The 72,089-nt window shown below is 42.4% G+C and overlaps 1 protein-coding gene across 1 annotated transcript; it reads right to left on the reverse strand.

Annotated features, from left to right (window-relative positions):
* Positions 1-31,086: 31,086 nt before the first annotated feature.
* LOC309550359 (adhesion G-protein coupled receptor F3-like) lies at positions 31,087-57,126 on the reverse strand (the record flags this gene model as incomplete). The annotated part of the gene is made up of 6 exons (XM_082250756.1): positions 31,087-31,104; positions 38,653-38,706; positions 43,226-43,267; positions 46,318-47,679; positions 56,126-56,187; positions 56,910-57,126. 6 exons carry the CDS (start codon positions 57,124-57,126, stop codon positions 31,087-31,089), a joined length of 1,755 nt encoding a protein of 584 aa, XP_082106882.1.
* Between the last annotated feature and the right edge of the window lie 14,963 nt (positions 57,127-72,089).

The following is a 72,089-nucleotide window of genomic DNA, read 5'->3' on the forward strand; positions in this document are numbered from 1 at the left end:
CAGTGGCCACCAGTGTAGCCTAGCAGTGCCCATTAGTGCAGCCTATCATACCGGCAGGTAGCAGTGTGACTGCTTTATGGGGGTGCCAGACTGATTTGCCTCCTGGACCCAGCCCTCTGGCCCAATTCGCCCCATAATACTGGCCTTAAACTAAAAGTGTAGTGCAAGCTGGTGGGGACCCTTTCCGTGCATGAGCCGGGAGAAGGCTGTTTTTTTTCATGTGCTGTGCAGCTTTTTTGCTGCCCCCCTGCAAAGTGCCGCCCTAGGCCTGGGCCTTGTCGGCCTAGGCCAAGATACAGCACTGCTCCTCACCACTGTCAACTTCTAAACACCATAAACAGTCAGACAGCATAGATCTTTACATACCCCTCCCTGCACCCTGACCTTAGGTCATAGGGGTGTTCATTCTGACGCAGTTGACATGCATCTATATATGCATGCCATCCATGCTATATTACGCTAATTCACTCACCTGCTCTTAGGACATAAGTTTGCTACACAAGTATATGACCTATTGCTTTACTGTGCCCATGAGACAGATGATGACTTACCAAATTGTATATTGTTATATGAATGTGCCTTACTGTTTTCTCACACTTTTAGCTATGGGTTTCGGTTCCCATTGAGTTGAAAGGACAGTTCCATTACCTGACTCTCTGTCTGTTTATAACGTACAGATTGATTGTGATATTGTTCTGTTATTCTTTAAAACCAAATAAATTTTTTTTAGGAGAAATAAAAATGTTATTCCGATGAAAATTCAAAACAGCGAGTATCCAGCTACCACTTTCAAAAAATCAAACATTGTGAACCACACCTAAATTCAACTAAATATAGGTGAACAGCAGCGCTCAAGTGTATACCAAAATATCATAAATATGTGAACATACATGAATAAATGGCAATATAATCAAAAGTGCATCTGCTAAAAAATGGTGAATAAATATAAAGTGACAAACATACTGTATAGTGACACGAATAAAATCACCCGAATGATTAAAAAATAAAAAATAAAATATTTGAAATCAGAAGTCCTTCAATGTGCTATGATTTACAATATGATGTATATCAAATATACATAAATATATATAAAATAATGTATTGTGCATCATAACACATTTTTTTGGCACTTAATGATGGACTTCTGATTTCAATAATTTTTCTGTTTTTGTTTTTATTTATGCACTTTAGATTATATTGCCATTTATTCATGTATGTTCACATATATATGATATTTTGGTATACACTTGAGCGCCACTGTTTCACCTATATTTAGTTGAATTTAGGTGTGGTGCACATTAAGTGATGAATACTGCATGAATTTTTATGTTAAAATAGCTCATGTGGTATTTAACCTAAATTTAGAAAATTCACTAAAAAACTTGCATTATTTTAAAATATGCGTTAAACATTTATATTTTATGATATTTAGCTCACCTAGTTCACACCAGAACACAGCATTCCGCGTGCTTTTTCCGCACCACATTTAAAACACACAGTACTACATTTGTGATCTGCAGCGGGTGTTAGTGTTCACTTAACAACACCCCAAATGCAGGTCGCAATGGCTGGAAGGATCGGAATGGGACCAAGTGCTGTATGCACCCTAAGGGATTAAAATGTTTGATACAACATTTCATATTCCTGATATGTACCTGCGGTACCTTGTACTTGTATGAGAAAGTATCCTGTTCTCTTTGTATTGCTTCCTTTGTGTGAAATACCTGGTGATCCTGCCAGTCCCTCTACTTTGCTATTTAAAACTAACCATGCTAGGCATAGAAGCACATCCTTCCCAGGATGGTCAGTTTTCAGGCTATGCTGGGAGAAGAGCCTGCCTGTCCTCCAACGATCAGACTTGTGCTTACCCCTTTGCACAGCTCTTCACTGGGAAGATCAGTATATTACTATATCTCTTTCTCCTGCTACCACACTCCCTTGCAGTCTCCACTCCCCCTCTTATGCAGCTAAAAACAGAAATGATGTGATCATTTCAAACAGAATGGGCTATTTTGCAAGGTAAGGGTCCACATATACTTTAAATAAAACATTAAAAACTTTAAAACTGTTCTGCTTTAACTGAAAGGCAAGTTTAATTACCAATTCAAGTGCTTTAGTTGTGATAGGGGTAGCTTAAAAAAATGCTGCTGACAAAGTGCATGGGAACACTGACACTGGTTCTGTAGATCTGTGTACTTACTTGTTTTTTTGGGCTGGTCACATGACCCTACAGCTCCAGGTGCTCTGTCTAGGGAGGGCTCAACCACAGCTGTGATTTCCCAGAGCTGTGACATCACCTATAGGCTCCTTCGGCTTCTCCATTGTCGGTGCTCCTGCCTCTTCCCTGCAGCAGCAACTCTCTAACACAGGGAAGCTGTAGCTGTAAGATCACGTGACTGGAAAGGATTAAAATAGGTAAGTACACAGATCTTTTTCATATAGGGTATGCGTGATAGATACGAGGAGCGGGGAGGTAATGTCTTTTTCTTGTTCAAACACTTTATTGAAGAACAATGCGGTAACAACGTTTAACACACGGAATAACGAGAAGAGTACATTCCAGGTCTGTCAACAGAACGATGATAACAATAACTGCAGTTAAAACATGAGGGTTGGTGGAAAAGGGATAACAAGATGGGCAATTACCAGAGAGCGGTGACTGGCGTAGCCAACCAGTGCCGGCGCTTCCTATAGGCAAGGTAGGCGCCGGCCTAGAGCGCCCATCAGTTGGGGGTGCTGTTTGTCTTCTGGGCAGGGCCGCTGATTAGTGGCAGCTTCAAGCTGCATGTGATACTGTCATATTCCTTGGGCTGGGGGGAGGCACGCAGTTCATCCAGAGGGGTCCAGGAGAGAATGTAGATAGAGGGACTTTTTTTCTTTTTCGGGTGGACTTACCCAACAACCAGCGCTGTCGTCGCATTGAAGTAGCGGCTTCCAGTCCCTCCTGCTGTCGCTGGGGGAGTGATATCGGTTTTCTAACTTCCAGCCTCCTTCAGCAAGTAAACTCCAGCTGAGGGAATCAGCGGCAGAAGAATGGTGGCAGGCTGGCAGCGATCAGTGCAGCAGGCAGAGGCAGAGATCATTCAGCATCCACACATGTCTGGGAGTCAGGTGTAATGAGAGTGCTGATAGGTGGGCAGTTGTTATGTGAACATAGTGGTCCTGTGTGAGGAGGGTGAGGGCAGGGGATGAGCAGGGGATGAGCAGTGTGCAGACAGTATGCAGTTAGCAGTGTCTCTTCCCAGATATGTGGTCACTGCTTGTTGTACATCATCTGGGACCTCACAGTCCTCAGAGTAAGGAGGCATCCTGGATGTTTAATGGAAGGCTATGATGTGCAAGGGGGCACTCCTAGTGTGTAAGGGGACACTGCTGATGTCAGGGGTACCTTTTATATGTAAGGGAGGGCTGTGATGTGTAAGGGGGCTCTTATGTGTATAGAGGCAATGCTGATGTGTTAGGGGCACTCCTGGTGGATGGAGCTGCTGTTGTGTAATTGGAGGCTCTGATATACAAAGGTGCATGTATAAGGGGTGCACTCCTAGTAAATAAGGGGGCTCCGATGTGTAGAGGCACTCCTGATGTAGGGAGGCAATCCTGATATTTAAGGGGGACTCTGGTGTTTAAGGGGGCACTCCTGGTGTGTAAGGGATCACTTGATGTAAGGGGTATCCTTGATATGTAAGGGGGTTCTGATGTGTAAAGGGTCTCTCCTGATGTGCAAGGGGGCTCCCCTGTCGTGAAAAGGGCACTTTTGATGTGTAGATGTGCTTAAATGAGTAAGGGGGCACTTCCAATGTGAGAAGGCACTCCTGATATATAAGGGAGGGCTCTTATGTGTAAGGGGGTACCTCTGGTGTGTAGGGGGTTACTGATGATGTAAGGGGTATCCTTGATATGTAAGGGACATACACTAGGTAAGTAAGACTGGTGACTGAGATTGTACACTGACTGAGGGTGTAGTGTAGTACCTGAGTACCTGTGAGTACCTGTTACTACCTGAGTATCTGCGAGTACCTGTGAGTACCTGAGAATCTGTGAGTACCTGTGAGTATCTGTGAGTACCTGAGTACCTGTGAGTACCTGAGTATCTGGGAATATCTGTGAGTACCTGAGTATCTGGGAGTATCTGTGAGTACCTGAGTACCTGTGAGTACCTGAGTATCTGTGAGTACCTGAGTATCTGTGAGTATCTGTGAGTACCTGAGTATCTGTGAGTACCTGTGAGTACCTGAGAATCTGTGAGTACCTGTGAGTACCTGAGTATCTGGGAGTATCTGTGAGTACCTGAGTATCTGGGAGTATCTGTGAGTACCTGAGTACCTGTGAGTACCTGAGTATCTGTGAGTATCTGTGAGTACCTGAGTATCTGTGAGTACCTGAGTATCTGTGAGTACCTGAGTACCTGTGAGTACCTGAGTATCTGGGAGTACCTGTGAGTATCTGGGAGTATCTGTGAGTACCTGAGTATCTGTGAGTACCTGAGTATCTGTGAGTACCTGTGAGTACCTGAGTATCTGTGAGTACCTGAGTATCTGGGAGTACCTGTTACTACCTGAGCGTTGTGCGTCTGACCGGGCTGTGCGACTCGGGGTTGTGCGTCTGACCGGGCTGTGCGATCGGGGTTGTGCGTCTGACCGGGCTGTGCGACTCAGTGTTGTGCGTCTGACCGGGCTGTGAGACTCAGTGTTGTGCGTCTGACCGGGCTGTGCGACTCAGCGTTGTGCGTCTGACCGGGCTGTGCGACTTGGTGTTGTGCGTCTGACCAAGCTGTGCGACTTGGTGTTGTGCGTCTGACCAAGCTGTGCGACTCAGCGTTGTGCGTCTGACCGGGCTGTGCGACTCAGCGTTGTGCGTCTGACCGGGCTGTGCGACTCAGCGTTGTGCATCTGACTGGGCTGTGCGACTCGGTGTTGTGCATCTGACCGGGCTGTGCGACTCGGTGTTGTGCGTCTGACCGGGCTGTGCGACTTAGTGTTGTGCGTCTGACCGGGCTGTGCGACTTAGTGTTGTGCGTCTGACCGGGCTGTGCGACTTAGTGTTGTGCGTCTGACCGGGCTGTGCGACTTAGTGTTGTGCGTCTGACCGGGCTGTGCGACTTAGTGTTGTGCGTCTGACCGGGCTGTGCGACTTAGTGTTGTGCGTCTGACCGGGCTGTGCGACTGAGGGTTGTGCGTCTGACCGGGCGGTGCGACTCAGTGTTGTGCGTCTGACCTGGCTGTGAGATTGTGAGTGTTGTGCAACTGAGTGTCAAGTGAGTGGAGCGGAATACCAGAGGGTGAGAAGGTAGCGTTAGGAAGCCAGGAAATAGCCACATAGGATAGGCTTAAATTACTGAATCCCCATTAGATTAGATAGTAGGTACAATGCCCGGCGGGTGTGGAGATGCGACTCGGTGTACAAATGTGCAAAATGTGAGCACGTTGCTTCCCTGGAAGCTCAGGTCCTGAATCTAGGGAAGCAGCTGGCAACACTGAGACGAATGTCCATGCCGGAGGAGAGCCAGGATTGTACCAATCAGGTGCAGGCAGGGGTCTGCACAGAGGTGGGCGGAGTATCGGAGGTGCAGGCATCAGAGCAGAGTAGAGGGGTGACAGTTAGGAGGGGTAGAAGGGAACAAGGCAAGGAGGCTGATCCTGGGCTGGAGCACCCCAATAGATACGCCCCGTTGTGTGATGTTGGGGAAACCAGTCAGGGACCAGCATTGCTGGAGCAGAGCGACGCCCCTAGCTGCCAGGGGAAGAACTCCTCCAGTGAGGCTGGGAGAAAGGGAAAGGAAAGACAGGTGCTGGTGGTAGGGGACTCAATTATTAGAAGGGCAGACAGTGTAATCTGTGACAAAGACCGTGTGTGCCGAACAGTCTGTTGTTTGCCGGGCGCTCGGGTTCGGCACATAGCGGATCGGGTGAACAGATTATTGGGTGGGGCTGGGGAAGACCCAGCTGTCATGGTACACGTGGGTACCAATGACATAGGCAGAGGAAGACGGAGAGTCCTAAACGATTTCAGGGACTTAGGCGCTAAGTTGAGGACTAGGACCTCCAAGGTAATATTTTCCGAAATACTACCTGTACCTCGAGCCACACCAGAGAGGCAGCGGGAGATTAGGGAAGTTAACGAGTGGCTGAGGAGCTGGTGTAGTAAGGAGGGTTTCGGGTTCCTGGAGAACTGGGCCGACTTCTCAGTCGGTCACCGGCTCTTTGGTAGGGACGGATTGCACCTAAATGGGGTGGGTGCAGCCGTACTGGGTGCGAGGATGGCCGAAAAGTTAGAGGGGCTTTTAAACTAGGGAATGGGGGGGAGGGTACAGATGTAGAATTACCCAGTGGAAAGCAAGTTTCAGAGGGCAGAAATGGGGGCATTAGCGATAGGGTGTGCGGAGCTCCTATACCCAGGGTGGGTACGGGGAAAAATCAAGAGAGCAGCCTAAAAACATCAAAAGAGGATAAATATAACCGATCAAAATTACGAGGTTTGTATACCAATGCCAGAAGCCTGGCCAACAAGATGGGAGAGCTGGAGCTGCTGATATTTGAGGAGGACTTAGATTTTGTGGGGATAACTGAGACTTGGTTTGACAGCTCTCATGACTGGATGGCGTCCATTCAGGGGTATTCCCTTTATCGCAGAGATAGAGAAAGTAAAAAAGGGGGAGGGGTATGTTTGTATATTAAGAACAGTATACAGGTAAATATGAGGGATGATATTAATAATGGAGCTATGGACGAGGCAGAATCCCTATGGGTAGAGCTTCAAAGGGAAGGCACGGCGGGGAAGGTAATATTGGGCGTATGCTATAGGCCCCCCAACCAGAGGGAGGAGGGGGAGGCGGACCTCATGTTACAGATAGGATTGGCAGCAAGGATGGGAAATGTCATTATAATGGGGGACTTTAATTATCCAGATATAGACTGGGCAGAAGGAACCGCACACTCAGCCAAGGCTCGGCAGTTCCTAAATGTTTTGCAGGACAATTTCATGGGTCAGATGGTGAATGCACCGACAAGAAGCAATGCGGTACTTGACCTACTGATTACCAACAATACAGACCTGATCACGGATATAGAAATACGGGACAACTTAGGGAACAGTGACCATAGGTCAATTGGTTTCAGTATTAATTACAGTAATAGGAAACACAAGGGTAATATAAGGACACTGAATTTCACAAGAGCCAATTTCCCTAAACTGCGCTCGCTGCTAGAAAATATCAAATGGGATAGAACCCTGGGAACAAAGAACACGGAGGAAAAATGGGAGTGCTTCAAGAGCATACTTAACAAGGGAGTGGGCCAGTGCATTCCACAGGGAAATAAATTTAAAAGAGCAAAACTAAACCCTGGGTGGCTAAACTCCAACATTAAAATGTATATTAGAGCTAAAGAAAAGGCCTTCAAAAAATACAAGACTGAGGGGTCATTGGCAGCATTTAAGCACTACAAAGAGTGTAATAAGAAATGTAAAGATGAAATCAGGGCGGCTAAAATAGAACACGAGAGACATATAGCGGAGGAGAGCAAAAAGAACCCCAAGAAGTTCTTTAAGTATATAAACAGTAAGAAAGCCAGGCCAGAGCACATTGGCCCCATAAAAGATGATAAAGGAAAAATGGCCACTGAGGACAGAGAAAAGGCGGAAGTGTTAAATAATTTCTTTTCTTCAGTCTTCACAAAGGAATCGGGGGGCTACACGAAACCCGCTTGTAAGGCCGAACTAAATAATACACCTCAGGAAGTGCCGCCATGGCTAACAGAGGATAGACTTAGAGCTAAACTAGAGAAACTTAACATAAATAAATCCCCGGGACCGGATGGCTTGCACCCGAGGGTTCTTAATGAGCTCAGCCAGGTGATTGCCAGACCATTATTCTTGATCTTTAAGGATAGTTTACAGACGGGTATGGTGCCAGCTGATTGGAAAAAAGCCAACGTGGTACCAATATTTAAAAAGGGGCCGAGATATATCCCGGGTAACTATAGGCCGGTCAGCCTAACATCAGTAGTCTGCAAAATTTTGGAGGGGATGATAAGGGACCACATACAAGACTTTAGTAATGAAAATGGTATTATAAGTAGAAATCAGCATGGATTCATGAAAAATCGTTCGTGCCAAACCAATCTGTTAACCTTCTACGATGAAGTGAGCTGCCACCTAGATAAAGGTAAGCCTGTGGATGTGGTGTATCTGGACTTCGCAAAGGCCTTTGACACCGTTCCTCACAAACGCTTACTGTACAAACTAAGGAAGGTAGGTATGGATCATAAGGTGAGTACCTGGATAGAGACCTGGCTCCAGGGGAGAGTCCAGAGGGTGGTGATTAATGGGGAGTACTCGGATTGGGCGGGTGTGGAAAGTGGGGTCCCCCAGGGTTCTGTCCTGGGACCAATCCTGTTTAATTTATTCATAAATGATCTAGAGGAGGGGATATCTAGTACAATCTCAGTATTTGCAGATGATACTAAATTAGGCATGCCAATATCTTCTATGCAGGATGTGGAAATCTTGCAAGCAGACCTGAACAAAATAACGGGGTGGGCAACCACATGGCAGATGAGGTTTAATGTAGAAAAATGTAAAGTAATGCACTTGGGTGCCAGAAACCAGAAAGCAAGCTATTCACTAGGGGGTGAACCTCTGGGTGAGTCTAGGATGGAAAAGGACTTGGGGGTACTGGTAGACAACAGGCTTGGCAGTGGCATGCAATGCCAAGCCGCCGCAAGCAAAGCCAACAGAATACTGGGATGTATAAAAAGGGGGATTCACTCCAGAAATAAAGAGATTATTCTCCCGCTCTACAAGACTCTGGTCCGGCCACATCTGGAGTATGCTGTCCAGTTCTGGGCACCGGTCCGCAGGAAGGATGTGCTGGAACTGGAGAAAGTCCAGAGGAGGGCAACAAAAATAATTAGGGGAATGGAGGACATCGGCTATGAGGAAAGACTACAAGCACTGAACCTATTCTCTCTGGAGAAGAGACGATTGAGGGGGGATATGATATCAATGTACAAATACTGTACTGGCGACCCTAGCATAAGGAACAAACTATTCAGAGAAAGGGAATACAATAAGACACGTGGCCACTCACTAAAACTTGAGGAAAGGCGGTTTAACCTTAAAGTGCGTAAGGGGTTCTTCACTGTAAGAGCGGTAAGGATGTGGAATTCTCTTCCACAAGCAGTCGTATCAGCGGGGAGCATAGATAGTTTCAAAAAACTATTAGATGTACACCTTAAAGACCACAACATACAGGGGTACACAATGTACGGTTAAAAGCAAACACACACGCATCATGGGTTGAACTGGATGGACTTGTGTCTTTTTTCAACCTCACTAACTATGTAACTATGTAAGGGAGAGCTGTTATATGTAAGGGGGTTCTGATGTGTTAAGGGGCTCTCCTGATGTGTAAGGGGGCACTGAAGTGTATTGGGGCACTGCTGATGTGTAAGGGGGCACTGAAGTGTATTGGGGCACTGCTGATGTGTAAGGGGGCACTGAAGTGTATTGGGGCACTGCTGATGTGTAAGGGGGCACTGAAGTGTATTGGGGCAATGCTGATATGTAAGGGGGCACTGAAGTGTATTGGGGCACTGCTGATGTGTAAGGGGGCACTGAAGTGTATTGGGGCACTGCTGATGTGTAAGGGGGCACTGAAGTGTATTGGGGCAATGCTGATGTGTAAGGGGGCACTGAAGTGTATTGGGGCACTGCTGATGTGTAAGGGGGCACTGATGTGTATTGGGGCACTGCTGATGTGTAAGGGGGCACTGAAGTGTATTGGGGCACTGCTGATGTGTAAGGGGGCACTGACGTGTATTGGGGCACTGCTGATGTGTAAGGGGGCACTGATGTGTAAGGAGGCACTCCTAATGTGTGTGTGGGGGGGTGGGGCGCAAGTAGCTGGTCTTGCCTAGGGCGCAAAATAGTTTAGCACCGGCCCTGTAGCCAACCCATAGGCACCCCATAAAGGGAACACAGTGTGCCTAGGTGGGGAGGCGCAGCCAAGCAGCTGACGGGCTAAGAGGGTACATTGCCAAATGCCACAGCAACATGTGGGAAAGGGTAGGTGGGTGAGAGGAGCCTCACGATTATCCAACCAGACGGGGGAAACAAATAATAAAGTCTTTTAAACTGAGAGAGCTGACTAAACATGTGAGTCTGCAAGGCGTACTGTATAGCGTAAGGTAGAACCAGACGGGTACGTTGTTGGTGCTACGACAGAAACGTGTACAAAGGCAAAAGTGGGTAAGGAGGGGGGGAAACAGGGGAAAGGGGTCCGTACGGAGGGACAAGAGAGAAGGGGGGGGATAGGCATAGAAAATAAAAAAAAGGGGGGGGGGAGTAGGGATGATCGAACTTGAAATCAATGGGACCCTTCGGGAATCACAAAACACAATTTTGAAGCCCTAAAACCTAACAAATGCCCCTAAAAAGTGCCTAGGGTACTGGGTCATGCCCCATGGACTATGAATCAGGCAAAAAAAGTTCTTAAAAATTGTCGTTTTTGATAGAGAGCCAATTATTGAAAAAATGATTGAAAAAAAAAAAAAGAGATTTCTTTGGATTTAGTGTCTGGGGGGGGGGGGGGGGGTCTAAAAAGTGTACCTGTGACCAGAGCAATACACAGTGCCTTTAATGCAGGGTCATTGGTGTCAGTTATAGGAACCACCGTACAATGTCACAACCACTAGCTCTGGCACTACATAAACAAAGACTTTTGAAGGACTCTGTTCTTTCTTAGTTGGATGTTTTGGATTATTTATGCAATTTATGCACTTTATTTATTTGCACTTTATGAAAGGAGGGTAACACCATCCCTGCGCTACTGAAATTCTAAGAAAAATAATCTGTTTTTTTTGTGATGAATTTTAATTTATGTAGAGTTGTCACTTTGGCAACTCTGCGCGGTGAAATTCACCTGCAAAACGCACACTGCTATGCGACCCAAAATTGTCGCTAAATACAGCAGATGTGTGTATCGCTGAAATGTATTTTGCACAATAGCTGACTAGCAAGCACATATACCTGCTGTAGATATATCACCAGTGCAATGTGCTCACTAGACGGAACCCTGACACTTAAAAGTATCCCTACAAAAACTAGATTATTGAATCTAACTATAGTGGTATATAGTACCCTAACTACACTGCATATCCCTTTTCTCACACTAAAAGAACAGCTCCATACAGCAGAAGATAATTTCTAACTGACACTGTCCCTTTAAATGTTTTTTTTTTTTTTTTTAACTCAAACAGCACAATCGCTGTATTTCTAACTACACTGACAATCTTTCTGTAAGCTGACTGCTCTTCTGCTGATCTGGAGCTTTACAAGCAATTACAAGCTTTACAAGCAATCGACTATGCAGCAAACGTTGTTTAACACAGCAGGAGAAACACAAATGCTTCCACTCTCTTCCAAAACCTCTGTATTACAGTGCTAGAGGTTAGGCGGGGCTATGTTATATACTGGGGGGCGTATTCACTACTGATTGGCCTCTGGTCCCCGTAGTCACTCCAATCACAATCCTAGCAGACTCCTGCCCCCTCATTGGCTTTTACTGACGTTTCTGGGCCAATCACGGGCTTTTAAAGCCCACTTCCTGTCCCATTGCATTTTGGGCGGTTCTGGTGACCGAATTCTGAACTTTTACCGCAAAAGTTTGGAATTCGGCCGAATTTCGAACACCCAATGTTCGGGTCGAACCGATGGTCAACACGAACCGTTCGATCATCCCTAGGGGGGAGAAGAGAGGAAGGTTCGCCGGGGGCATAAGTGGATATGGAGTAGGGGTGAGTAAGCATCAGGATAGGTTGAGGTAATGATTTTTAAGGGTTAGGTACAATTAGCCTTATCTTTCACTGTAATGCTACTGAGGTCCTGCAGGCTCTTTACAGCTTGCCCCGTTCCTGCTGATATGCACTATTATACAGAACATACCAGTGATGTGGAGGTCAGTAGAAGGAAATAGTGAGAATAGCAGCGGATGCAGGAGATTGACATCCCACAAGCATCAGAACCTGTAGATTACAAATGGGGATTTCTCTGGATTGGAGCGAGTAGCAGGAGAAGCAGGTATTTACTTGCTTTTTTACAGGTACAGCGTTTAGGAGCATTTTTGGTCTTGTGACAGGGTCACTTTAAAAATACATAAACCTAAATACTAGGATCTTAAGTTTAACATTTTAATGTGCTCCTACATTGTCACCATGCCACACTTCTGATGGAGACTACATGTGACTGTTTCAACACACATCACATGAGCATGGTCCACAGTTGCCACCATCAGGTTGCAAAGAAGCTGTAAGAGATCAGCAGCATTGACAAACTGAATGTCCTTTAGAGAGGGTTTTCATCTCCTTACAGGCAGTCTCCGGGTTACAAACATCCAACTTACAAACAACTCCTACTTACAAACGGAGGGAGACAACAGGAAGTGAGAGGAAATCTACCCCTAGGAATCGAAATTCACTTCTGTAAGAGTTCTCATGGGAAAAAAGGTGTCTCCACTGAAGCCTTATCACCAATCTTTGTTTCCACCACAACCCAAAATGTTCAAAATCCAATTGTCATAGGGACAGAAAGTGAGCTGAAATCTTCTGAACGGGGGCACAGACTGCAAAACAAATGTTACAAGGGTGTTAACCCTTCCCTATGCTATCCAAAAAACGTAAAAACGATTTTTTTGGCTGGAGCTACTCTTAAAAATGTACCTGTTCCAACTTACAAACAAATTCAAATTAAGAACAAACCTACAGACCCTATCTTATTTGTAACCCGGGGACCGCCTGTATTAAAAAGCTGGGTCTTATAGAGCAGTGGTCCTCAGCCCTGGCCTACAGGGCCCACTAACAGGCCAGGTTTGCAAGATAACTGAAATACATCACAGGTGAAATAATTTGCTGCTCAGTGATTGCAGTATTCTAGTCTGCATCTCCCCAAGGTAATACTTAAAACCTGGCCTGTTAGTGGGCCCTGTAGGCCAGGGTTGAGGACCACTGTTATAGAGTATATCCTCTGAGATGTTTTCTGTTTGTTTGGATTTCCAATACAGGGAAGTCTGAGAACATATGGATGATCTATATGTATATATCTACTGTATACATTCTACAGATATCACTTACCATATTATATTTATTCGGATCCACGGAAAGAGGATTGCTGGTTATGATAATCAGGAGAAGAAAATGAAGCACGACTCTTGAGAACATCATGCCCAGAATGCGAATGCTGATGATTTGACTGTGACTTCTTCTTCTCTGCTCCTCAGAATATCTTCAATGTTTTACTTCATCCAGACATTTAACTTTTCAGCAAAAGAGGAAGTGTTGCTTAAAAAATGGAAGTATTTGACAGAAGCACTGTTGAGAGCCTACCTGGCTGCGCTCCCAACTCTCGTAAACCTCAGCAAAGGTGCATACATATTGCATGGTTTAGATATTATTATCAGTCGAATACTATAAAAAAGGGAGTCTATATGCCATCTATGGACATTAGATGACAGATTAGAAAACAATGCCCCATCTATGGGAGGCTTTTATTATGATGGGAGCACCTGCAAATTAATGCGTTGCCTGGCTGAATAAGGTTTATTAAAACAGAAGTAAACCATTAGCCTGCATTAGGATGGCAGGGGTAGGGGGTCAACGACTACTTATGGGAAAGGTTGAGAGTTCCTGGTTTGAAGAACCATTGGTTCCTAAAATTGGCCATACTCACCTCACATTTTATAAGGTTCAAGCTCCAGCAGTCATATACAGTAAAATAATAAAATAATCCTCAGTTTCCGCCCAAACTGTGCGACTATCTCCGCGCTTTAGGATGCACCAGCAACTGCTGGTAATCAAATAATACCCCTGAAGCTGCTACTTGAACAAATATGAATATTTGATAACAATGTCAACAGAATAATAGTAGCGCTAAAAACACTATATAAGAGTTCCTAAAATAGACAGTGGATATCCACTAAAATGACAGTGTGGTGAACAGCTTGGTCCTCACAGTCTTTAGTTGACTAATACCATAAGTCTATTGACAGGTTAGTCTAAAGCAACAAACTCCCTTCCAGATCTCCAATAAATATGGAAGTCCAATATTATTAACGGCGGTTATTGGGTAGAAACTGCAAAACCTCCGTGTAGTCTGGTCGGGTCACCACAAATCCACCACCAAGTGCAGGGGGGCAATAAGAAATGGCCACTCACCGGATAGATTTGCTCACCTACTCTCATAAGTGAGCACCACTCGCTTAATGATCACAAATCCACATGTCACCATAGGATAGGTAAAATCGAGCAAAAGATGGTTCCCAATCCAGTACAGTGTCCCTTTTTCTGCCAATGTCTCCCAGATATGTGGAAAATAAACAGATATCTCCACTAGTGCAATACGTCTCATAAGACTTTATTTCAAAGTAAAACAACACATAATGCACTCACTTTTAGTTGGATAAATCACAGCATATCTCATAGAGGCAGTATCGGGACCCCTTCTCCTAATCCGATGTGGCTCCACGCCAGATCGGGTAGTTCCGGATGTCCTTCGCTGCCGTAAACCTCGATAGGGTGCGTCGTCTGGCCACGCCCAGTCATATACAGTAAATGGTCAAAAAGATCTAGGCAACCTGCCATCAACCTATTATATACTTACATAAAGAAATAGGCAGCTGGGGGGTTATGTCTATATGTAGTGTAGCACCCTCCTAGATAGGTGCTAGGATTAGGTGAATTTAGCTGTGGCTCACTGTATCCAGTGAGCTGCATTCTTGTTGTTAGGTAAATTTAGTTGTCCTACTGTAATTAGCGTGGCTGCTACTTCTGTTTTAGGAAAATTTAGTTCTAGCCCACTGTAATCAGTACAGCTGCATGCGATTGGTTACATCTGTTCTGTGCCTCACAGTTTGTAGGTTTGGTTACTCTTTCCCTGTATTTTCAGATCCCTCTAAGTAGTTCTGGAACATATGTGCGGAGTAATGTAATTGTGAAGCATAAATATTTATACTGTCCCAGCCTATCCCCGTGATCTCTGCACAGATGGCTGCTGGGAAATTGATAAAAGTAATCTGAGACCTGGAACAGTCTGGTCTTGTCCTGCAGGAGAGGATCACATCCTAAGGGGGGCTAGTTTCCCAGTGGCCGAGCTTGACTTTTAAAACAGGGGTGGCAAGGTATTATTTTGGGGGGTCAATATACAAAGTGTTCAAAAATAAGTTATTTTCCACAAAATGTATATAGATTAAATTAAAGTTGTTTATTTTCCAAAATGTACACAATTATATATGTATTAAGTATACAGCAAAAATAGAACAACAAGTCATCCTCCCCCACCACCACCACCTCTGTCTTACTGATCCCATCCCCCCACCACCGCGGATCTCATCCCTACACCCCCCCCCCCAACACCTCTGTTGTAGATATGGATGAGATCTGTTCTGTGCCATGGGATCATTAAGAGGCAGCAAGCCAGCAAGGGTGGAGTTTGGGATCATCATTCTTCAAGACAAGTTCACTTACATAGCAGTCGGTCAGTCAGACGATTCCCCCTCACTCAGCAACTCCACTCCAGCCAGGCAGGCACGCTTCTAGCAGCATGTGGTCTCTTCGCAGAGGGGAGAACTCCTCCCCCTGCACTCTATTGGTGTCAGCTGACTTTCTTTCAGCGTCCACCCCTGCCTCACTGCATCAGCCTTCTCTGTTTATTGGAGGATCGGCAGGGCTGAGGGCGGTGCAGGCAGCAGCAGACTGCTTTTCAGAAGACTTAGCCCAGCCAGCCTCCTCTTAGCAACCACCCGCTGTAGACACCTCCCCCTCCCCCCCGCGCAGTGCGGCAAAACGATCGGGGAGGGCAGCCTGTTACAGTAGCCACTAGCACTAGTCAGCACAGTCAGGCGGACAGATAGTTCCGCTACTTGTAAAAATCAAACAGTGTAATGTTTTCAGCGGGGTGGCCACAGGGGTGGCAAGGACTTCGTCTGGGGTGGCAATTGCCACCCCAGCTATCCCTCTGGCTCCGCCACTGTAGTGGCTCCCTTAGACAACCCTGACATGTGCGTGCTGCTCATGAGGCCTCAGCTGGGCTAGCTTAGGGGCCTGGAAGCTGACTGAGGGGCTGTCATCGAAAGATCTAGTCTGAGGTCACTGGTAGAGGTGTCTGGAAGAGGAAACCATCAGCTGAAGACATTAGTGAGTACAGACTGGTGTGAGAGAACCTAGAGACTGTGGGCTCCTGCCACCCCTCTGGTTCTAGAGAGTCAGCCATGTGTGTGAAGGTGATATTGGCTGGTGTTCTGAAGAGCTCAGTCCCGCTAACTCTTTGTGAAGGGACTTGGCTCAAATTGCTCTAAGAAGAAACTTTTGTGTTTTTAGATACTACTACAAAGCCAAGTCCACTGTCTGTTTTTAAAAGGACTTTGCTTACAGTTTTTCAGAAGGAAGTTTAGTGTCCTCACCTTGTACATAGTTATTTTTGGAGCATCCCACTCTCTCCTATCCTTATCCAAGTTACCCCCAAAATAAAAACACCAAAAGAACACCCCTGGACTGATCATTTGATCATTGAGCCAATGAGTGACAGTGGCTGTGGGGCAATTCTAGGAAAAGACCTAAGGGACCTTCTATACTGCTGGCTTCACAAGGATACCGCTATAGTTGGATAGCTTTTGAGATCTAAAGCTGGTTAAAAGTGCTGAAAACTGCAAGAAAATTGCTGTGTATGTCCAGCATAACACAGAAATCACATCTCCTATATTTTAATAAACAGAAAGCATGCAGTACTTACAAGGACATGAGAGGCCAGCAGTGTTAATCTTGGCAGCAAAGTTCGATTCAAGTTTTAGTTATAGTCGTTTGACTAAAATGCCATTTTAGTTTTAGTTGTATTTTAGTCTTTTGACTAAAGTGCTATTTTAGTTTTAGTCGTATTTTAGTCATCTGAATTGTTCTAGTTCTAGTCATATTTTAGTCGACTAAAATCTCCAGTACATTTTAGTAAACTAAAATCGCATAAATTTTAGTCAACTACAAATCGAATGGGTTTAGGTAAATTGTAATACATTAAACATTTCTCTAGAATTGCCATACTAATTATATACTCCTGGTGTAAAAATCTAATAATGTGTTATTATTTATGGTATTAAGGTTTTAACGTGCACTACAGACATAGATTTAGACATTGTGATATATAACGTCTTTATAAATAAAACCAAGTTTCATAAACAAACAAAAATATTGTTTTTTGACAAACATGTCATCGCACATAGTACCTGAATATATTACAAAAATTAAAGAAAAAACTCCACTTTTGTTGAGATTCCACTCTGGGGAATTGCAGGGATTTTTACAAACTTTGTTGCAGATTCCTACCTTTTGTTATTCTGAAGAAATCATTATTTGTTCCTCTGTGCCTCTGTTCTGAGTGGGTCAAATGGGAGTGGTTTCATAATAATCTATCCTCTAATGAGGAAATCTGCTGGGCCTGCATCCCTTTAGACGTGTTCCTATTGGGAGTATCTCACCAAAAATGAAATTTTTGTTGCAGGGGATGCCAGAAATCTGACTTGTATCTTGGTGCAGACTTCTGGGAAAATTGGTGAGCCAATCACACAAGTAGGAAATTATGTTTCTGGGGTGTGGTCAGTATACATTCTGTGTACAGATTACCTCCAGGTAGCCATATTGCATTGCATTTTCAGAAAATTACAACAGCTGCAGATTGAAAAGGAAAGGTCATTTTTAATAACATTCAGTTACATTATGATTTGTGTCGTAATTATATACGCTATATTGTTTTTTTCTTTATTTGCTATTTATTTTCCCCACGAAAGTGTAGTTACCCTTTAAAAATTAAGAAAAATATAAGAAAAGTCTAAATGTTTTCTCTTTCAGCAGCTTAGTAGATGCCCCTTACTTATGCTTATGCGGTGGTGCAATGCAAGTTTAAACTTTAATGTGCGATTATTACAGGCTCTGGATGGAATTGTGTTGCCAATTTAGAAATGGCCAGCAGAGGAGTATTCATTTTTATGTCAATTTTGGATTTAGTTTTAGTCATAGTCTTTTGACTAAAATGTAATTTAAGTTTTAGTCGTATTTTAGTCTTATGACTAAAATGCCATTTTAGTTTTAGTCGCATTTTAGTAGACTAATACAGTGTTAATTTAGTCAACGAAAATATTTTAGTCGACAAAATTAACACTGGTGGCCAGAACATAGTACATTTTTAAATATTAGGATATATCTTTGATCCTGGCTTAGCAGCCATTTTCAAACAGCATATAAGCACATGATTGATGACCTGGATGTCAACTATTTGCCTCTGAAGCAGGCAGTCTCCTTATCTTCTCACCTGGTGATCCAATATGAACCAAGATGTATAATACACAGATGTATGCTTCCTTTCTTACTGGGACTGGGATTTGAGCCTAACACCATCAAGGACCGATAAGTATACTACACATGCATGTGAGTCTCTCTGTTTGTCTTATGGACTGCATAGACATTGTACTACACATAACTACGTGTTCTTGGGAATATATTTTCAAGGTGGTTGGATATTTATGCCCACAATATATGGACTGGACTTTACTGGCATGCAAGGGAGGTCTTTTACAGTGTTTGAATACACACTTTGACCATTCATGATAGGTATGAACCCCTGCTTATGAAGCTGAGGATAATATATAGGTCTTGTATAATTATCCTCCTCTAGACCAGCCTTTTTCAAACAGGGTGCCTTGAGGTTTCTTTAGCGGTGCCCTGGCAAAATGCCTACAGTTTGCCCCAAAATTGTATACAAGGCGGTGGGTGGATGAAACCTGCCTTTTAGTTACACAAAGCCACAAATTTTCATTGTACACCATTACAACCTTCTAGCTGTCAACCGCCTAACAACCAATGACATCATCACTTGATAAGGAAAATGTCAATTGCCTGCATATCATCCTTGAAAAGAAGATGTACGCCGCTCAGGTGGATCTATATCCACAATCAGCCGTGGGTGCTGGACCTCGGATCGCCACCGGATAACAGGAACATGAAGAGAAAGTGGCCACACACCACGATGACTTGATAGTAGCAAAGATTTATTTGTACAAATCTGGATACAAGGTACAACAAAATGGAAATGGTAGACGCGTTTCACACGACCAACAGCACGCTTGTTCACTAGTACATCTTTGTTGCACAGGTTACACAAATCCCATCCCTGACACCAGGGCAGGCCCTGACAAACCTGCACCCTCAGGCCCTGTGCAAAAAAAAAGAAAAAACATATTTGCAGTGCTAAACAGTGCAAAAACAAATAAAAAGTGCCAAGTGCAGAACACAAGGCAGGCCAACATAAAAATTTCTCCAGACTAGCCAAAAGGCCTGCCCAAGACATGAGTGCAAGAAAAGAAATGAGTGACCTGACCAGTGGAGGCTGGTGCATTGAGGGCGCAGGGACACAGCCCCACCTATCCATGCATCCCATAATCTACATGCAGGGCGCCCGGACGCATGGACTTCAATGGGACTTTTTTAGCATGTGATTAGAGCCAGAGGCTCTAATAGGCTAAAAAAGGGTGGGCTCAAGGCGCAGATCACTGCGCCCCGAGCCCACCCAGTTGTGTGACAATAGCGAATGAATATTCTCTATTGTCACGCGGATCCTCCTCCTAGCCAATCAGGAAGTGGGTCTGAGACCCGTTTCCCGATTGGCTGAAAGGAGAAGCCATGCCATTGGTCATGGAGGAAGAGGGAGGAGACACAGAAGACAGTGGGAAGAAGCCAAAGCTGAAGCTGCTGCCTGTCCTCCCTCCACATATCCAGGCAGGGTGAGTGAGCCGACGGGGGGGGGGCTAGGTATGGTGTGCGGCCTGGTGTGGTCCGGGGGGGTAGTATGGTCCGGTTCGTCTAAAGCCCCCCCCCCCCCGGCCCATGGAGCACCAGCCGCCACTGGACCTGACCAAGTGCCATTGAAGCTCATTGGGTTTCCAAACCCTTAGCTTTTTTCTTGCACCTTTAGGACACCGCACTTTGGGGCACATCACTGGGAGCTCCTTGTACCTCTCAGCCCCTGGCCAGACAGACTAATACTGCCCCATTCTGACCAGAAAGACATTAGCACTTTGTGAGAGTGTTGCCTTTAACCAGGAACAAGCCTGGTAAACCAGGCCAGATTCATCCTCGAAGAAAAAGGATCCCTCCCACCGTACCCATCTTATTACATCAGGGATTACTAACTGGAACCCCCAACAAGAGGCACCAGAATTCTGTTCCTGAAAACTGATAAGAGCAGGCACTACAACAAAAGGCTGAGAAGCAATATATGAACTAGTTCACTTGAAGCATAACTAAAGGCATTTTATACTTACCTTTCTTTCAACGGTCCTGTCCCTCACTGGTTTTCGGACAGTTTTATTGGCTGGTGCAGGATGACGTCACTCCTGTGCATGCGTAGGAGGCCGCCGTTCCAGCACACAGGAATCAGGCTGACCTCTGTAATCTGAGCTGCACATGCCCAACTCACTTTACATGCCAGAGACACTGCAAACAGATAGGTAAGTGTAGTTTATTGCAGAAGAGACATGCAATATATTTAAACATATATAAAACCTGCCTGCTCACAGTAAACAGCAGCAGGACTTTAGTCCTGCTTTAATAATAATGGACAGGTGATAATGCACATGAAAACATACACTATATTACCAAAAGTGTGCAATTACACGTGAACTTTAATGGCATCCCAGTCTGAGTCTGTAGGGTTCAATATTGAGTTGGCCCACCCTTTGCAGCTACGTATAACAGTTTCAACTCTTCTGGGAAGGCTGTCCACAAGGTTTTGTTGTATGTCTATGGGAATGTTTGACCATTTTTCCAGAAGCGCATTTGTGAGGTCAGGCACTGATGTTGGACAAAAAAGCCTGGCCAGCGGTCTCCACTCTAATTCATCCAAAGGTGTTCTATTGGGTCGAGGTCAGGACTCTGTGTAGGCCAGTCAAGTTCCTCCACCCCAAACTCGCTCATCCATGTCTTTATGGAATTTCTTTGTGCACAGGTGTGCAGTCATGTTGGAACAGGAAAGGGAACATCTCCAAACTGTTCCCACAAAGTTGGGAACATGAAATTGTCCGAAATGTCTTGGTATGCTGAGTTCACACTGGCATTAAAAGCAGGCGTTTGAGGGGCATGAAAAACACCTATCAAACACATATGCACAAGCTACAATAGACAGCACACAGTGCTGTTCACATTTTAAAAACATGAAGCGTTAGCATCACTTTGCTTCAAAATTGAAGCCCCATGTCGTGTCAGGAGGCATTTGAAGCATTTCAATGCCTCCCATTCAAGTCTATGGTAACGCGCTGCAGCCGCACTGGCATTCGGTTGTGGCGCATTTGCAGCGCCGTTGCGGCTGGTTTTAGCTGGTTGTTAAGGAGGGGGCTTGGGAAGCCGGCTTCCGCATCCTTAACAACCGATAAGTCATTAGCTGTCAGTGGGTTCCCCACTGACAGTGGAGAAAACAAAAATGTCGGTAAATAAAAAAAAATGGCATGGGGTCCACCCCCAGTCCATTTAAAAGAAAAAATGGCATGGGGTTCCCCCCCAAGATCATACTGGGGGCAGGAACCCCATACCAAAAAATGAAAAAACGCTCAGGGCATGATGAGGTGGTGACGTCACAAGGGGGCGGGGTCTCCAGGTGAGTTCACCAGGTGGCCACACCCCATAGTTATATAAGAGCTGGCAGCCGACTTAGCTGGCATAACAGCAGGAGCGATCGTCGGAGCAGGACTGGATTTTTTATTTTGAGTGGGTTGGTGACGGCGGCGGCGGCATAAGAAGAAGAAGACAACGACATTGACCAAGGGAGAAAACATCCCAGGAAGTAGAAGACAGTGGAGAGAGAAGACCTGAGGAAGAAGACACCAGAAGAAGAAGAAGAAGACTGGAGGAAGAAGACATAAAAAAAAAAGACCAGAGAAAGAAGACTCATTTGAACTACGATGGTGGACATTCTTCAATTAATAAAGGACTTTTCAAAAACGGTCTCTTTGTTTTTTGTAAAACTACACTTTTTTGGGAGTGAATAGGTAGGGGGTACAATGTACTCATTCAAATAGGGGAGGGCGCCCAGGATCTGGAGACCCCCTTGTTAAAGGGGGCTTTCAGATTCCAATAAGCCCCCTGCCTGCAGACCCCCACAGCCACCGGCCAGGGTTGTCAGGAAGAGGCTCTTGGACCCAAAAACCCCCACCCCCTATGTTGAGGGCATGTGGCCTGGTATGGTCCAGGAGGTGGAGGGGCACGCCTGCCCCTTATATCATTTTTTTGGGTGTGGGGTTTCCTCTTAAAATCCATATCAGACCAAAGCCTCTGTTATGATCTTGGGGAGGAACCCCAGACTGTTTTTTTTTTTTAATGGACTGGGGAGGGACCCCACACCATTTGTTTTTTTTACCGGCAATTTTTTTTTCTTTTTAGCTGTTAGCAAATGTTAAAGACACTTCACAGCCTGCTCCTTAGCAACCAGCTATTGTAGGTGTTTGTGGTGCGGTTTTAACAAGCCAAAAGTGCTTGTCAATCGCGCCACAAACGTACATAGGGCGTTTGGGAGGAGTGTTTATAATGCTCACTAAAAGATTATCAACTGCACCTATTAACCTATTGCACCTATTGACATGCATTAACGCTATAGGAGAGTTGATAAGCATCAGTATTTCGATCAAGTGTGAACGAGCCCTTAGGGCTCCTTCACTGGAACTAGGGGGCCAAGCCCAATTCCTGAAAAACAACCCCACACCATAATCCCCCCCTCCACCAAATGATTTGGACCAGTGCAAAAAGCAAGATCCATAAAGACATGGATGAGTGAGTTTGGGGTGGAGGAACTTGACTGGCCTGCACCTCAACCCAATAGAACATCTTTGGGATGAATTAGAGCAGAGACTGCGAGCCAGGTATTCTCTTCGACATCAGTGCTTGACATCACAAATGCGCTTCGGGAAGAATTGTTAACCACTTCAGCCCCAGAAGGTTTTACCCCCTTAATGACCAGGCCATTTTTTTGCGATTCGGCACTGCGTTATTTTAACTGACAATTACGCAGTCGTGCGACGCTGTACCCAAATAAAATTGATATCCTTTTTTCCCATAAATAGAGATTTCTGTTGGTGGTATTTGATCACTTGTGCGATTTCTATTTTTTTTCGCTATAAACAAAAAAAGAGCAACAATTCTGAAAAAAAAAAACAATATTTTTAACTTTCTGCTATATATAACATTCCCAATAAAAAAAATATAAAACTCAAATTTTTTGATCATTTTCATCATTTTTGGCCAATTTGTATTCTGCTACATATTTTTGGTAAAAAAAATCCCAATAAGCGTATTTTGATTGGTTTGCGCAAAAGTTGTCACGTCTACAAACTAGGGGAAAGATTTATGTCATTTTTATTTATTTATTTTTACTGATCAGCGATTTTTAGCGGGACTGCAACAGTTCGGCGGACAGATCGGACCACTAACTGACATTTGTGGGGGGACCAGTGACATTACTACACTAATCAGTGCTAAACATATGCACTATTACTGTAATAGTGACACTGGCAGGGAAGGGGTATGTGGTGAAACCGGACACCCCGACTGGGTATCTCCACCAAGAAGCTTCTTCCTAAGCTCTAGGACACGAGACCCATGAATCTGGCTGTAGTTACGACAAGAACTAGACAGTACCAGTTTTGGAGTCAACCAGAAAGAACTGTTTATTGAACCAACTTACAGACTTTTATACACTTGAGACGTATGTCAGTGACCAGTTAAATATTTACCCAAAACTTCACACAATGGTTAGATAATGAGGTAGGGTTGACTCATTACTAATCCCCTCTAGCACTTACTTTGGCTGACCATGATATCATTAACATACCAATTAACTGAGCACTTAAATCAGCCTAGGCGGAATAGATGACACATTTAACCACCTGAACAATCAGGGATCTCATTCCAGGTTAAACCCACCGTCATCAAGCTCCCAAAGAACAATACACATTATTATAGGTGTAAACACACCCCCACAGTAGATAATAGGTTGTTAATTAATAATGTGTGAAAGACAGGTGGCTTGAGTTGATGAGATTACCAATAAGGTTTGCTCCAAACAGACAGTGGCCAGGAGTCTAGCCTGCAGTCCTCTCCCAAAAAGCCTTTTAAGTCTGTGACAGGCTTAACTCAGGAGTGATCAAAGGGTTAAGTGTATGCCTAGGGGGTGCTTTCTAACTGTGAGGGGGATGAGCTTGTGGAATCATCATAGAGACCTGTGATCCTAAATAGGAGGATCACAGGCTCTGTGCTGATTCTTGAGAGAAAAAAGTCATTCTATCTCCACAGGGAGTGATCATGGGTGTCCAGCAGCAATCGCGGCCGCCGTCCCCGTGAGTCAGCTTCCCCGCTGGCTAATGGGGGTGTGCGCTCCCGCCAACCGCCATACAGGTATATCTGCGGCGGGCGGTCGTCAAGTAGGTAAACATTCCCAAAGACACACTCCTAAAGCTTGTGGGCAGCCTTCCCAGAAGAGTTGAAGCTGTTATAGCTGTCAAGGGTGGGCCAACTCAATATTGAACCCTACGGACTAAGACTGGGATGCCATTAAAGTTCATGTGTGTGTAAAGGAAGGCATCCCAATACTTTTGGTAATATAGTGTAGGTGTAAATAGGCCCCCCGGTTCATTCATCCCTAATCCTGGTGTAACTGGAGAGTCCCTTTATGAACAATAATAAATGTTGAAGAAACAGCACTGTCTGTGTCTAATTTTCATAATGCTCTCAAAACAAAATGCTCACTATACAAAGAAATAAATAAAAAAATAATTTAAGAGCTGTGCTTGCATCACAAGGTCCTCTATTTGCATCTTATATTTTCATAGCTGACCTAATCTGTTATTATAGCAGGTATTGTTCTATGCGGATAATGATTTTAGTTTTTCACAGCTCACACTTCCCATGAAAACAATGCCTCATATTTCCTTTACAGCAGAGACATATGGGTGTTTATGCTAGACTGATTACAATGTGCAAGTTGTTGTGCCATTGTACAAAGATTTTCCAGCAAGTCAGTAAAGGGCTGATTGTTGCATCAGACCATCCAATTTGCTTAGATTTGGAATGAATGTAACCCAGAGGGGGAAAGACTGGACATTTGATGGAAGGTTATGTCTGTCTCCCATCATTATTGTTTACATCAAACAATATTATAAGCGTTAAAACACCATATATTTTTATTATACAACTTTATTAAAAATACACATGTATCAGTGATTGGATGTTCCCGTCATGAATAACTTATCAAGAATTGAACAGTAGCATATAACTGTAAATGACTGAGCTATATCATTGGCATTCTCATATCAGCTTTTTCAGCAGGTTTTGTGAATCCCTGTTCATTTCATCAGGAGAGTTAGTGTTTGACTTGACAATAACGCAGTCAAAATGAAAAGGGTTAGTAATATACCAAAGTTGTTGGATATACACTGAACAAAATTAAAAACTCAACCCTTTTGTTTTTGCCCCCATTTTTCATGAGCTGAACTCAAAAATCTAAGACCTTTTCTATGTACACAAAAGGCCTATTTCTCTCAAATATTGTTCACAAATCTGTCTAAATCTGTGTTAGTGAGCACTTCTCCTTTGCCGAGATAATCCATCCACCTCACAGGTGTGGCATATCAAGATGGTGATTAGAAAGCATGATTATTGCACAGGTGTGCCTTAGGTTGGTCACAATAAAAGGCCACTCTAAAATGTGCAGTTTTATCACACAGCACAATGCCACAGATGTCGCAACTTTTGAGGGAGCGTGCAATTGGCATGCTGACTGCAGGAATGTCCATCAGAGCTGTTGCCCGTGATTGAATGTTCATTTCTCTACCATAAGTCGTCTCCAGAGGCGATTCAGAGAATTTGGCAGTACATCCAACCGACCTCACAACCGCAGACCACGTGTAACCACACCAGCCCAGGACCTCCACATCCAGCATCTTCACCTCCAAGATGGTCTGAGACCAGCCACCTGGACAGCTGCTGCAACAATCGGTTTGCATAACTAAAGAAATTCTGCACAAACTGTCAGAAACCGTCTCAGGGAAGTTCATCTGCATGCTCGTCGTCCTCATCGGGGTCTCCACCTGACTGCGGTTCATCGTCGTAACCGACTTGAGTGGCTAAATGCTCACATTCGATGGCGTTTGGCACTTTGGAGAGGTGTTCTCTTCATGGATGAATCATGTTTTTTTTATGAATCTTCGAGTTTAGCTCATGAAAAATGGGGGCAAAAATAAGTGTTGTGTTTATAATTTTGTTCAGTATATAAGGGCCACCATAGGGGATTGCCACAGGGTGTCTGTTCTCGGAGCTGTGGAAGGGCGGGATGTCACCAATGGGGTCACACAAATGGCCAACAGAGGCAAGGAACCCCTAAGAGTCAGTGGGTGGTGCATAAAATGTGCTCTGCCATAAAATCATTTACTTTCAAAGACCCATTACAGCCATCCAACAAGCTGGCCTTGAATGGTCGTTACTATTCGGAATCTGGGGACCTAAACATCTATGGCTCCTTTGGGGATAAGCGCTAAAATTGTTTTTCTTCTTCTTTTTTTTTTACCACAGACATGTAACAAGGAAGCTGTGTTGTTTTACTTATTGGGAACCTGTCAATTAAGTAATATGCACACTGTGTGAGGATTTAACTCAGTAGCAAGTTGTGCGTGACTCCCTGGATGGGTCGCAGCATGGTGAAAAAAGGCACAACAAGACAGCAGAATCTTGGTGAAACACAACTGTGGTTTATTAACAAGGTCCGTGTTTACAACAAGCAGGTATGAAAATGGCAAAATAAAACAAAAGCAGACAACAAATCCTTGCCACGTTGGACATCTAACTACAAACACAGGAAACCTAACTACCTGTCTTATAGAAACCTACTGCTGCCCAGGCACCTGGCTGTCACACAGAATAAATCAATGTCTTTAGTCACACACACTTAGGGCCAGTTCACACCTAAGCGCACTGCAGCAACACCTGCTGTAATGTAAGGTTTTTTAGTTTTTTTGCGCATTTTTGGAGGGCTACAATTTATTTGAATGGGCCTTCCTCCACTCCAAAAACACGCAAAAGAAGCCTCATGTACTAAATTTTGGCAAAGAGTCAGATGCATTTGGCGTTGCATTGTTTTGCTGCGTGTTTCTTGCATTTTGTCGCACGACAATTGCGGCACAATCACACCATGTTTGGGGTGCCATTTGGAAATAATGGGATCGCAAGTGTGTTCCGCATTTTGCTGCAATTCTGGAATCGTGGGCAGAATTGTGTGATTCTAAAACACTCAGGTGTGAACAGGGCCTTAATTTCACTACACAGAGAAGTTGCTGTTCCCCAGTCTGTCCTGCACAGAGATCTGGTTCCAGGATGGAGCATCCTCCCTAAGAAGTCGGGGAGTTTTATAGAGCCCAGAGTACTCAACCTGCTTCAGCTGAACTCATTAACCCACACATGTCAAACACAAGGCCCGTGGGCCAAATCTGGCCCTCCAGGCCTTGTCAAGTGGCCCTCGCACCCTATTTTGCAGCCGGAACATGGTAGAACTCTATTCCACCACCTCCAGCTCTGGCCCTCCGCTCCCTGCTGTCACTTTTTAAGCACAACAGCTCCTGGAAGTAACAGATCCCAGCACACACTCATGGCAGGGGCAGATCTCAAGAATCTGAGTGAAAGAGCGACCTCTTTGCAAGGCGAGGCCGAGCCGCCTACACAGGTAGGTACTAGAGCCATGCCAGGTAGGAGAGAGAAATGCGAGAAAGCTTTGGGGGGTTGGGTTGCACGCTGTGCATAACGCACCCCTAAACCCTGCACTCCACACGTAATGCACTCCTGAACTCTGCACTCTGTATGTATTGCACCCCAGATCCAACTGGCCCTTGTCATACTGCTTATGAGGCCCTATGGTTGAATTGAGTTTGACACCCCTGCACTAACCCCTCAGTAAGTTAAGCAAGCTCACCACCCAGTACAAAAGGAAAACTGTTTGGAAACTGCATAACAAGCAATTGGCAACCACCCCAACCTATAACTGGCCTTTGCAGCAAGGAGCACACGGAAGGGCAACGCATGTCAAAATCTTAAAAACACAAATTCCTAGCTCACTTACCAGCCAACATGCACCAAACCAAATTGTTTTGACTAAAAGTTCACGTTAAAACCAAGGGGATTAGTTTGCACACATTTGCAAATACATGTGTAAGCTGCAGAGGATACATGACGGCGCCCCTAACTATACTGCATGAACCTGGGACAAATATACACTATATTACCAAAAGTATTGGGATGACTGCCTTTACACTCACATTAAATTTAATGGCATCCCAGTCTTAGTTCGTAGGGTTCAATATTGAGTTGGCCCACCCTTTGCAGCTATAACAGCTTTAACTCTTCTGGGAAGGCGGTCCACAAGGTTTAGGAGTGTGTCTATGGGAATGTTTGACCATTCTTCCAGAAGTGCATTTGTGAGGTCAGGCACTGATGTTGAATGAGAAGGTCTGGCTCATAGTCTCCACTCTAATTAATCCCAAAGGTGTTTTATCGGGTTGAGGTCAGAACTCTGTGTGGCCAGTCAAGTTCCTCCACCCTAAACTTGCACACCCATACCATCCAAAGATCTCACTCATAAACATAAAGTTATTTACGGTATCTCATAAAAGTGAGTAGAACCCTCACAATTTTGTAAATATTTTATTATATCTTTTTATGTGACAACACTATAGAAATTTACACTTTGCTACAATGTAAAGTAGTGAGTGTACAGCTTGGAAACAATGTAAATTTGCTGTCCACTCAAAATAACTAAACACACAGCCAATAATGTCTAAACCGCTGGCAACAAAAGTGAGTACACCCCTAAGTGAAAATTATCCAAATTGGGCCCAATTAGCCATTTTCCATCCCTGGTTTAATGTGACTCATTCGTGTTACAAGGTCTCAGGTGTGAAAGGGGAGCAGGTGTGTTAGATTTTGATGTTATTGCTCTCACTCTCTCATACTGGTCGCTGGAAGTTCAACATGGCACCTCATGGCAAAGAACTCTCTGAGAATCTGAAAAAAAGAATTGTTGCTCTACATAAAGATGGCCTAGGCTACAAGAAGATTGCCAAGACCCTGAAACTGAGCTGCCGCACGGTGGCCAAGACCATACAGTGATTTAGCAGAACAGGTTCTACTCAGAACAAGCCGCACGTCATATCCAGAGGTTGTCTTTGGGGAAATAGATGTATGAGTGCTGCCAGCATTGCTGCAGAGGTTGAGTCTGTCAGCCTGTCAGTGCTCAGACCATACACCGCACACTGCATCAAATTGGTCTGCATGGCTCTTGTCCCAGAAGGAAGCCTCTTCTAAAGATGATGCACAAGAAAGCCTGCAAACAGTTTGCTGAAGATAAGGACATGGATTACTGGAACCATGTCCTGTGGTCTGATGAGATCAAGATAAACTTATTTGGTTCAGATGGTGTTAAGCGTGTGTGGTGGCAGGCAGGTGAGAAGTACAAAGACAAGTGTGTCTTGCCTACAGTCAAGCATGGTGGTGGGAGTGTCATGGTCTGGGGCTGCATGAGTGCTGCCGGCACTGGGGAGCTACAGTTCATTGAGGGAACCATGAATGCCCACATGTACTGTGACATACTGAAGCAGAGCATGATTCCCTCCCTTCGGAGACTGGGCCGCAGGGCAGTATTCCAACATAGAGTCGCTGGCTGGTTGGTAAGTTGTGACTGGAAATCTCTTCGTTTTTTTGATCTGCGTCCGCCCTTTCAGTGCTCCTTACTACTAAGACCAGTTATAGGTGGAGGCGGTGACCACTTTGTGCATAATAATGACCCTAAACACACCTCCAAGAAGACTACTGCCTTGCTAAAGAAGCTGAGGGTAAAGTTGATGGACTGGCCAAGCATGTCTCCAGACCTAAACCCTATTGAGCATCTGTGGGACATCCTCAAATGAAAGGTGGAGGAGCGCAAGGTCTCTAACATCCACCAGCTCCGTGATGTCATCATGGAGGAGTGGAAGAAGACTCCAGTAGGAACCTGTGAAGCTCTGGTGTACTCCATGGCCAAGAGGGTTAAGGCAGTGCTGGAAAATAATGGTGGCCACACAAAATATTAACACTTTGGGCCCAATTTGGACATTTTCGCTTATAAGTTTCGAGTTATTTTGAGGGGACAGCAAATTTACACTGTTATACAAGCTGCACACTCACTACTTTATATTGTAGCAAAGTGTCATTTCTTCAGTGAGTGGTGTACTCACTTTTGTGAGATATTTTATAAGTTAACGAGCAGATGTACCCCAGTACCATATGAATCCGTGTAAGATTTCATGTTTTATGTCTGGTTTGTAGCCCTAAAGAAGGAGATCTTTGAACTCCCAAAATGCTTTGGCTGTTATGTTGTCTTGTTATGTTGGCTTTTTGGTAATATACAGGGAGTTCCAAAAGTTGACATATATAGGGAACACTGGAAATTGTAGCTAAATGTACCTTTAGTTACGAAATATTCACTACCAAACTTTACTAAATACTTACAAAATTTTCTCTATGTGTTGGCCACTTCTTTCCACATACACAGGAAGTATTCTACTCAATTCATATGTTTGTTAATCTTTCCTATGTATGGAGAGTTTCTGGGACACCCTGTTTATCAATATTAAAAAGTTTTGGACTTGGAGACCTTTCATTTGGCACTCCCATTGGACTTTGTACATATGAATGTTCAAATCTCAGACCCTTGTTTAGGAGGCATCCCATTTTTGCTGAGAGAAGCCCTACCAGAGCCACAGTTCCTTATCGCAATATGGCAGATCTACTGATAATTCTTGTTAGAATGTCTAACTCTTCCCCACTCAATCCATACTAAAAAAATAATGTTAGCAAATGCCAGAAAGTGGAAACAGGCACACCATTATTATTAGAATTATTAATATTCATACAAATAAAGTCCCTCAAATATCTGCAGACACATAGGGAATTATTTTAGGAATGAGAGATGATGAATCCACAGAGTTTCTTCTCATCAATCTTCCAAAACTTCCTGTAGAAGAAGACAGAATTTGAAAAATGAATGCAAAACAGACAGATTAATGTCCACCTACATGTATTTTTTTATTTTTAAAATTATTTAGTTATTAATTCATGTTTATTTTATTTATTTTTTCCTTCTAAAGGATTTGTGGTTCTGTGATGTTTTATGAATTACACATTTCTGTTACACTGCTTTAGCCAGAAGGGTGACACACTTATTTCCTGGTTTGGCAATTCAGCTTCCTGTGTCACCTCTCTGCTAGACATGTGCAGTTTGTTTTGTTCCGATTAAATATTCGGACAAATTTTTCATTATTCTGGGATTCAGATATATCCGAATCCCAAAATTACAGTACAGACAAATTTGACCAAATTCTCAGAATAACTAAACAAAATTTTCCGAATTTCCGAAATTCGAATTGAAATTTGACTCAAATTCAAACTGTAAACATATTGCTGAAATCAAAGACTGTGTGTGTTATTAGAGTACCATTTGGAAATAATGCTGTTTTTGTTAAGCCAAAGGTAATTTAAAGAATCATCGTAATTATTTGATGAAGATTTTTCTTTTGTTCATTCACTTTACAAGTGTAAAAATGATAAAAAGAAATCAGTAAAATATAAATATTTAAAAGCTTTTATTCTTGAAATTATTTTTTCTCAGCTGGCTAAAACTTCTGCACAGTACATAATAAAATATTGAATGTAAGATACTACTTTTATTAATTAGAACACGTTGCATATTTTGAATTAATGTAGAATTAACTATTTTAAGGACCGGGCTCTCTCGCTAATGATTGTGCCGATACCTCATATGTGTGGTTTGAACACCGTTTACATATGTGGGCGCGGCTTGCTATATGCATATGCAATCGCTTCTGCACACAATCTCGGAGGGACAGGACACTTTACATTTTTTTTTTCATCTTAATAATTTTACCTTTTTATTTTTACACTGTTCCTTTAAGAAGATTTTTTTTTTTTTTTTTGATCACTTCTTTCATATTACAAAGAATGTAAACATCCCTTGTAACAGAAATAAGCAGGACAGGTCCTCTTTAATGTGATATCTGGGGTCAAAAAGACCTCATATCTCACATTTACACCTAAAAGCAATTTTAAAAAAAATGCCATTTTTAAAAAAAATAAATAAATTGACCCTTTAAGGCCTTTGAGAGGAAATGGAGTTTTACGTCACTCTGGTCCTCCAAGGAGAGTTGAGTGGGGACCATCTTGCCCTCAATCGACTTCCTGTCCATCAGGAGAGGGGATCGGATAATTTTCCCCGCTACCGACGGCTCTGATAAGCGGGAAAAATGACCGGCAGGAGGGGGGTGGGCGCCTGTCCCGCAGCCCATAAGGTGACTCCATGATTAACATCAAAGTAGCGACATAACTATACGATGGGCGGTCTGGAAGATGTTAATACAAACAAGATTAATGTATATAAATAACAATCAGATGTCTGGTTACTTGGCTGCCTCATTCGAATCGAAATATAAATCTAAAATTTTAGATTCGACTGATTAGAAATGTATCAATTTGAGCATTTCTGAAAATTTGAAGAAAATTTGAAAAATACATAGAACGAATTCTGAATACAAATTCCGAATACAAATTGAATGAATCAACGAAATTTAACAAAACAAAATAACTAGATTAACAAATCTAAGCAAATTTTTTCGTCATGCACATGTCTACTCTCTGCCACTAGCCTATGATGTTGTGAATAAACATTATCATCTCCATCCAGTGTGCGGGGAGGTGATCTAGGAAGCAGTAATATTGGATCAATAAGTAATGCAGTGAATTGTCTGCCTGCGTCTTGGCCTACCTTTTAATGGATTCATCCATAGGTGTTTAATGTTGTTCCCTTGAAGAAAATAAAAAAATAATGTATCCATTAGCTCTGACCACTATTGTGTGTATAATGTATAGAACGATTTAATAATTATGGTAGAGTATGGTAAAAGTGGAGAATAGGAGATACACTTCCTTTGATTAGCTTGTTGCTTTCTGTCCTCCTTATTCTCTACCTCCCTAACCTTCTTTAACACTGTTGCATGATACAATTATTGGCCAAAACATGTGGGCACTTTATCATTAGGGATGGGATTCAGATTTGCAGCTACCATAAGTCCAAGACAAATTTTGGGGGTTTAGGATTTCCAGCAAATGTATGTGCAGAATAAACTGAATATACTGTATATTTTTTAACCATATTACATTACATGGCCTACGAACACTGTCAGCAGGCTTGCAAAGGAAAAAGGGGACTTTTAGTTAAGTCAGTCTCAATATGAAAGCAGAACGGGGCACAGATCCATTGTAGGGAAAGCTGCATATGGAAAACAAAAAGGAATTTAGTTAAGCTCTTTGGGAAATCCACTCCTTTTTTTCTTACTGGAGGGGTTTTGTCTTGTATTTTATTTTGTGGTTGACTTGAGGTCTGCAATCGCTGCCTATAGCAAAGTTTTTTTTTTTCTGCAAGACTTTTGTCCAAAAATGAACTTTTATTTCAAGTGGGTGATATTTTGGGGGTTTCAATTATTTTGGAGGTATATTGTTTTTATTTTAGGGTAAACTGCTTTGGTCCCTTAACCTCCCTGGCGGTATGATTCTTTTGGATTTTAGGTGCTGAAAGCGGTACCATTATTTTGCATGTAATTCTTGTGAATGAGCAGTCCAAACCAACTGTATACATTTATTATATATATTATATATATATATATGTATGTATACATATATTATGTATACATATATTATATATATATATATATATATTATATATATATATATAATGTATACAGTTGGTTTGGGCTGGTCATTCACAAGAATTACGTGTATATATATATATATATATATATATATATATATATATATATACGTGTGTATATATATACACATATATATATATATATATGTATGTATATATATATATATATATATATATGTGTGTGTGTATATATATATATATATATATATATATATATATATATACGTATATATATATATACTGTATATATATATATATATATGTATATATATACATATATTTACATAAAAAGTACAGTAAAACTGCAGGAAAGGGCACTGGGGGGCAATGTAATGTGATTTTATTTTATTTTGAATGGTATCAGTGTGTTTGGTGCATTTTACATTTGAATTTGCCGCCGGTTCCACCCCCCGGCGGACGTCACGTCGCCGGAGACGGAAGCCGGGGCTCGCAGACGATCGGGAGGAAGCTCCGCCGCCGCACACCGCTCACAGTCTTCGCTGGATCCCGGAGAAAAGGTAAGTAAAACCTCCTCCAGCATCCAGCGATCTTCCTAGCGCTACCCCGAGTGTGACTCGGGGTTACCGCTTTTGGCACTAAAATCTTACCCCGAGTCACACTCGGGAATACCGCTAGGAAGGTTAAAGGATAAGTTCACTTTTAAATAAATAAATAAATGCATATTTGTTTGCAGTTAAAAAAAAAAAAAAATGTGCATTTATTATTTTTTGTAGTAAGAGCCTGTAAAGCATTGCACCAGCAATTAGCGGATCGCTGATGCCATGCAGGTCTCCTGCGGATCTGTCAGTGTATCTGCTTGCTTGTATATCCTGTACAGCGGATGCAACACTGGGAACATGTTACATGTTCCACCCTAAAATCGGGTGGAATATGTAACATGCTCCCAAAGGTGAACTTATCCTTTAATAAAAAGTGAGATTTTAAGGGGTGGTATTTTTTATTTTTTTTTATTATTTATTTTCTGTTCTTTTTCTGTTTAATTTTAATTTATGCTGATAGGCCATTTTTTAGGATTGGGCTGCCCAAAGAGCAGCATTCACTTGTTATTGACCATTTGTCCCTGGAGCTGCCATTTGTTTGTTGCAGCATTTGAAAAAAAGGACAACTAAATGCAAGAATAGTGTGCACCTAAACCACCTCACATTTATTCTGAACATAATGGCGGGTCTGTAGGTGTCCAATCATGTAACTGGCTTTACTTATCTCTATATATCAGTGATGGCGATCCTTGGCACCCCTGATGTTTTGGAACTACATTTCCCATGATGCTCAACTACACTGCAAAGTGTATGAGTATCATGGGAAATGTAGTTCCAAAACATCTGGGGTGCCAGGGATCGCCATCACTGCTATATATTATAGCCCATGGGACTTCTTCACACAATGTTTGGAGCAGCTGATATATTTTAAAGCGACATAGCCCTATTGATTCTGATTAATATAGGAGTATACTGAGAATGGGGTTATCTATCTACCCCTCTCTACCGCCTGGAGCAACAACTCTCTTAGAGAGGAACGGCCCTCTATGAGGTGAGGCAGTTCTCTGTTTGATATATGTAATATATTATATCTTTAATACATAATTCAATTTTTCTAGAAAGCCTCTTATGTGCTGACATTTTGTCCTACACCGTGTCATTTATCGGCTTGGACACACGGAATAGGATATCTAAAGATTAACATCAGTAAGTGTACAGTAGATAGAATATGGCCACATAGATCATTGGGTATTTTGAATGGTATAATAACTATTTTATTAACATTAGAGTGGTTGTTCTATAGTACGGTCCCGGCGCCCGCCCAGGGATTATATTCTCTCAAACGTGCACCATTGTAGGTTCGTTCTTGTCTATATTCCAGCATTTTTATATAGTGTTTGAATATGAATATGTACAATATATGTATTGAGATCTGTTAGTAAATGATGTTGTTTCTATCTATAGATAAGTACTGTAGGGCCCTGAGGAAGCGATTGATGAAACACATCGGCACTATAGACCCTTAACTACATAGTGCTTATCAAACCAGTTACCATATATGATTTTCCCTTTAAGGGACTGTTTTTATACAATTAGTATTTTCTGTGTGTATTGTTTGCTTTTATGTTTGATATAATAAAGAGATGGATTTTACTAAATTATGAATATCCCTCCGTTTGGCCTGTACAGTCCGATTTTTTATTTTTTCTCGTTATCTATATATACAATTGTGGCACAGGTTTTTTCTAAACTTTATTCTGGACATTTTATAGATAGGCAACTCCTATCCTCATATTGATTAGTGGTTCCAAATTAATAATAACTACTGCAGTGAGGAACAGACACAAAAGATACACTCCGCATCTTTTCTATAATAACAATAACTGTTCTGCTTTATTTGACGCAATTGAAGGTTTTTATACACCTTATTACGTAGGTATCACATTAATATTACAAGGTACAAATGTACTTATATGGTAACAAGGGGCGTAACATAGGCAGGCTAATTCTAATCCGGACTCGAAAGAATGCAAACATGTAATAAAAACATTATTAGTGCCGTGTGCACAATGAGTGCTGTGTGCAATGCATACAAAATTGAATACAATAATATACAGGATGTGCAAATTTCCTTTACACATTATATCACTCACAGTCACCTCGCCACCCTATACCCATAAAATAAAATGTAGGCATGAATCAGTTAGGCCTACTATCCCTAATTAAAACTGTCCTGCTGCTGGCCAATTTTACAATGCTGTATCCCCTGTCTTATCTTAATTCTTGTAGTATAACCCCAGCCTGTGCATTTTATCACTAGTAAATTTGGGCCTAGCAAATCTCCCCAATGGGACACAGACAGCGAAAAAAAATATGACGGTGTTTATAATCCGCCTTACTCGATCCAAAATGGAAAAAAAAATTGTATTATAGTACAAGTGATACTTATTATCTAAGTTTTATAAGTCATTGGACGCACTAGGCCCTAATTCCACCCCATACTTTATGAAACAGTGGCAACTAGAATTTAAGTGCACTTTTTCGCCGACACAGGAGGAGGTTATTCTTCAATTGTCTCATAGCTCAGGAACATCAGCGCGGACAGCAGAAGCCAATTATAAGTTTCTCACTAGATGGCATCACTCCCCCGCCAAGCTACAGAGGATGACACCATCTCTCTCGGCTGCCTGCTGGAGAGGTTGTGGGCTTAGAGCTACGCACGCACATATATGGTGGTTCTGCCCAGCAATTCGACCCTTCTGGACTAGCGCATTGTCTTTAATTGAAGAAATTCAGGGTTTACCTATTGCTAGGGATCCGTTGTCTGTATTATTCCATGACACTAAACTACCTCCGGCCCAGTATCGAAAGTCTATCACCCCTCACCTTTTAAATGCAGCCAAAGCATTAATCCCAAAATATTGGAAACAGTCTACAGTTCCCTCGATACCTCAATGGTTGCGGGCAGTTGACCGTATCTACTATCTGAAAGATATGACATTGGATCTTCGAGGTCAGGCACTCCTGGCACGTAAGATTTGGTCATGCTGGTTAACATTTACCCACACTAATATATACGCTTCATATATGGCTGAGGCCTCTCCAGGCTAGAACGTCTAGACTGGTGAAACACCAAGGGACCCCTCCTTTCCCCTTTTTTTTTTTTTTTTTTTCTTCTATCTTCCTTCCTTTCCTTTCCCTCCCTATTGGAGAGCCCCCGCTTAAACAACTGGACTAAAATATTTAACAATCCCAGAAATATTGATTTTTGTAGGTAAATTACATCGTATGTTTTCTGCATTGGTTCTAGTTATGACGAGCAGGGATTGCCTAATTGTATATAATTTGGGGAGACTCCTCCCTTTTCTTTTCTTTTTTTTCTACTTCATGTTTGTATAATTCGTATAGAATTCAATAAAAAAATATATTAAATAAATAAAAAAAAAAAAAAATAGTACAAGTGATACATTTGTTGATCAGCACAGTGTTAGACAGCAGCATATGTAACACTGGTGTCAAGTGTTTTTTTTTTCATAAATTAAACTAAGTAAATTAAATTACACTGCACATTTTGGTTTAGGCTCTATTCACACTTGTGCGACTTGTCATGCAACTTTGAACATCAAAGTTGCATGACAAGTCGTTCCTCATGTTTTTCAATGATAACCATTCAAATATGCGCACTTTGCAATTGCAGCAGCTTCAAAGTAGTTCATGCACTACTTTGGTCTGACTTTCATGCAACTTGAAGGCCATAGACTTCAATCTTGACCCTCAGAAATTGCATGAAATTCATAACTGAATGTTATATAATGCAACTTGTGTGTAACAGTTGTCCATTATCATTGGTCAAAGCCAAAGTCGTATCCAAGTTGCACCCATCCAAAGTTGCGTCAAAGTTGCACTTCAAATCAGCTCAACTTTGGAGTCTTACAAGTGTGAATTGAGCCTTAATCAGTTTTTGTGATAAAGATTTTGTGTTATACCGAAGGCTAGATTCACACTACTTTTGGATTTGCAGTGTGATTATGAAGTGCGACTTTGATGCAACATTGGATGCAGTTAGCATATTCTACAGAGCCTAATCACACTGAAATCCCACCAAAGTAGTACAGGAGCCTTTTCCAAAATTGCACCACACAGAGTTGCATTGATGTGAAAAGGCACAATTGAAAACAATGTGATTTTCTTTGTCATGCGATTCTGTGTGACTCAAGTCACATGAGAAATCACACCAGTGTGACCTAGCACTAATACACACACATAATACAGCATCACTCACCATGCTGCTTGTAGCTAAATTCTTCAGGAAATGTTTCCGCAGAAGATGCATCACCTACAACATAATCACAGACACAATTACATTAATCATATTACTTTAGTTATTAACCACTTTAGCTCCGGAAGGTTTACCCTCCTTCATGACCAGGATATTTTTTGCGATACAGCACTGCGTTACTTTAATTGACAATTACGCCCAAATGCAATTTATGTCCTTTTTTTCTCCACAAACAGAGCTTTCTTTTGGTGGTATTTCATCACCTGTGCGATTTTTAGTTTTTGCGCTATAAACAAAACAAGACTGACAATTTTGAAAAAAAAAACAATATTTTGCACATTCTGCTATAAAACATTCCCAATAAAAAAATTAAAAAAAAAATATAATTTCTTTATCAATTTAGGCCAACATGTATTCTGCTACATATTTTTGGTAAAAAAAAAAAACCCAATAAGCGTATGTATATTGGTTTGTACAAAAGTTATAGCGACTACAAACTATGAGATATATTTATGGAATTTTTATTTATTTATTTATTTTACTAGTAATGGCTAGATCAGCAACTTATAGCAGGACTGCGACATTGCGGCGGACAAATCGGACACTAAAGTGACACTTTTTGGGGGACCAAGTAATACAGTGATCAGTGATATAAATATGCACTGTCACTGTACTAATGACACTGACTGGGAAGGGGTTAACATCAGAGGCGATCAAAGGGTTAAATGTGTGCCTAAAATGTGCTTACTCGCTGTGTGGGAGGTGCTTGTACTATGGGAAGGCAGTGATCTGTGTTCCTGCTTTGCAGAAACACAGGATCAATACCTTCCCTACTAACAGAACAGCGATCTGCCTTGTTTACACAGGCAGACCGCCGTTCTGCTTTTGTCCCAAACGATCTGCGGATCCCAGGTGGAAATCGAGTCTGCCGGACCCACTGATTGACTTCTGCTGTGTCCAAGGCTAATGCTGTAGGCAAAAGATTGTCAAAAAAAGTGGCATTGCGGGCTGAGGAATTCCCTGGAGAACGTACTAAATAAAAAAAAAATAAAAATCTTTGGTAGGTAGCAGCAATTTTTTTCTAATCCTTAAAATTAAACATGAAAAATGCCCTTAAAGCAGAATTTTACCCATAACAACTTGAAAAACAAATAATGTTCTTTCTTTAGCATGGGACATACATTCCACATTAATAATTATGATACCAACATTTGTGTGTGTTGTAAACTGCCTCCAACATTATTCCGGGCATTTTGCTGAAGCCGAGAGCAGAGCCCCTGAGCAGCAATAAATCTCTAAGCTGTCAGTGGATCGGTCTCATTTTTAGCACCGAACTGATAAATAGAGAGCAACTGAGCATGTGAAGAGCAGGGTGGGACAGTGTATTGCTGCATTTTAAACAGTATAGGCACTTGTTTTCCATAGCTATACCAGCAAAGGGGCCAGCCTGAAAGTGGCTGTAAAACCCATTCATGAAATCTGACCTGGGCACATCTATCTGTAGTGTTTTCTTATCTATCTTCAAAGCCCTAAGTCCCTTGGCTTTCTCCTGCTCCTTCCTTCTGTTATCAGCATGATAACTTCGGACAAGTTCTCCGTCAACTGAGATAAACCAGGCTGAATTTTGTGTCAGGGTGGGTGCTATAAATAGATTAGCAGAGAGCTGGTCTATTTACAGCACAGCTCTGCATGATTCTGCCTATGTGGAAAGGGGGTGTGTGCTTTTCTTCCAATCAGCTGTCTTACAGTGTATGGCCAAACTTCCCTCCCACAAGTGAATCAGGAAGCGAAAATTCTAACAAGACGTGCACTTTCTAAACAGTGTAGAAAGCTGAAGACAGCAGATATACAAATAATACTTATGTAGGGAGATTGGTTTAATCTCTGTGTATCATCTGAGGCTGTTCACTTCATTGAGTATAGGAGAGGGTTTGCATCCACTTGAAGTCATCTAGCCGGACTTCATTTTATGACTTATGTTCCACTTTATTTACCATACCCAGGCATCATTCACCATATATGGACATGACCATATGTACTCAATGATGTCACATGGGATCCCAGACTAGATGACTGACAGCTACAAAGACATTTCCTGGTCTTACAATCTCAATCTCAATTGTGACATTCAGATTGTGTGGTCAGAATTTTGCATACCCTGGGTGAGTCCTTTTGGATGAGAAAGGAATTTCACAGCCTATATATGCTGATCTGTGGGATGCTATGAAGACCACATGGTAAACCTGTCCTGTCTGAGGAAGTACAGTATATAGGCTGCCACCACCTTCTGAAAATACTCATTCCTTGGATGTCATAATCCACTGGCTCTGGTTCCTTACTGAGTCCCTGCAACAGGTATGCAGATTAGGCATCAGGACTCCATTCCTGGCCTGCCTGCTGATTTTTGGCCAGGCTCTCAGAAAGGAGCAGTGCTGGATCCAGCCAGGCATTTAGAATTTGGAGAATGAGATCACCAATGACAAGCTGGGAATTTCTCTCATCACAGGGACCACGCTGTGTCTCGTGTTACCGTGAACTTGAATGGCCTGCCAATACACCACAAAGCAACCAAATTTGGACAAACGCTTTTTTTTTACAAAAATGAATGGAGTGTGTGTTTGCCTTGTTATGCAGTGCTGGTGTGCTGGAGAGAGAGAGAGAGGGGGGAAGGAGAGTGGGAGGAGAGAGAGGGGAAGTGAGAGAGGGAGAGAGAGAGAGCGTGATAGAGAGAGAGAGAGTTAGGGAGAGAGAGGGGGGGATTGAGAGATAGAGAGGGAGAGAGAAAGAGAGGGGGGAGAGAGATAGAGAGGGAGAAGGGAATAGAGAGAGGGAGAGAGAGAGGGGGGGATTGAGAGATAGAGAGGGAGAGAGAAAGGGAGGGAGAAAGAGAGGGGGAGGGAGAAAGAGAGGGGGAGAGAGATAGAGAGGGAGAAGGGAATAGAGAGAGGGAAATAGAGAGAGGGAGAGAGAGATAGCGAGGGAGATAGGGAGAGAGAGGGAAAGGGAGATAGCGAGGGAGATAGGGAGAGAGAGGGAAAGGGAGATAGAGAGGGAGATAGGGAGAGAGAGGGAAAGGGAGATAGAGAGGGAGATAGAGGGAAAGGGAGATAGAGAGAGGGAGAGGGGGATAGAGAGAGCGAGAGAGAGATAGAGAGAGGGAGAGAGAGATAGCGAGGGAGATAGGGAGAGAGAGGGAAAGGGAGATAGAGAGGGAGAGAGAGGGAAAGGGAGATAGAGAGGGAGATAGAGGGAAAGGGAGAGAGGGAGAGGGGGATAGAGAGAGCGAGAGAGAGATAGAGAGAGGGAGAGAGAGATAGCAAGGGAGATAGGGAGAGAGAGGGAAAGGGAGATAGAGAGGGAGATAGGGAGAGAGAGGGAAAGGGAGATAGAGAGGGAGAGAGGGATAGAGAGAGGGAGAGGGGGATAGAGAGAGCGAGAGAGAGATAGAGAGAGGGAGAGAGGGAACGAGAGGTAGTGAGGGAGAAGGAGATAGACAGATAGAGGGATAGAGAGGGAGAGAGAGAGATAGAGAGAGAGCGAGAGAGAGATAGAGACTGGACTTCTCTCTGCAACCTACCACCATCATTTAAATGGTCCAAACAGTCTACACAAAATACAGAGAGGTAACTGACAGAGCTGACATTAAAAAACAACTTGAAAACTTCCAAAACGACAACTATGAGATAAGCTCACAAGGTGTGAACCAGGCAGCAAAGGACTTCCATAAAATACTACACACCATTGCAGAAGCAGCCCAGCTGAGAAAAGTCAACTACAAGAAACCATCCAACAAACAACCCAATAAATGGACAGACAGACTCTGAGCCTGTACAGACTGAGCGCCCACAGCCTGTAAATCGAATTAGGATGGCACAGACAGACCTACAAGCCCAGGGAGAGCAGATTGTGGCAGCAATGTGACCAGGGGGTCATGGAGGATGAGGTCCACTTCCTCCTACAGTAGCCTAAGTACTCATCAGTGAGGGACGCTCACTTCCACAGACTCTCCGCTCTCATCCCGGACTTCACTTCTATAGAAACTCCAAATTGAGGAAGTGGAAAACTCCAATTTCTACTGTGAGAAGAGGAGCCAATGGTGAGAATAGCTGCACAATATGTCACGGAATGTGTCATAGACTGAGAGGTATATGAAAAACGGAGGACTTGAAAATCCTTTACATGGACTCACCCCCTACCCCCTTTATATCTCCCATTACCCGCCACCTCCTCCCCACCTTCCTATACAAACTCAACTGCTTTGGCAATGCTAAATTGTATTTGGTCCTGCCAATAAATTTATTTGAATTTGAATTTGGGAGGGGGAGAGAGATATAGAGAGGGAGAGAGAGCGAGATAGAGAGGGAGGGAGAGAGGGATAGAGAGAGATAGAGAGAGGGGGGGAGAGAGAAAGAGGGAGAGGGAGAAAGGGAGGGAGAGGAAGAGGGGGAGAGAGAGAGAGAAGGGGAGAAAAGGAGGTTTATGAAACAAAAAAGAGGGAGAGGGAGGGAATGAGGGAGGGGGAGAGAGAGGGGGGGGGGGCGTGTTACGTTTGTTTTTACAAAATTGAGATACTAACCTTTTTATCCAGGAAACACCCAAAAAGCAATAAGAAAACTCCCTGCAAAAGGAAAGGATTAAGGTTATAAAGTCAATCTGACATGTTGTATCACTACAGAATTTGTATTTTTAAAATTTAAAGAGCAATGCTGTTCAACATAGACTTCTATTTTAGGTACAGTGAAGTATTGTTTCTTGGCACCACTCAAGACTGCTAAAGCACGGAGGTGCAGGAGCTGCAGGATCCAGTCTTGTGCAGGGAAGATCAAATGATCAGATAAGTACCGTATATACTCGAGTATAAGCCGAGTTTTTCAGCATGTTTTTTCATGCTGAAAAAGCCCCCCTCGGCTTATACTCGAGTCACTGGCTCACTGTCTTTTTAAAAATGGCGCCGCCCGGTGCCAACGTGTCACCGCGCATGCGCCGCATGCCCAGGAATAGCCGAACGTGTACGGGCTTTCCTGAGCATCGGCGGCACATGCGCGGTGACGTATTGGTCCCGGGGTGCACGATTTTTAAATCGAAGGCGCCTCACCGACAGGTAAGTGAGACTCCTCCGCAGCCCCTGCATTTCCTCATGCAGTGCTGCGAGCATGGTACAGGACATTCTCCTGTACCATGCCCGCAACACTGCATCTCCTGTGCCATGCCTGTTCCTACCGTGCCATGCCTGTACCTACTGTGCCATGCCTATACCATCACCTGTGCCATGCCTATACCATCACCTGTGCCATGTCTATACCATCACCTGTGCCATGCCTGTACCATCACCTGTGCCATGCCGGTACCATGACCTATGCCATGACTGTACCATGACCTGTGCCATGCCTGTACCATGACCTGTGGCATCTCCTGTACCATGCCTGAACCATCTCCTGTACCATGCCCGCAGCCCCTGTTTTGTGTCTCGTGGTGGTCCAGTTGGGTCGGGTAGCTGCTGCATTTCCCACCATAGGCTTATACTTGAGTCAATAAGTTTTCCCACTTTTTTGTGGTAAAATTAGGGGCCTCGGCTTATATTCGGGTCGGCTTATACTCGAATATATACAGTATATATATATATATATATATATATATATATATATATATATATATATATATATATCCCTTCATCTTCCCCCTAGACAAAAACAAGCATAGCCCCAGTGCAAGGGAAAACTTGTTTTTTGCTCAGAGCTCAGGTTTAATAATAGCACAAATATTGTAATATCATGGATCACCAATTGTAGTATTACTTTTTGCACAGTTTTTCTTAGTAATTCTGTTTTATTTTAATGCCTACTATAATGAAAGATATCAGCTCTGAGGGGATTGACTCTTGAGTATGTATAAAGCCAAAACATTTTTCTTCAAAACCTTAAAAAGAAAATTCTGTTCTCGGATTGTGAATCCAAAAAAAGTGAAACAAGCAGGTGGCACGTTTTTTCGATACAAAACTTGCAAGTAATATAAAACAAAATGTTTTTTTTTTTTTTCTTTTAATAAAGGACTTGTCAATAACTGCTATGTTTTTATTTAATTTTTACCCTTTTAAGTGAATGATTAGGGCTTTGTTCTCCATACTCATTCACCTGGGGTGCGGGATCTGGGGGCTTTGTTAAAGGGGGCTTCCTGATTCCGATAAGTCACACCCCTGCATCCCCACAAGCACCGGGCAGGATTGTGGGGAAGAGGCCCTTGTCCCCATCAACATGGGGACAAGGTACTTTAGAAGCAGAGCCCGCTCTGCCCAAAAGAACCCTTCCATGTTGAGGGCATGTGCCCTGGTATGGATCAAGAGGGGGGGGCACTCGTATGTCCCTCTCGGTTTCTGGCCTGCGTGCTCGTAAAAGGGTCTGGTAGGAATTTGGGGGGGGGGGGGGGATCCATGCCAATTTAAAAAAAAAAAATCTATTTTTTTTTTGTCTTAAGTTTTACATTCAGCTCTCAGCAGGGAAGCCCGTTGATAGCTGATGAATCATTGAGTGTTAAGGACGCAGCAGCCAGCTTCCCGTCCCGCTCCTTAACAACCAGCTTATTCTTTACACAGAATTCAATAATTTTTTGACAGATTCCATTTTGAATTGTTACGAAAATTTGGAATTAGTTAGAAAACAAATATACAAAAATGAAGAGGAATTTCAGCCAAATTTGTTACTATTTCTTTTGCAGATTCGGAATTTATTCAGAAAATAAAATGCTGCTTAAATGTTAAGCAATTCACATCTTCTGCTACCTTATTTCTGTTTTTTAAACACACAGCTGGGTATTTGAGGATTCCCTTCATCTATACTAGACCCTTATCCTAGATAGATGTTAATTGGGGACCCCAAACAAAAAAGCATGGTGTTTCCCCCATAATTCATACCAGGCTCTTTAGGTCTGATATGAATTTTGATACCACCCTCTCCCCTATGTGAATAAGTAAGGGATACATAGTCCTTTAATTAAAAAAACAAAATAGTCCCATGATGTACATTGTGAATTCACCATCAATGGTGCCCGTTGACCCACTGACAATAAAAAACCATCTATGCGATCTGATCCCAACGACTGCTCACCCGCAAATGACAACTCTGGCAGATGACAGCTGAAGAAACAAAAAGCAAAAGCGGTGGGGCCCCCCAGTTACATCATTGACCAAATACAGATATGACCCTATTTTCTTGTTGGTGAGATTTTTGGTTCGGTCAGTGGGCGTTGTTTATCATGATCCGCATCGGTGGATGGCGTGACTGATGGTGGATTTATATAGTGGGACATTTTTATGTTTTTTTTTTAAGGGACTATTGTGAATGAGTAGGGTTATTATGTACCCCTTACCCATTTACATAGGGTGGAAGTTGTATCTGGATATCCCCATATTGTTATAGAGGGTTACCAGATTCCATCCCTCATAACCACCGAGGCAGGGTTGAGAGGAAAAGACCATAGTTCTGAGGTGCGCTAAAGACAATAGGTGTATAAGCTAGTCTTTCTGGCTGGAGCGAATGGAAAGTTTGTACCATGTTTTATTTCTGTCTGTATATACAAACTTATTTCTTCCCTGTTTATAGTATCACATTTTTTTTTTTTACAAAAATATGGAGAATTGTGGAGCCAACCAAATACATTTTGAAAGTCACATACCTGTAAAGGATTAAGGATGTCAAAGATGTATTGTAACCATATAGCATTTTTATTTGCCAGCAGAGGGATCCCAACAGCCCAAGTCAACCCATACTGAGGGGTATAAAAGACAACAGCTTTTGCCAGCTTCTTTATCACCTCTTCATCCTCATCCTTCGCCTCAGAGATTGAAGGTCTTAGAAGTTTATGGATCACAACAATGAGTACCAGACAATTTGCAACCATAATAACTATGGTTGGGATAGTGAAGGCCAAGGAAGCGCCAGAGGGGCCCTTTAACCAGCAAGCATTTTCACTTCTGTAATTATCTGGAAAGTACCGCAAGAAAGTAGACACAGCTATGACCAGAGGGCATATGTAACCCAAAAAAACTGAGAGGACTATAAATTCTCTTATAGTGATATGGTGGAAAACAAAAACTAAGCGACAGACCAAAAAGATACCCTGGACCAAGGTCCAGCAGAAGAAACCCATCAGGGAAAGATGGGTACAAAAGGTTAAGGCATCACACAACTTTTCTTGAATCACTGGGTGAATAAAACTGGAAGCTAAGAATGAGATGTCACTTATTAACAAGAACACAGACATGTGAAGGATGGTCCAGTATCTATGTGATGCCATGCGGTTATGGGTTCTTCTCAGGAGAATAATCTGTATTGTTATACAGAAAATGAGAGCGAATATAGAGAATGAAAGTCCGACCGCTGTGATGTAATCCAAAATTACAATATCCAAGGTTCTTTTTGGCACCGAGCTTGACATTAAAACGGAGAAGGACGTCAGATGGGTACAGAAGCAGGTGGTAGATCCATTGGTGGTTTGCGTAACACAACCATTTGATGACCATTTACCCAGGAGGAAATCCCAGAACACACATACAGCAGTCTGGTCACAAGAGTAATTACCACACATGAAGGTCATATTGATGTTAGCCATATGATAACTTCCATTATTTAAGATCATGACATGTGTCTGTATAACACTGGCCAAATAAAAGGAGTTGAGTGTCTCTCCACCTTGATCATACTGGCTGGTAAAGATTTTGTTGGGTGGTTTGTAAGTCATGGACAAAACGTTAACATAACATTTAGGAGGAAACTCAATGTCATTATTGGGAAGTGACAACAGGCTACTAGTACCTAACTGCATATCTCCATTCTCTTCTAAATCTTCACAAGATGACACCGAGCAGTAAACGTCAAAATGTTTGAACAATAAAGTGAAAGGTTTATAGGTGACTGACATCAGTGAAAAGAGGCTCTCGAGACATCTCAGTAACTGTGGACCAACAGAATTCTCCAAACTGGCTGCAGACTCGGATGAAAGCACACTGTTAAGATGGTCAACAATCACAAGTACTTTCTGTAAATAGAAGATATTTTCACCATTAGTGATTGTATTATAGCCATGTGTGAAAGTTGAGAAAAGGCTTGCAGTGGGATTGCTCTTTTCATAAGTTGGTGTAACCAGTCATTCTTACATATTTCATGCATTGGAGTGGGAGCATGCATTTTTAAAAACAGGTCTACAATGACATCTTCTATGTTTACATACTGATAGATTCTTTATTAGGTGCCCATGCATTATATATAGTATAAAACTGGCCTTCAGGCAGTGATTCCTTTTGGGGAGTTTAAAAAATTTACTACTTTAAGTCAAACTGATCCATTCAATCATTTTCCTTGGAGGTCAGCCAAGAGACATGTGCTGGACCTACACAAATAAGGCATATGTTGGCCCTAAACAACATAAAACAAGACAGGGTAAACTTACACAAATAAGACATGTGCTGGACTTACACAATTAAGACCTACAGTGCATCTGGAAAGTATTTACCGCGCTTCACTTTCCCCACATTTTGTTATGTTACAGCCTTATTCCAAAATGGATTAAATTCATTATTTTCCTCAATATTCAACAAACAATACCCCATAATGACAACATGAAAGAAGGTTGTTTGAAATCTTTGCAAATTTATTAAAAATAAAAAACGAAAAAAAAATCACATGTACATTCTGTTCATCCCTGCTCAGTCCCGCCTCCCGGCTCAGTGCTTCCACAGTTCCATCTGCAGCCTCTGGTTCTTGCTTTTCAGGTCGGTGACGGACAGGGAGAGGGGCCCTGCCAGGCACAGCTCATCCTCCAGTTGCCTATCTACCCCGTGCCTGAACTCCTCCATCTTGGCTTGCAGTTCCTGCATGGTTCCCCGTTGCCGGCGCAGCGCCGCCCCCCACTGATGTGCGCTCTTGCTTTCTACCTTGCCTATAGCAGTGGTTCTCAAATCCGGTCCTCGGGACCCACCAACAGGCCAGGTTTGCAAGATAACTAAATTACATCACAGGTGATCTCATTTGCTTCTCAGTGATTGCAGTATTCTAGTCTGCATCCCCCAAGGTAATACTTAAAATCTGGCCTGTTAGTGGGTCCCGAGGACCGGATTTGAGAACCACTGGCCTATAGGTAGCCGGCCCTGCGCTGAGCTAGCTGTGAAATGCTTACAGTCAGCCTAGATGCCTTCCCATCAGAAACATCTAAAAAGGTAAGAATTTTTTTTTTTTACCTTCTTTAGGAATGCTGTATGAAAAGGAACCCATAACACACAAATATTGAGGTTTTTCAAATGTAACTACAAAAGTAGAAATACACTGTGACGGGAGTCACTTTGGTTGGGGGGCCTGTGGAACACAGCTTACCTTAGAGAGGTTGGGAAAAATGTATGAATATACTGTACAATATAATGTATCCTGTATATATACAATGTATTATATAATGTATCTTGCATGTATACAATGTATTATATAATGTATCCTGTATGCATACAATGCATTCTATAAGGTTTCTTGTATGTATATAATGTATTATATAATGTATCTTGTATAGATACAATGCATTATATAATGTATCCTGTAGGTATACAATGTATTCTATAAAATGGATCCTGTATTAACAGTATACAATGTATTATATATCTTGCATGTATGCAATGTCTTATCCACTTGCCGACCACCAGCAGTACATATACTGCGGCAAGTCGGCTCTATTGCGCAAAACAAGGTACCTGTACATCATTTCGAGCAATAGCCAGTGGGGGTGCACCAATCCAGAGCCAAAGGGGGAGCCAATCAGCGGGTCAGGTGGACATGATGTCCACCGGCCACCCGTGATTGCTCCCCAGAGAGACAGAATGTAAGCAAGGCAGACTGCCGTTCTGTCACAGATGAACACAGTGATCTTGTGTTCCTGCTATTTAGGAACACGGATCTCTGTGTTCATCTAGTGAGTCCATCCCTCACACAGTTAGAAAGCACTCCTCTAGGGAAACACTTAACCATTTGATCGCCCCCGGTATTAACCCCTTCCCTGCCAGTACAGTACCAGTGGATATTTTTAGCACTGATTACTGTAGAAATTTCACCGGTCTCCTCAAAAGTGTCAAAAATGTCAGTTAGGGGTCCGATCTGTCCACCACATGTCGCAGTCCCGCTAAAAGTCGCTGATCGCCGCCATTACTAGTAAAAATAAATAAGTAAATAAATAAAAATGCCATAAATCGTTCCCCTAGTTTGTAGATGCGATAACTTTTGTGCAAACCAATTAACATACACTTACTGGTTTTCATTTTAACCAAAAATATGTGGCGGAATACAAATTGGCCTAAATTGATGAAGAAATTCGATTTTTTTTACATTTTGTTATTGAATATGTTTTATAGCAGAAATTATAAAATATTGTTTTTTTTTCCAAAATAGTTTTTTGCTTCAAGAGCAAAAATTAAAATTCGCACCGGTCATCAATTACCACAAAAAGAAAGCTCTATTTGTGGGAAAAAGGGATTTTGGTACAGCGTTGAATGACCGCACAGTTGTCAGTTAAAGTAACACAGTGCCATATCACAAAAAATGGCCTGGTCATTAAGGAGGTAAAACCTTCCAGTCCAAAAGTGGTTAAATAATGTATCCTGTTTGCATACAAAGCATTCTATAATGTATCCTTTATGCATACAATATATTATATAAAGTTTCTTGTATGCATACAATGCATAATGTTACAATGTATTATATAATGGATCTTGTATGTATACAATGTGTTATACTGTATTGTGTATCCTGTATACAATGTATTTTATAATGTATACAAAATATATTTTTCTCCATTCAAGAGAAGAAAACACACACAGGGGGTGGGCAGGCCTCCCCCCTCATTAATATAAGACCCAGGGCTTTTGTTGACAGCCTGGTCTCTGTCCTGGGAATACGCTGTCAGCACAAACACAAAGGGGTGAATTTACTAAAGGCAAATAGACTGTGCACTTTGCAAAGTGCAGTTTCACTCTACAAAAGCATTTGCTCCAGAGCTTAGGAAATGAGCAGAAGCTCTGCTGACTTCCATCATCCAATCATGTGCAAGCAAAAAATGCTGTTTTTTTCTAATTTTCCTTGCATGTGATTGGGTATTCTTTGCAAAGTGACGCTCCATCTCATTAACTAAGCTCTGAGTGCAACTGCACTTTGCAAAGTGCACAGTCTATTTCCCTTTAGTAAGACAACCCAGTGGCACATATACAGTATGGGCCCACTTCCATGAGGCTGCATATATGCGTGCTGCCATCAGAAGGGGTTAATACAGTGATGGCCGGCCCCCTAATCTACATGCAGGGCGCTGGACACATGGAGTTCAATGGGGCTATTTATTTATTTTTTTAGCATGTGATTAGAGCCAGAGGCTTTAATAGGCTACAAAAAGGGTGGGCTCGGGGCGCAGAGCTCCGCGCCCCGAGCCCACCCAGTTGTGTGACAATAGCGAATTAATATTCACTATTGTAACATGGATCCTCCTCCTGGCCAATCAGGAAGCGGGTCTGAGACCCGTTTCCTGATTTGCCAAAAGGAGAAGCCATGCCATTGGCCATGGAGGAGGAGGAGGGAGGAGACGCAGAAGACAGGGGGAAGAAGCGGAAGCTGAAGCCGTCGCTGCCATGTGCTGCTGCTGCCTGCCCTCCCTCCACATATGCAGGCAAGGTGAGTGAGCCGGAGGGGGGGCTGGTGGTATGGTGTGCGGCTGCGGCCTGGTGTGGTTGGGGGGTAGTATAGTGCGGTCCGTCTGCCGGCCCATGGAGCACCAGCCGCCACTGGTTTAATACATTGATTTCCTAAGATTGTCAGCTCCATCCAACAGCCATAATGACATATTTTCCTTGAATTACCTCAATCAGGAAAAATACACATTTATGGCCACTAGACTGAGCTGACAACCATGAATCAACGTATTATGCAAATACGGTCAAAATTCATGAAGGCTGGGTGAATATTGGAAATGTTCATCCAACAAATTTAATCATAAATAGACCCGCTATTTGTTTACTTGTTCTAAACTTACAATCAGTCTTAAAATATATTTGGAGCAAGCCAGAGGAACTCCAAAAATCTTCTTGAGGTCCTTGGCAGCCCTGAATCCCAGAGACCTTTGATGTGCACAGATTGAGCAGGGTCAAGCGTTAGCTCTGCATCTCCCATCTTCCACAGAAACAAAAAAACACAAAAGAATGACAACAGAAAAAAGACCAAGTGTTTTTTCTTAACACGTATGTTCATCTTAAGCATGTTTAATTTCACTTAGATGTGAGGGCAATAGGTGTCGGGTAAACTCTAATCACCACTAAGAAGTGCTGAGGTTTGTACATGGCAATACTCATAGTACATGTGGCCACTGCTAGCTGTCTACATTATAGTCCTCAAGTTAGTTCAGGGACTTTGAAGGATGATGAGTACCATTTAAGTTTTGGTTAACCCCATTAAATAATGTGTTTCGTTGTGATACTCACTTCTACTGTATCCATGCTAAACCGGAGACCAGATAACTCTGCATTTTTTGTGATGTTCCCTAAGATGTATAAAACCAATGTAACATCACTTGGCAGAAAGCCGACAGAGGAGCTGGTGGTGTAACTCCAGAGTGAATGGATGGTGTCGAGGCCTCCAGAATCCTGTAAATTCTACATGTAAGAGAAAATAGTGGCGTAAATAATTCCAATGGGAACTCCATTTAAATGGCATATAGTCATGAACCAATTATTTTATACTGGTTGCTATTATTCAATAAAATGTATACAATTCAATATATACAGTACATTATACAAATGTCACTTTAACCACTTAAGCCCAGGAAGATTTTACCCCCTTCCTGACCAGGGGGTATTTTGTGATTCGGCACTGCGTGACTTTAACGGACAATTGCGCGGTCGTGCGACGCTGTACCTAAACGAATTTGACGTCTTTTTTTTCCCCACAAACAGAGCTTTCTTTTGGTGGTATTTGATCACCTGTGCAAGTTTTTGATAATGCGCTATAAACAAAAAAATAGCGTCAATTTTGCAAAAATAACAATATTTTTCACATTTTTTTTATATGAAATTCCCCCAAAAAAATGGAAAAATCAAAATTTTTTAACATTTTCGGCCAATTTGTTTTATGCTACATATGTTTGGTAAAAAAAATCGCAAAAAGCGTATTTTGATTGGTTTGCGCAAAAGTTATCGTGTTTACTAACAAAGGGAAAGATTTTTGTCATTTTTGTTGTTTTTTTTTTTTAACGCGTAATGGCGGCGATCTGCGATTTTTTTTTGCGGGACTGCGACATTGGGGCGGACAGATTGGACCCTTGACTGACATTTTTGACACTTTTGGGGTTACCAGTGACATTACTGCAGTAATCAGTGCTATACATATGCACTGTTACTGTAAAATGACACTGGTAGTGAAGGGGTTAACTTTATTTGAGAGGGAGGGGCTGTGTGTGTCCCTAGGGGCGTGATTCTAACTGTGATTGGCTGTGGTTGAGGTGTAGGAACAATGATCAACGGTCCTACATAGTCACGGACGATCGTGAGTGAGCGGCGGACATCGGGTCCGCCGCTCACATGCGCGGGGGGGTCCGTGATCACGCGGGAGCTCGCTCCCCAGAGCCTCACAGGCTAGTGACGTACCGGTACGTCACTTTGCCTGTGAGGGGCTGACTGCTGCAGTATATGTACTTGCGGCGGTCGGCAAGTGGTTAATTACAAGTATTTATACAGTCTACAAATAATAGACAACAGTATCTACAGTCTATAACTAAAAACTGCTTACATACTGCACATAAATCTGTGTGATAATGCTTAGGATGGCAATACATTACACAATGTTCTTGTACAATTTCCCTTTAGATTTACCAAAACCATATAATATGAGGTCAAACCTAAACACTTTCAAATTTTGTGCAGTCAGGCAGGCCCTTGCATTACGTAGTTGAAGGTAAATCTACAGGAAATTTAATTGGAAAATTGAATGGCCAGCTCTATCTGTAACTTTGTGGTTCCCTATAGTAAAATCTCAATTCAGGGATGGTGTAAAACAATCTAAATAAGACCTGCAGTTTTTCTAAATAGTTTAGGTCCGGTATGAAAGCAAACAGCTGAAATACTAATAAAACAAGTACATAATAAAACATTTTGCACATTTCCCATCCCACTCTCTGTATAAGAGGCCACCAGCTGTGCAAGAAAGTGAAGCGCCACAACATTAAATTGTAATTAGCTGTCACTTATAACTAACTTGCTACACCCATAAATAAATAATAATATTAAAGTGAGTCTGTGCCTAGACTACAGACATTAAGCAATTTAAATGTTCTTAACAGGTAGTAAAGATAACTTTAAAACAAGCCATCCCTGATCTCTCCAACTGCTCCTATTGTGAAGTTATTCTTTCTCATAGATTACAACAAAGACCCTAAAGTCAGGTTTTAGATGGTGAGCTCAGAAACAACTGATGTGTCTTTACATTTATATCTATTCTGGCTATTGGAATAATTTATTTAATTGAAAGTTTGTTTTGCTTAAAATCAGTTTTAACATTTATATTATTTATATTATTGTTGGCCATACAATCTAATACATATACATATCTACAAATCTACATAATATTATATGCCCATGTAAGCAGAGGCATGGCATATGGGAGGCGGTATCTGGGGCCTCCTTATTTTCGAAAAGGGCTTCCAGATTCTGATAAGCCCCCCCATCTGCATACCCTACAACCAGCAGGCCAGGGTTGTGGGGAAGAGGCCCTTGTCCTAATAAACATGCTGACAAGGTACCAAGGTGCTATAGCACCCCCCCCCCTTCATATTTTTTTTTTTTGCAAAGGTACCTCTTGACATCCATACAGGCAGACAACTGGCAGCTGAGGGGGTATCAATCACTTAGGATGATAACCTTCCCTGACAATTAATGCTTCATACAAGGATAAGCAATGCCTAATTTGTGCTCTCCCTCTCCTCTCCTCTCCTCTCCTCTCCTTGAAGCTGCAAATGCAGCACTCTTTAGATCTGCCCTCAAAGCAGTCAGATGAGGCAGTTACATCCAAGCACAGCTCCACTCATGCTCTCCCTCTCCTCTCCTCTCCTCTCCCTCTCCTCTCCTCTCCTCTCCCCTCCTCTCCCCCTCTTGAGCTGTAAATGCAGCACTCTTTGGATCTGCCCTACAGGCAGTCAGATGAGGCAATTACATCCAAGCACAGCTCTACTCATGCTCTCCCTCTCCCTCTCCTCTCCTCTCCTCTCCTCTTCTTTCCTTGAAGCTGTAAATGTAGCATTCTTTAGATCTGTCTTGGAGGCAGTCAGATGAGGCAATTGCATCCAATCACATCTCCACTCATGCTCTCCTTCTCCCTCTCCTTCTCCTCTCCTCTGTTCTCTCTCTCTCCTCTCTTCACCTCTCTGTGATGCTCAATTTGTGCTCTCCCTCTTCTCTTCTCTCCTCTCCTCTCCTTCTCCTCTCCTCTGTTCTCTCTCTCTCCTCTCTTCACCTCTCTGTGATGCTCAATTTGTTTTCTCCCTCTTCTCTTCTCTCCTCTCCTCTCCTCTCCTCTCCTTGAAGCTGTAAATGCAGCACACTTTAGATCTGCCCTCAAAGCAGTCAGATGAGGCAATTACATCCAATCACATCTCCACTCATGCTCTCCTTCTCCCTCTCCTTCTCCTCTCCTCTGCTCTCTCTCTCCCCTCTTCACCTCTGTGTGAAGCTCAATTTGTGCTCTCCCTCTTCTCTTCTCTTCTCTTCTCTCCTCTCCTCTCCTTGAAGCTGTAAATGCAGCACTCTTTAGATCTGCCCTCAAAGCAGTCAGATGAGGCAATTACATCCAAGCACAGCTCCACTCATTTTCTCCTTCTCCTCTCCTCTCCTCTCCCCTCCCCTCCTTGAAGCTGTAAATTAAGCACTCTTTAGATCTGCCCTAGAGGCAGGCAGATGAGGCAATTACATCCAAGCACAGCTCTACTCATGCTCCCCCTCTCCTCTCCTCTCCTCTCCTCTTCTTTCCTTGAAGCTGTAAATGCAGAACTCTTTAGATCTGCCTTGGAGGCAATCAGATGAGGCAATTACATCCAAGCTCATCTCCACTCATGCTCTCCTTCTCCCTCTCCCTCTCCCACTTCTCTCCTCTGTTCTCTCTCTCCTCTAAGCTGTACATACAGAACTTTGTAGACCTTTTGCCCTGGAGGCAGTCAGATCAGGCAATTGCATCCAAGCACCCTCCAGTGCCTATCATTACAGCAAACATTGATGCCCAAGAGTGTTTGCAGATCTAGGGCTGCTCTTCTGTAACTGCTATAATCCATCAATGAACCTTTAGAAAACTGTTCTATCCCTTTTTGCAGGCATGCAAGCAGATTACACAGCAGGTTCCATTGTGATCCAGTTCACCTTTACTTGCTAAGTGTCTGCAATCCTCTTTTTAATTCAAGTTCAGGGCACAACAGAAACACAACTTACTTGAGAAACTTGTTCTATCCACAACTGAAAATTGGTTATGACCATCATGGTTGTATTATTTCCTAGGGTTGAAACACAGCAGATATAAGAAAAAGTCAGTCTCCACCTTTACTCTAGTCAACATCCACCTTTACTCTACTTATTCTATTATTCTATTTCCTGATAGATATCTGCACAAACAGGGCTCTCTGCATATGGAGTTATTTTAAATAGAGCATCTCCAGCATGGTGTCCAGGGATGGACAAGAGGCATGCACATTTTTAGAGATGCACGTCCTAAAATGTGAGTGTGCCTACGAACTCCTGTACCTACTGACATATAGCTATATATCTGCAGTGTAAGATCTAAGGCACTGCTGACTCTGCTTGCTAGTCTCAGAATATTTGGAGTGAGATTTGGTTATATCACTACTGTGGTGCTCACTGTTTTCTTTGCTGGAGGCTCTGACATGTGAAAGCAAAAGCCCTGCCTTTACCAAGATGGGCACCTTCACATAGAGACACGGATCAGAACAAGGCATGGTAAGTCAGTAATATGGGAAAGATCAGCTGAACAGAGATCACTGACAATAATGCTGATTGGTTCTTTGCCTTCTGCACGACTTTTTACTGGACTCAACTTTTAAAGTTCAGTACCTCTTTAACTTTCCAAACCCTGAAATACCACTTGTGGGTTTGGCCAGTTGCTTGGATGTATATGCGTACCCTAAAATAGGGTTGATGCAAAATTTTAGAACATGACTCTTGCATACAGGAGTTTTAACTGAAAGGCAAGTTTGCTTACCAACGCTGGTGGCAGGAGTCCCGGAAGTAGAAAACCATGTGCTGTAGGCTGGAGTTTCTGAAGACATCTGAGGGGTTACGTATTCTTGGGATGAAGATGCACCATTTGATACACTCCCAGTTTTATCTGTGTTAGTTGTATCTACCACTGATGTCATAGATGATCCAGTGGAGGGTTGGGGTGAACTTATTGCTGATATTAATGATAACAAACTCATAGTCGATGGAAGTGATGTAATGGCTGAAGTCCTCGAGACACTATTTGTGGTTGATACAGATGAAGAAAACACTGATAACATTGTAGTTGAGATGCTTGCTGTGGAAGGTGCAGTTGTAGTAAATGTTTGTGATGCTGTAATTGAGATATTAGTTGATTGTGGTGCATTACTAAATGTTGTTGATGACTGTGTAGTAGTTGAGGAACTTGTTGTAGATGTTAAAAGTGAATTTAACTTTAATGAGAAATCCATCTGTTGAGGTGAATTTGTAAAAAGTGCTAAAAATGCAGACCAATTGAAAAATGGGTATGGTGTAGTCGTTGATGTAGACAGGGTTGTGGCTGTTGTAGGGGATGAAGAGGTTGGTATTGCTGTAAAAAATGAAAAAGAGCATTTACACTAGATCAATATTTTGCAATAGTATAATATATACATTTTTACTGTATACACTATATATATATATATAAATACATATACAGTGTCTCGCAAAAGTGAGTACACCCCTCACATTTTTGTAAATATTTTATTCTATCTTTTCTTGTGACAACACTGAAGAAATGACACTTTGCTACAATGTAAAGTAGTGGTGTGAATGGGAAGCAGGTGTGTTAAATTTGGTGTTATCGCTCTCACTCTCTCATACTGGTCACTGGAAGTCCAACACGGCACCTTTTGGCAAAGAACTCTCTGAGGATCTGAAAGTCTAAGTCATTTATATGTTACACGTATGATTTTTTGGGTAAGATCAAACATATCAATGTGCCACCTGGCTCTCTGCAGGTCACATGGGACATATGTAGTCTTTTTATACAGTCATCCCACATGATTTAGATTTGGGGGCTTGCCGACGTATATGGAAGTGATCTGGATTGCATACTACTACTCATATTAATTTTTTGTTGGAATTTCTTTAGTTTGTTCTTGAGGAAAATATTTTCATGCTTAAAGAGACCCATTATAGACAAATGAGGGGGGCATCTATGGGTTTGAATGGTGCCCCCCCCCCCCATATACAAACACTTTTATGGATATGATAGAAGAGGCATTTATTTATGGTACTTGTCTCTTTAAAAATAATTGTAGATGTTGGTTTCGTTTTGTGGATGATGTGTTTGCTATATGGGTGGGTGACATCGAAACCCTTTTGCTGTTTAATACTTATATTAATTCACTGATACCTGGTCTTGAATTTAACATGACATACATCCAAGAAAAAATGCCTTTCTTAGACACATGTTTTAGTATACGTGTGGATTCCATTTATAGTGATTTATATATAAAGCCTACTGATCGTAATCAGTTACTTTATTATAAGAGCTTTCATCCTCCAGGGGTATTCAAGTCCATCCCTAAGAGCCAGTTCATGCGAGTTAAAAGAATTGTTAGTGATCCTTCTCAGAAAGAAAATCGTCTTGATGAGATGGAGAAAAAATTATTAGATAGGGGTTATCCTAAACCAATAACCTCGTCGGTTAGGAATGGTATTTCAGATAATAAGATTATTAAGGACAACAATAAAAAGTGATTAACGTTTGTCTCTCATATCACTCCTTTTCTAAACATATACATGGTATCTTAAGGAAACATTGGTTAATATTGAAAGAAAAATATCCACAAGTGCTTGAGTTTCCACAATGTCCTTTTCCTGCATATCACAGGGGAAGAACATTGTATAAAAGATTAGTGTGATCAGATCAAATCTGTTATATTACCCGTGTCTCTAGGACATTTTTTGGTCCTCCTACTCAGGGATCTTATGCTTGTTTGAATTGTATTCAGTGCAATTCCATGATGAAAGGTTAATTTTTAAATCATCCTCATCTACAGTATCCCACAAAAGGGAGTACATCTCTCACATTTTTGTAAATCTTTTATTCTATCTTTTCATGTGACAGCACTGAAGAAATTACACTTTGCTACAATGAAAAGTAGTGAGTGTACAGCTTTTATAACAGTGTAAATTTTCTGTTCCCTCAAAATAACAAAACACACAGCCATTATGTCTAAACCGCTGGCAACAAAAGTGAGAAAACCCCTATGTGAAAATGTCCAAATTGGGCCCAATTAGCCATTTTCCCTCCCCGGTGTCACGTGACTCATTAGTGTTACAAGGTCTCAGGTGCGAATGGGAAGCAGGTGTGTTAAATTTGGTCTTATCACTCTCATTCTCTCATACTGGTCACTGGAAGTCCAACATGGCACCTCTTGGCAAAGAACTCTCCGAGGATCTGAAAAAAAGAATTGATGCTCTACATAAAGATGGCTTAGGCTATAAGAAGTTTGCCAAGACCCTAAAACTGAGCTGCAGCATGGTGGTCAAGACCATACAGCGGTTTAACAGGACAGGTTCCAGTCAGAACTGGCCTCGCCATGGTCGACCAAAGAAGTTAAGTGCACATGCTAAGAGGTTGTCTTTGGGAAATAGACGTATGAATGCTGCCAGTAAAGGTGCAGAGGTTGAGGGGGTGGGGGGTCAGCCTGTCAGTGCTCAGACCATACCCCGTACACTGCATCAAATTGGTCTGCATGGCTGTCGTCCAGAAGAAAGCCTCTTCTAAAGATAATGCTCAAGAAAGCCCGCAAACAGTTTGCTGAAGACAAGCAGGCTAAGGACATGGATTACTGGAACCATGTCCTGTGGTCTGATGAGACCAAGAAAAACGTATTTGGTTCAAATGTTATCAAGCGTGTGTGGCGGCAACCAGGTAAGGAGTACAAAGACAAGTGTGTCTTGCCTACAGTCAACCTACAGGGACCCTCCGGTACGTCTATTCCAGGACACAGAGAGGGAACAAGGATCCACCTGAGGGACCACCATTCCATTTACATACCCTCTCTATACCCCTGTGTGGGGTGGGTATATCTGGTGAGTGGGCTACCTATTATAGGGGTCACTTAGCACCTCACCAGTTATTTGTATATTTATTAGCACTTGGTCACTTTATTATTTATGTGCACATAATAGAGGCACTTATGCACATGCCACTATATTTACTATTTGAGATAATATTTATTAATCTTATACATTTTGAGTACTGTACATTGATTTTACTTTATATTTATCCCTGTTTATATTATTATCAGTTATTTATATATACACTTTTTCACATTTATTATATTTATCATATATGTGCACACGTCACCTACAGACAGTTATATACATGCCACTGCATTGATTATTTGATACATTATTTATTTATTTATCTTTTGCATACTGTACATTAAGTTTGCTTCACATTCTACTCCTCATATTTTATTATATATATCATCATACATTTCTTCCCTTATTTATATCATCGCCACTAGGCAGCGCCAATTCCCCTATTTTTTCTTCTATCTTTATATAGCCTTTGACAATATTTCAGGGAGGCAGCAGCCTACAAATTATTATTTATTATCATCATTTGTTATTCAAATATATCACCAGAAGAGCGGAGCCTATAATTTTATGCCACCAGAATAAGCTTTTAGTTAAGGGGTTTAACATCAATATCAAGTACAAATTTTAGGAACTGCAACCATTTTTATACACAGACCCCCCATTTTCAGGGGCTCAAATGTAATTGGACAAATTAATATAATCATAAATCAAATGTTAAGTTTTAATATTTTGTTGAGAATCCTTTACTGGCAATGACTGCCTGAAATCTGGAACCCATGGACATTACCAAAGACCGGGTTTCCTCCTTTCTGATGCTTTAACAGTCTCTAACTGCAGCTGTCTTCAGTTGTTCTTTCTTTGTGGGTCTTTCTGCCTTTAGTTTTGCCTTCAGCAAGTAAAATGCATGGTCAATTGGGTTGAGATCAGGTGATTGACTCGACTATTGCAGAATATTCCTCTTCTTTTCCTTCAAAAGCTCCTGGGTTGCTTTTGCAGTGTGTTTAGGATCATTGACTATCTGTACAGTGAAGCTCTGTCCAATCAACTTTGCTGCATTTTGGCAGAATCTGGGCTGACAGTATATCTCTAAACATTGCAGAGTTTATCTGGCTGCTTCTGTCTTCTGTCACATCATCAATAAACACCAGTGACCCAGTGCCACTGGAAGCCACGCATGCCCATGCCATCACACTGCCTCCACCATGTTTTACAGATGACGTTGTGTGCTTTGGATCTGAGCTGTTCCGAGCCTTCTCCACACTTCTTTCTTTCCGTCATTCTGGTACAGATTGATCTTAGTTTTATCCATCAAAAGAATGCTTTTCCAGAACTGGTCTGGCTTTTTTAGATGTTTTTTTGGCAAAATCTAATCTGGCTTTTCTATTATTCAGGCTTGTGAATGATTTTCACCTTGAGGTGAACCCTCTGTATTTGCTCTCGTGAAGTCCTCTCTTGATTGTAAACGTTGACATTGATACGCCCACCTCCTGGAGAGTGTCCTTCACTTGTCTAGATGTTGCAAATGGGTTTTTCTTTACCATAGAGAGGATCCTGCGATCATCCACCACTGTTGTCTTCCATGGACGTCCAGGCCTTTTTATGTTGCTGAGCTCACCAGTGTGTTCTTTTTTCCTCAGAATGTATTACACTGTTGATTTAGCCACTCCTAAGATTCCTCTACCTCTCTGATGGATTTGTTTAGTTTTGAAGCCTTACAATGGCCTGTTTCACTTGCATGGATGGCTCCTTTGAACGAATGGTATAGGTTCACAGCAAAAAAGTTCTAAATGCAAATAACACATTTAGAATCAACTTCAGACCTTTTACCTGTTTAATTGATGAAGAAATAACAAAGGAGTAGCCCACACCTGGCCATGAAACAGCTTTTGGTTCAATTGTCCAATTACTTTTGGTCCCTTGAAAAAGTGGGGATGGCTATTCTTAAGAGCTGTAATTCCTAAACCCTTCCTCGGATTTGGATGTGCATACCCTAAAATTAACCTGAGAGTGTGCACTTTCAGCCCATATCCATCACATAACTATAGCTTGAATACGTTTTGGAAAATACTTGAAAAAAATGGATTGACCAGGGCTGCATCAATAGTCATGCTGCCATCTGCATAACTTCACACCTATAATTCAGAAGCTTCTCAAGCTCTCTGGAGACAGAGGACACGATCGGGCTGGCAGCAGCTGAACATACTGAGAAGACCTAACTAGTAGAATGTAGCTACACTGATTACAATGAGCTAACTAAATCTACCTAACAAACAATAACAGCCAGACTGGGTATAGTAAGGCAACTAAATGTACCTATCAAAACACAACTCCACAAAATACAGTGAGCCAATACAGTGAGCCAACACTATCTATCTAATCCTAGCACCCATCTAGGAGGGTACTACATATATTAGAATTCAGCTCAAGTGTGGTGCTTCCTAGGTCGCAGTCCAGTAATTAACATTCTTCTTTCTTCACCAACTTTTATTTAAAAGTAAAGCTGCACTCTGACTTTTACAGCACAGGGGTTTCAGTGACACAAAGATGCAAGAAAAATTTGCAGCTCCCTTGCTATCCTGATTGTTTAGTCTCTGAGGCTGTCTGCACACAGGCTCACTACATAACCACATTTCACCCGCACTGTAGCCAAAAGATGGCTATAGCACATGCTTCCAATGCCGGTAGGGCATCAGAAGACATCCTCCTATGTTCGCGTATGCCCCATGCAGCACGCAAACAGCGTGCTCTGTGATCGCTGAGTCCTTTGATCACAGAACAGGGTAAAGGGCCAATCATCAGTGCCCATCAGTGCAATCGATCAGTACCCATCAGTGCAGCCTCATCAGTGTACATCAGTGAAGGAGAAAAATTACCTGATTGCAAAATTTTATAACAAGCAATGAAAAATGCTTTTTTTTTTTTGTTAAAAAAAACCTAGTGGTGATTAAATACTACTAAAAGAATGCTCTATTTGTGTTAAAAAAAAAAAAGATAAAAAATGGGTACAGTGTTGTCATTCAAAGTGCGACAGCGCTGAAAGCTGAAAACTGGCCTGGGCAGGAAGGGGGTATAAGTGTCCAGTAAGCAGGTGGTTAATCTCACTCACTCAGCCTTGTAGCTAATGAACTGCCAAACCTCCAGTTGCATAGGTTCCTACCTATTCAAACATCGTCTCTATGAGGAGTGGTCAAATTACCTATTTTTCAGGTAAGAACACACACACTGTCTTTTCACACAGTCGCTGCTCATGCAGCAGTTTGTCTCCAAGGGAGGAGCCCTGAATTCTGCTCTGGTCACCATCAAAACGTAGAGCCAAAGTTCAAGGCTTCATCTCTCCCAAGTCTCTGGGATCCAGGACCCAATCCAGAAGTTTCCAGTCCTAGAGAAAACCCTGAGTGACACCAGTCTCTCCTGATACCATGTCAAGGTTCAGCACTGTTAATGCTACTGTGTACAAAGACAGTTAAGACAATTGTGTTTCAACCTTGTAATGACAGTTTGGGAAAGACTTTTTCTCTTCCAACATGACTGTGTTCCTGAATGCAAAGCCAATTCCATTATGACATGGTTTGATGGGTAAGAACTAGGGTGGCCTGCACAGGTCACTGACTTCAAACCTACTGAATAGCTGTGGGATGAATAGGAGCACTGATTGTGAGACACTTCTTGGGCACAAACTCCCACTTACACACTATTTTTGCTGGCAGAATAGGGACTGGGCACCTTAAAGGCACTAAGCCACGCTTGAGCATGTATTGCAAAAAATGGAAACCAAGAACCCCTATTTATTACCCAAAGTGTTCTAAAAGTAGCCAGTGTTCACTGCAGCATGCAGGGGGTAATTGGGAGTGCACGGGATAATTCAAACTTACAGTAACCCGTCAGATCTACGTGATTGTGTGCACGTGATCTCGGCGGCGCGCAACGCTGTGATTAGACACAGCGGGATGTAGACCGCCGGAGGAGTGGGCGCGATCGTGAGCTGTCTGGAATCTATACAATGCAAGACAGCTCAGAATAAAATCCAGGGAAACAGGAAGATCACAGAGTTTCTAGGAAATAATTTTCCTTATAATGGGGAAGTAAACACAATTAATTGGTAGTATATACCAGGAACCACAGGCAACCAAAGAAAGATTCTATAGAAAAGTTGGGGGGTAGAGGGGATAAAGATCCTCTCTAGAGGGTTGCAATAACTAGGCTCACTAATTGCTTTTTGGTGCAAAATTAATTTTATTAGGTGATATCAAGTAACATAAAATGACAAACAATTTAAAGAAGCTGCCTTTGCAGCAGATATAGTGTGAAGGTAAAATCGCAGGACCCTATGGACCAGGAAAGGTATACTGCTTAGTGAGCAGTATCCCTGCCTTACCAAGTCCACCCTGTGGAAGTAATCTTAAAGTGGTAAGATTATTTTGAAGCTTGGGTGATCGATCTCTAAGGATCCTATTCACCTCTGCTTGAGTCTAGTCTTTAGGTATGCAGATATGTCTATAAATGTGCACTATACAGTGTATATTGATTTATGCATAGTTTATACAAAATATTTTGGTCAAATACATATTCATATTATGTGCATAAAATCATAGGCATAAAGCTTCTTCCGACCTTGGAGTGATAAGGAATATTGCTGGTTTTGAATCCGGAAAGTAGTATGCGCAATAGATAAATGTTGTTATTTTAAGTGAGGGATCAAAAAATGTCCCTTGAAAAAGGTAAGTGTGTATATATATCTCACATGGGTTTAATTGTAAGAGCTCGTTAATAGAGAAATATATATATATATTTGTTTGTAATCCGGATTGGTGGTATCCGGAGGTATGACACTATGCAGCGGCTTGGGGTACCATGGAGTACTAGTATTGTGGAGAAGTAAATTGAGTTATATGTCTGTGGAGACTGGGGGGACTTCCTTTCTCTTTGCTGAGCAAAATATAATTGATGGCTTCTTATAGAGCTATTTAGCTTGCTCGGCTGTGCAGAGGGGCTCGTGGCACCCGGGACCAGGACACCTTAATTGAGGGGAGTATATCCTTATAGGAATGAATGCAGGGGTCTCCGATTAAATGCTCAAGAGTATATTTAGAGGGTGGTCAGTGTTTTCATCCGCTCACCCTTACTCACCCATAGATGTCCGGTCAACCTGCCTCGGTGTCACTGAGCTACGTTACCTCGTTTCCTTCGGGGCACCTCTAGATCCGTGTCATTGTGTGATGCAGACAGCTATAGTCGTGTCTGATCTCCCGCTGTTCTGTCTCCGGATTGGGTTTCTTCGGTTACCGAGTAGTTTTTGGAGGTCCGGGCGATTAAGGTGGGAGGATGGATTGAAGAGAGGGGTTGGAATCGTTGTCTCTTGCGTCTCCGGTACTCTCCTGGTTGCCGCTTGCATGTGCCGTATCTGTATCCTTCATTCCATACGTGGTCGGATGTTTCCTTGGTGGGGTGGGCGTGGCGCTGGCGTATGACGCGTGCGTCATCACGCGAAACGCGTAAACGTCATACGCCAGCGCCACGCCCACCCCACCAAGGAAACATCCGACCACGTATGGAATGAAGGATACAGATACGGCACATGCAAGCGGCAACCAGGAGAGTACCGGAGACGCAAGAGACAACGATTCCAACCCCTCTCTTCAATCCATCCTCCCACCTTAATCGCCCGGACCTCCAAAAACTACTCGGTAACCGAAGAAACCCAATCCGGAGACAGAACAGCGGGAGATCAGACACGACTATAGCTGTCTGCATCACACAATGACACGGATCTAGAGGTGCCCCGAAGGAAACGAGGTAACGTAGCTCAGTGACACCGAGGCAGGTTGACCGGACATCTATGGGTGAGTAAGGGTGAGCGGATGAAAACACTGACCACCCTCTAAATATACTCTTGAGCATTTAATCGGAGACCCCTGCATTCATTCCTATAAGGATATACTCCCCTCAATTAAGGTGTCCTGGTCCCGGGTGCCACGAGCCCCTCTGCACAGCCGAGCAAGCTAAATAGCTCTATAAGAAGCCATCAATTATATTTTGCTCAGCAAAGAGAAAGGAAGTCCCCCCCAGTCTCCACAGACATATAACTCAATTTACTTCTCCACAATACTAGTACTCCATGGTACCCCAAGCCGCTGCATAGTGTCATACCTCCGGATACCACCAATCCGGATTACAAACAAATATATATATATATTTCTCTATTAACGAGCTCTTACAATTAAACCCATGTGAGATATATATACACACTTACCTTTTTCAAGGGACATTTTTTGATCCCTCACTTAAAATAACAACATTTATCTATTGCGCATACTACTTTCCGGATTCAAAACCAGCAATATTCCTTATCACTCCAAGGTCGGAAGAAGCTTTATGCCTATGATTTTATGCACATAATATGAATATGTATTTGACCAAAATATTTTGTATAAACTATGCATAAATCAATATACACTGTATAGTGCACATTTATAGACATATCTGCATACCTAAAGACTAGACTCAAGCAGAGGTGAATAGGATCCTTAGAGATCGATCACCCAAGCTTCAAAATAATCTTACCACTTTAAGATTACTTCCACAGGGTGGACTTGGTAAGGCAGGGATACTGCTCACTAAGCAGTATACCTTTCCTGGTCCATAGGGTCCTGCGATTTTACCTTCACACTATATCTGCTGCAAAGGCAGCTTCTTTAAATTGTTTGTCATTTTATGTTACTTGATATCACCTAATAAAATTAATTTTGCACCAAAAAGCAATTAGTGAGCCTAGTTATTGCAACCCTCTAGAGAGGATCTTTATCCCCTCTACCCCCCAACTTTTCTATAGAATGCAAGACAGCTCTCCTGCCAGAGAGGCAGGAAAAGATCGTGTGATTCAGCTAAGTTGAATCATTGATCTCTCTGTGCCTCTGTTCAATCCACCCACCCCCCCCCCCACAGTTAGAAAGCACATATAGGGAACACATTTAACCCCTTGATCACCTCTAGTGTTAACCCCTTCCCTGCCAGTGTCATTTATACAGGAACAGTGCATATAATTTAGCACTTATCACTGTATTAATGTACTGGTCCCCAAAAAGTGACACTTAGTGTCAGATTTGTCCACTGCAATTTCGCAGTCTTGCTAAAAAATCTCTGATCGCCACCATTACTAATGAAAAAAATAAAAAAATTAAAAGTCCAAGAATCTATCCCATAGTTTGTAAACGCTATAACTTTTGCGCAAACCAATTATTACGCTTTTTGGGATTTTATTTTTCCAAAAATATGTAGCACAATACAAATTGGCCTAAACTGATAAAAAAAATTAAATTTTTAAATTTTTTATTGGGAATGTTTTATAGCAGAAAGAAAAAAAATATTGCTTTTTTTTTTTTTCAAAATTGTCACTCTTTTTTTGTTTATAGTGAAAAAACGAAAAACCGCAGAGGTGATCAAATACCCCCAAAAGAAAGCTAGATTTGTGGGAAAAAAGGGCATCAATTTTATTTGGGTACAGCGTCGCACAACTACGCAATTGTCAGTTAAAGCAAAGCAGTGCCGTTTCACAATAAATGGCCCGGTCATTACGGGGTAAAACCTACCGGAGCTGAAGTGGTTAAGAACTTAGTAGAGCAGAAATATTCTTTGTGACTATGCTAATCATTTATAAAGGATTGTTATGTTGCCATGGCGTTTTCACAGTATTAAAGTTAACTTTTTTTTTAAAATAAACTGAAATGATAACTTACTGGGCCCAGAGCAGTACATTTCCATATATATGCCATTGAAAGTTCCAGGAACTGTGCAGAGAGTATTCACAAGGGCCAGGTTATAAGGCATTATCAGACAATATGAAGAGTTATCCGAAAATGTTGTAGGAGAGCAGTTTGATATTCCAACGAGCCCTGTTATTAATTGACAAATACAAAAAGATGACATAAGTTTCAGCGATGAACAAATAGATATACAAATCATTAATTTTGGCAAGAGACCACGCTCAAATAGATACAGTAAGTAAATATCAATCCAATATGTAAATGTACAAATAGAAAAGATCAAATGTAAAATCAATCCATTTTGAAGTGAAAGTCCGTGATAAATAAATTGTGATAAATAATTATATACAATGTCCAACGTGGCAAAATCCAAGTAAAGTGCTTTTAGTGCCTGTATTATTTTTTTTTTATAAATTCTTTTATTGAAAAGGACAAGGCATATGACAAGTCACAAAAAGGAATAGAAATACGAATACAATGAGCAGTATCAAGATAAAACAGAATACATAGCTCTCAGTCAACACATCTAATATGAGATAACAGAAGAACAATGGATTGGAACGTATAGACGGATATTATACCATAACTTAATATAAATACGTTGCCCCCTGAGAACAAAGCACAAAGAGAGGTATGTTACCAGATGTAGAACAATAAATGGAAGGACTATCCCGGGGCCATCCCCCGTCACCACCGGCTTCTATCAATGGCCGGTTACAGGTGTGGGGTCATGTTCGATCTGAAGTAGGACATGGAGCAAACAGACAGCTAGAGAAATATGCCGAAAAGGTAAATTTAGAAATAAGGGAGACAGTGAAGAGAGAAAGTCTAATCCGCGGTATCCAGAGACACGGCAGATTAGAGGCAGTAGGTAGAAAAAAGGAAAAGAAAAAAGGTAAGGGGAGGTCAGAAAGGGGAAGCAGAGGGACGACTGAAGGGATGGGGGGGACCGCGCGGCCCGGCGTCACCCGCCTCATCAGATCAGTAAGGCACGATACTCCTCCGTAAAAGTGAATTCATGCCAGTAGAACCAGCGCTTCGAAAATCTCTCTCTAGTTCCCCGCTCCGTCGCCTTCAGGTCTTCCATTTCATTATTGCATTTCACTTTACAGAGCCACATGGCCACAGTTGGGGGCTGAGTCTGTTTCCAAAGGGGGGGGATGCAACTTTTCGCCGCCATGAGCAACAACGGCAAGATGGACTTCCGATAATAGTGCCTGTATTATTGATTATGGTGGGTAAATATCATTCACCGACATCCATTTAGTGGGTATGTGCTATCCTCCACCTCCACCACATGCACAGCCCACTTACCAGATACCCCTTAGGGTTTGGTGTTTCTGTAGTCTTCCACTATGATACACTCAATATTAAGCATGGTTCCAAGATCCAGATAACCCTTAGGATATGCCATTTTGTAAATATCCCACTATGGTCCACTCGGTATTAAACGTGGTTTCAGGTTCCCAGCATAGATAGATAGAGTATAGAGAGGCTTATACAGTAATCCCCCGCTCCATCGCGGCTCAGTTTTTGCGGTCCTGGTAATTCGCCGTTTTTTTTGTAATGTTATTTTACTATATAAATCATTAAAAATGAAATATTTTTGTGTTTTTCATAGCTCTTGCTCTGTCTCTTAGTATCTTTTATGTGTTTAAATTAGTTTCTATTGTTTTAAAAGTGTGTTAAAAGACCTTAAAATGCTTTTACACGTACAGTGACACTAAAAAAAACATGCCTACAATGCATTTTAATAGGGTTTTTCTATTTCGCGGAATTTCACTTTTCGCGGCTGGGTCCGGAACGTAACCCCCGCAATGGAGGGGGGTTTACTGTAGTGTAATAATTCCAAACACCATTTATTGAAAATTGTAGTAAGCACTTTACTTGGATTTTGCCACGTTGGACATTATATATAATTATTTATCACTATTTATTTATCACGTACTTTTACTTCAAAATGGATTGATTTTACATTTGATCTTTTTTACTTGTACATTTACATATTGGATTGATATTTACTTATTGTATCTATTTAAGCGCGGTCTCTTGCCAAAATGAATAGTTATCAACTTTATTGTTGTCCAGACGGGCGGCTCAAATACATGGTATTCACAATTTATAAAATTACTTTCATCTATTCACTTAATATATTTAGCTATTCACATATTTTTGAACCACGGAATCACGTAGATATTAATTAATTTTTTTTTATGTAATCACGTTTAATCTACCACGTTGTCATTCATTCACATTATTTATTTATTTTCACTCTATCATTTTTATCCTGTGCGCAACTGCTCTAGTGTATTTACACAAGTCATACAAATCAGATGAGTTTAAGTGCCGGTTCACACTGATGCTATGCGGGAAGGCTGCGAATTCGCAGCCTGTTCCCGCATCGCACACGCACCCCAGGCAGTTCACACTGCCATATGCGATCCGCTGGGGGTGTCAATGTAATCTTAACGACACCCCCAGTTTGATCGCATATCGCAGTGCGATCGTGCAGTTCGCACAGGATCGGATCGCACAAGTGTGAACCGCTGTGCGATCCGATCCTGATGCGGCAGCAAAAATGCCTCCTGTGCGTGTTTGCTGCGGGTGCGATGCGAATTTAGCCATAGAAACTGTATGGCTAAACTCGCACCGCACAGCTGATCGCATGTCATGTCGGAGCAGTGCGCTCCGACATGACATGCGAACCCCGCACACGCAGTAGTGTGAACCGGGGCTCAAAATGACTAATTTTTGTATTCAGATTGGTCCATTCTCCAGAGAAATCATACATTTTATGAATTACAATTGCCTGGGTTAGGCAAATCATAATTAATAAATTGGGGGTTCTTCTGATTCAGAATTGCTTAGTTACATATCGACATTATATCAGTAAATATTGGAAAACAGATATTAAAAGCGCATCTAAAACCAAAACTTTTTTGTATTAGTTAGGAAAGGAAACGGTTAAAACCCCAAAGGTTTTTTTTCTATTTATTGATATCGTGTTGTGTAGAATGGAGATTATCCTTTGGCCTCATGCACATGAACATATGAAAAAGATGCTTCAAATATGCTGGCAGAAGATAGCACAAAAAATGTCTCTAATGTCGTGTTTTTATGCGTATTTGCATGTGTACATATACGTATATACACGCTTATTGTGTTTAGTTGCATTTGAGTGTAAACTGAGTCTATTGGCTAGAACATTAATTTGTTCTAGTCACTAAAATACATTTATGCGCCTAAGCGTACAATTATGCGTGTATGGGTGTAAAATACTCTGGAATACTTCTCTCTAAACTCAGATTTGGGTCATTTTTTTAAATGGCCCTGAATGCTGGTCTTAAATATGTCTGTGAACTGGGGGTCGCCAACCTCCGGGCCGTGGACCAGTGCCTGTCTGTGGCCTCTTTGCAGCCAGGCTGTGAAGGATGAATTGTAAGAGCTGCAGCGGGTGAGCAGAGAGATGTCATCATCTCTCCCTGCCCGTCCCTGTTCCGCCCTCAACTGCAAAACTGTGCGTGTGCTGGTTTACAGGCTCAGGGGCGATAGCGCTGGTGACAGGCTGGTGGCAAGTGACATGTTGCATCATCTGGTGGCAAGTAAAATACTGCACCTGGTGGCAAGTGAAAAGCTGCATCTGGTGGCAAGTGAAAAGCTGCGTCTGGTGGCAAGTGAAAAGCTGCATCTGGTGGCAAGTGAAATGCTGCAGCTGGCGGCAAGTGACACGCTGCATATGGTGGCAAGTGACACGCTTCATCTGGTGGCAAGTGAAAAGCTGCATCTGGTGGCAAGTGACATGCTGCAGCTGGTGGCAAGTGAAATGCTGCAGCTGGTGGCAAGTGAAAAGCTGCATCTGGTGGCAAGTGACATGCTGCATCTGGTGGCAAGTGACGCGCTGCATCTGGTGGCAAGTGACACGCTGCATCTGGTGGCAAGTGACACGCTGCAGCTGGTGGCAAGTGACATGCTGCATCTGGTGGCAAGTGAGACGCTGCATCTGGTGGCAAGTGACACGCTGCATCTGGTGGCAAGTGAAACGCTGCATCTGGTGGCAAGTGACAAGCTGCATCTGGTGGCAAGTGAAATGCTGCAGCTGGTGGCAAGTGACACGCTGCATATGGTGGCAAGTGACACGCTTCATCTGGTGGCAAGTGAAAAGCTGCATCTGGTGGCAAGTGAAATGCTGCAGCTGGTGGCAAGTGAAAAGCTGCATCTGGTGGCAAGTGACACGCTGCAGCTGGTGGCAAGTGACACGCTGCATCTGGTGGCAAGTGAGACGCTGCATCTGGTGGCAAGTGAGACGCTGCATCTGGTGGCAA

The sequence above is a fragment of the Pelophylax lessonae genome (assembly GCF_965119305.1).
Source record: "Pelophylax lessonae genome assembly, chromosome: 3".
Lineage (NCBI taxonomy): Eukaryota > Metazoa > Chordata > Amphibia > Anura > Ranidae > Pelophylax > Pelophylax lessonae.